This window comes from Trichogramma pretiosum, unplaced genomic scaffold, assembly GCF_000599845.2.
Source record: "Trichogramma pretiosum strain Unisexual culture from Peru unplaced genomic scaffold, Tpre_2.0 scaffold106, whole genome shotgun sequence".
Lineage (NCBI taxonomy): Eukaryota > Metazoa > Arthropoda > Insecta > Hymenoptera > Trichogrammatidae > Trichogramma > Trichogramma pretiosum.
In genome coordinates, this window is record NW_019641619.1 from 357,339 (window position 1) to 427,682 (window position 70,344).

The window sequence follows — 70,344 nt, forward strand, 5'->3', positions numbered from 1 at the left end:
TTTCTTTTTTCGATGAAAACGCGCGCGCGTAAAAAGCTCGTGACCGCCCGCGTGTCGAGTGACGCGAGTGCAGCAGTGCAGCAGCCGTGCAGCGCGGTCCGATTTATGTGTCATGTGCGGGGATGATCGCACTCGAGCGCGCGAATTGGCCAGCATCCAGAGTAGCGCGCGTCTTTTTGCAGCTAGTGTAATAGCTGAGCTCGCTCGATATATTTTGTCTTTTTTCGTGCGATATCTGCGTGTACGTCCTGCACGCATGACCTATACTATGTATATAGTACACGATATTATATCGAGCAACGAAATTCATCGAATGTATCTCGTATATGTGATACGCGGATTTATTATTAAATGAAAAGAAAGTAAAACTAGTGGCAGCTCCAGTTGCAGAATGCTGAGCACATACGTATGAATAAACGGGTGCATGATATCGTTACAGTGCCATAATTATATAAATAGTAGTGAATTTAGTAAGTTATATCAACGAATACATCGACAAAATATCAGAGGATCAAGCATTGCAATTCCTAAGGACTTTTTATCATAAACTGGATATTGAATATTTATTAAAAGTTTTGTATTCTCATGTGCGACTATAAATTTGCAATTTTTATTGAACATTAACATGCGGTTATACATAATAAATAATTTACGACAATTAAAGACGAACGAATAAGGCTCTCGAATATTTTATTCTAAGTTCACTCTTACATTATTGTATATCTAAAAAACATAATTTCAAATTTAGATATATTGATTTAGACAACAGTGATTCAAACGTATTATAAATATATTGACGATCGACGTACGCATAACACAGAAACGTTTAACAAAAGGGTCAGATACGACCTACATCTACTTTTACACATTTATTCAGACGGTGTGCATACAACGGTGAAACAACGAGTTAAAATTTGTATATAAAATTGCATAAACGAACAAGTCGAACCGATTAAAGAGCGGTTTTGGACAGAATTTGTAACTGGAACTCGACATATTATATCATCGAGAGGACACACAAATTATTTACTACGAATAACCGCATAAAAATGTTCAATAAAATTGCCTACTTATAGTCACACATGAGAATACAACACTTTTGATAAATATTCAATATCCAGTTTATGTTAAAAAGTCCTTAAAAATTGCAATCCTCTGAGTTGATGTATTCGTTAATATAACGTACTAAATTCACTACTATTTATATAATCACGACACTGTGTCGATATCATGACTGTGCAATGTGCATCCAGCTACATTATGACGCCGAAGCACGATAATACACTCCGCCCTCAACCCAAGCGCAAGTTTTCGCTGAAATAAAAAAATTTCCAGACGAAATAAGGCAATTTCAAGGAAACACATAAACAATGCATAAAACTGCATCCAAGTGCATCCAGCTGCATTATGATCCCGAATCACAAAAATACACGCAGCCCGAAATACACGCGCGAGACGTCGCTTAATTAAAAAATTTCTCCGCTGAATTTCAGTAATTTCAGGGAATACATGAAAAAATGCAAAAAAGTGCATCTAAGTGCATTCAACTGCATTATGACGCCGAACCAAAAAAGAATTCCTCATTGCCTGATACCTGCATCCTAAGTTCTGTGAAATTAAAAAATTCTCACACCAAACTACAATAATTTTTTCAATGTTATTGAAGAAAAATGCAACTTTCATTAAAGGTGCATATAAGTGCATAAGGGGTGACAATGCAGATAACGATTAGACAATCAGCACTCCGTCCGACAAAAATAAACAAAACCCAATAAGTTTTATGCAAATCGGTCCACTCGTTCACGAGAAACCGTTGACACAAAAAGTTGATAAAAAATACGAAGCTGCAGGTAGAACGACTTCGCTATGCTCAGCATAATTAAAATACTCGCATCGCCGTCGTCGAATATTTTCCAAAAATGCCGTTGGCAGCGAACCTCTACACGCGCGAGCGCGTCATTTTAAGGATGACTCTCACTGTATAACGCGGATATTACATCGCTCGTGCAATTTTGGCATTTCAAAGCGAAGTGAAGCTTTTGAAAATTTGATAAAAACAATTGCGAATTTTTTAATGAGCGATCGTGTTTGCTCTAGCCAATATATGTCTCTGTCCATGCATTTTTTTCGCTCTAATTTTTTTTTTTCGTAGTCGTAGGACGCTCGAGCGGGAGGTAAAATACGGGCTCTTGGCGTGCGCCAAAGTGGCCACTGCAGGCAGGCAGGCTGGCTGGCTGACTGACTGGTTGGCTGCAGCTGCGGAGGAGTGCGATCGAAAATAACCATAACGCGCGCAGTGTACAGTGCACATTTGAGTAACTAGTCTGTTTTCTTGTTTTTTCTTTTTTTTCTGTGCATATGTGCATTTATTATAGAACAGAGGGGGTTTGACATTTTAAACCTCGTGCATGGCGGGCACTACGGACTTATGTTTGATACAATTTGATCAGTACATCGAGTGATTCAGTACGCTGAATTCGATTTTTTGACCCGTTCGAGTTTAACATTACGCGCTGCATTAGTTGTGCAGCAGAAAATGGGATTTTGCCTGTTGAAATCTGTGCTTTTACCGTCTGCAACTCGAGAGCACTTCGAGATATTTGGCCCTCAATGTTTGATGGCGATTTTCGCGGTGTAAATTGAATATTTCGAAAAATCTGATATCACCATCGGATAGCTGAGAAAATTTCCTATCGAATACAGTAGTCAGTTACTTTTTTCAGATGAGTTTTGATACTTTTTCAACGACTTGGAAATCGAGTAATAAGCTGTATTTGCGTGAAAAGATTTTCAAATTTCATGTTCACGCGTTTTTTCCCCTCCTAGAGGTCCTAGGAGTAATTTGCGGGGGTCCGGGCCGCCAGGCACCCCAAACAAATTTCACCTTTTAACGAAACGGCATTTTATTTTTGGATTTGACCATATACGTGCGCCGAGTTTTGTTGCTCATTTTTTAGTCAGATTTCCCTGTCATAAATGATACATAGTATTTTTCTCATAAAGGATTAATTTTGCCAGTAATTGAACACCAGGTAGTTCTCGGATCCTACTATTTCGAGTCAATCAATTTTAGAGAAAAAACAAAATTAAAGATTTTATTAAATAGTTGAAATTCTCGAATTCTTGATTAAAATGTTTAATTGAAATTCTCGGGTTCTCGATCAATAGAATTCGGAAAAATAATATAAATTAAATATGAATTTAAATAGTTGAAATTCTGCGTTCTCGTTATCGAACGATTCGACAACTTTAACAAAAGTTCAACATTACTCTAAATTACACCAATCGTTTTCATTTCAATACAAGAGCTTTAAAAGTACATCTTAGTATTCAAAAGATGAGATCAAACAGAAGCAGTTCGAAAATTCGATTTTTCGATGTCTTTGCGGAAAACCTCATTACCCTGCGTATACGCACCAAACGAATAGCGGTTGGAGCTTTGCTGTCTGGAAAAACAGTATATATTTTTCTGGCGGAGAGAAATATAAACGAGGAAAAAATTTTCCATTTTTTGCGCAAAAAAAGGATTTAGTCTCCGAAGTTCGGCGCTTGACAAAAAGGCTATTTTCGTATAGTTCAATGGAAAAAAGATATACACCACGTATATTAAAGCCATCGTCGTCGTCGCGTATATATAATCCACACAGAGCACATATATAATACACGCGAGAGTGCGTACGGTAGGTGCGCGCTTTCCGGAAATGTACGAGTGTAAAAATAGCTCGACGCGTACATGTGTATCCAGTGTGTACCACCGCCGTCGCCATCGAGAAGCGATATATGTATAAGCTCGTGTCGGGGGTGTACACAATGCTCGTTAATGTACATAATAATATTATACATATCGTAATATTCGTCGTATATGATAACGGATACGCATTTTGTTCCCGGTAAATCCTTGTAACGACTCTGCCTCTCTTGAGCGAGGAAGTTCGTGCGGTGCGCACTTTCCAATCAGCCCTCGGTAGCTCGGAAGGAAGTCAGCGTGTAAGCTTGAATCAACATCTAGGTGATTGAGCTTGCAATGTTATCAAACCCATCCAATTTACGAACAGTAACTGTATCACGTAAAAAACTTGACTTTCTCAAAGATATGTAATATCGGCTCATCACTATCGTGATCATTGCGATCAGAGACGTTGAATATATATTACGAGATATATATGCATGTGACTTCGAGAACAAGTCGTCTTTGCACTTGAAATCCCTTCAAAGTTGTCGATCGAGCTTACGTCAGCTCGGTGAGCCGAAGCTTCAAATGTAATAGCTCGAGATGTGTTTATGCACGTATATAATGTGTGCGCGCACACACCAGCTTCTCGACTTGCCAGAATCAGAGAGAGAGAGAGAGAGAGAGAGAGAGAGAGCTTTATTTTAAGAGATGAAAAGAAAGAGGAAAATATTCGACACCTGTTTGGTAGTATGCCGAAAAATCGAGTCTTTTAGCCACATATATACGTATTATATACGGCTTCTTTTTCTTTCTTTTTGGAAAATACAGAGGAGAGAGATCTATTTTAAATATATGATCATCTAGTGGAGTTATATGGTGTTTTGCACACTGTCTGTCTACATGTGTGTGAGTTAACGATATTTGTTTTTTCTACTACGTTTTTTTTCTCATTCTTTCTCTCTCTCTCTCTCTCTCTCTTTCTCTCTCTTCGAACTCGTTCAAAAAAAAAAAAAAAAACAAACGCCAACGGTATTACGTCGAAACACATTACTTTGGGCCACGCACGCAAAAGCTCGTGAAATAATACTCGCGCAAAAGCTCGGTCAAAAAAAGCCATGCGTGTTTTCTGCGATGTTCATATATTATGCACGATGCGTGCGTATATTACTTAGGTATAATAATATGCTATATATAAAATCGCTCGACTACGACGACGACGCGACGTCGCGATTATTCGCTCGGTGGTTCCCACTGCACCGACGACGATTCCATGGCCCAAAGCCAAAAATGCGAGATGAGAGAGAGAGAGAGAGAGAGAGACTCTGATTTTGCGCGCATACTGCGCGAGCTTGTAAAACTTATAATAATACTATACATGACTAAGACCTACAAACATTTGAGCGTCGAGCTAGTGCGAGTGAAATAATAAAAAAAATAAATAAAAAGAAGAATCAAAATTGATATTTAGCAGCTCTAGACGAGCGAGAAAAAGAAAGAGAGATAACGGTTTAACGACGACAAGTGTGTTATGTCCGGCATTAAAAATCGCGAAGCTCGTAATTTTCGATTTCATCGCCTCGAATAATACGGAATTTTTTTAACAACGAATTGGTATCTGATTTTTAATTCGAGAAGCTCTCAGCTTTTGAGAAAAACGTCCATCACTAATCCCGAATCGTCAACTTTTGCATCCAGGCAGAAAAAAAAATAAGAATAACAAGTGTTATGAGTGGTCGGTGGGCTCGAAAACGATTGGGCGAAAGCCGTAGGCTACGAGAAAGGGAGCTTTTATATGTGTACATACGAGCGAGTGCGGTATCCGGCGACGTGTGCCATACTGCCTCTCTCTCTCTCTCTCTCTCGCATGTAAAAGTGTGTGTATGTAGCTGTGCCTTGCTTGTGTATGCGCGCGCGCAGGACCGTCAAAAATAGAACATGCGAATCTTGCTTTGCTTTGCGGCAGCGACAGCGGGGTCGACGTTATCGTCACTTCTCGTACCCACTTGCACACGCCGCGCGAATACGTATAGTATTTCGCACGGATTGCAGCGCTGATTATTTTATACGTACGTGTACTTCGAGGCTTCGCGGCTATTTTCGCGATGTTTTTTCCTCGCGCTCGAAAAATGTTACGATTTCGAAGCTATTTCGAAGCCTGCGAGAAATTCGATGCATTCGATACATAATCGGCTACTATATGTAATCGCGAGTCGATGGGTTCACGCGACTAACGTAATGATAATAATAACAGCTATATTCAACGAATAGTTGGCTTTGTCTCACCTGTTGCGCTCGATGCCACCGCCGCGAGAAGCCGAGAATATACCTTGTGCGTAACGTGTCGCCCGCGCGAGATCGCATCAATTGGATCCGAATCAAGAGTTCGTCTAGGTGCTGAGGGGGGGTTTCGTATGCATTGGAAGGTCCCACAAAAAACGAAGTGTATTTCTACGTATTTTGACCCGCTGAATCCGAATTTTCAACTCTCACCTCGCTCGGATGGTCGAGTAATTTGTGATAAACAAATTAATTGTTTATAAGGCTATAACTCCTAAACTATTGAATTTTTACCAAAACAATTTCATTTTATTGTACACAAAAAGACAAAACTTTCCTTTTTTCATTCGTCTTGATACGATCAGTAGAACCGGAGATATTATTAGTGAAAAATGGTGGTAGATGAACGATATACGGACGCGGCAGTCCGAGCTCTACGCATTGACCTTATGCAATATCGTCATTTTTTACTATTTTAACGATATCATCGGTTCGTAGTAAGACGAATAAAAAAAGGAAATTTTTGTCTTTTTGTGTACAATAAAATGAAATTGTTTTGGTAAAAATTCAATAGTTTAGGAGTTATATCCGTATAAACAATTAATTAAAACTGAGCGAGGTGAGAGTTGAACATTCGGATTCAGCGGGTCAAAATACGTAGAAATACACTTCGTTTTTTGTGGGACGACGATAATACATCGCTAATGTAATGTATATAACTTGGAACCCTCGAACGAGCTTTCTCAATTGATTTTATGTACAATTAAAAAAGAATCGACGGTCGTATCAAGTGCCCATTTCAGGGATAGATACGCGTGCCGTTCGACGCGATTTATGTTCAATTTGAAAATATAGCGTATCATAGACTCGTAACTCGTATCATGTAGTCTCGCGCGCGTCAACGAGAGTAAGGAGTAGAAGGGGGACAGGGGAGACATTTAAAAAACTTTACGACCCTTCTTAATACACATGTTTATATCGTACGGTAGCAGCCGCGTATACGATCGCAATGTTTTTTAAATATATGCGCGGTGCATGTGTGCGTGCAGCTACGCTACACCATGTGCGAGTCGTGTGCGCTATTATAATTATTATTGGGACCCACTCGGTGTGGGTGCGGGTGCGCCGGGCGAGCCGATCAGGCACGTATACAGTATATTATTACGAGGCACGAGGCTCGAAAAACAGCTGCGGGGGAGGAGTCATAATTCTCGCTCGGCTCCGCGCACGCATTACTCCATATATTCACTTTTCATCTCCGACTATATTATACCGAAGACGACGATGCTCGCTCGTGTGCTTTTTCTGCGCTCGCTCTCGGCTTGGTGGTGGTGGTGGTGGTGGTGGTGGTGCGATATGTATAAATATAGAGTAATGCAATACCAATGTGACTGACTGTGTGTCTCACACACACACGCATACACTGACTCACATTTATATGTATACAGAGGCACAGAGAGAGAGACGAAATTTCACGTTGTATTTGTATACCTATATACACGCGCGCACACACAGACGGCATACGCAGTAGTCGGTCTTAGAAAACCGACGAAGTAGGGGCGGCTCGATATAGCTATATGTAGGCCCGACGACGCGTACCGGACTACCACTTGGCCACCGGCCCTCGTTCGGTTCACTTGTAGGATTTTCGGCAATACATAAGATCGCGGCGGCGCACACGACGCATCGGCGCAGAGGTGCAGCAGCAGCAGCAGCAGCAGCAGACGAAAAGAAACCAATCGATAAAAAAAAAAAGAAAGAAAAAATATAACAACCATTTTTTAGTGAAGCTTTTGTTGTTGTTGTTATTGTTCTTGTTATCCGGTGGTTGTTGTTTTCTACGTATATAGTTGCTTGGACGATCAGCGATAATTTGAACGATCTCATCTTTCCTACCCTCTTGGTGACAATATAATAAAAAATAGATGAATTGTGAGGTGCAACAACGCGAGTCCTGCAAAGATATGCAGCAGTCGTATCTGCTGCCAAGCCGGCGTTATGAGAGCAGCAGCAGCACCGAGTTCAATCGCAATAATTGCATCAATCGAAGAATCGGTAAGTGTCCACAGCTACAAGAGCTTTTTTTATCGCTATTATAATTTCAATGCGTAATATGCAATAATCGTCGTGAAAAAGTCTTGCTTTACATCAAAATCGTCGTCATCTCGTTTGCAATTATCCATTGGCCCCTGAAACCCACCTCAGCCTCCTGTTGATCGTAAGGAGGTTAGATTATTTTGCCATTATTATAATGTGTCACGCGTCCTCTCGCGGATCGTCGTTTCTTTTTTTTCCCCATTTTTCTCCTCTCGGCGAAGCTTTCGTCGCGAGCGCGCAAGCACGTTGCAAAATATTGAGTAATGTAATACGTGCAAAAGTCACGCAGGAAATTTCTTGATTGAGATTCTATCTCGAGACGAGAAAAGAAAGTATACGTCGAAGTAAAAAAAAAGAAACAGCGAAAAAGAAAAAAAAATTGTTGCAGTAAGTACACGCGTAAATACGTACATGCGTACGCCCAAGTAAAGGAAGGAAAAAGTGTGTGTGTGCGAACGAAACGAGGCGCGATTCCTCCTCGTCCGGGAGGCCACAAATAGGATTTTACGTGCCGCGAAAAAAGAAAGAGCAGCAGCGGTAGCGGTGGCTTTACCCCGACGCATTTCCACGTAGATCTTAAATAGACAATCTTGTTTTTTCATCTCTGCGGGGCCCGCAGCGGTGTGCGAATAACTCGGTCGATCTTCTATCCCTCTCTCTCTCTCTCTTTATCACTCTCATGGCAAAGGTCTCAACTTACGTTGAAAATTAAAATCCAAGAAAAGTCATCTTCGTATCTCGAATCGTACATTCTATTTAATTAAAAAGATGATCTTACAAGAATCACTGCAGGGAAAAGCATGCTTGCTATATATCATCATTGTAGCGCGCGTGGAAAAACACCTTGCCCGCTAACAACAAGTTGCGCGAATGTGTGTCTGTGTCGGGGCGCCTTTGCAAAATCTATATAGATCGGCTCTGGCTCGGCTTACGCGAGAGAAAAGCTCGCCGCTCGGCTAAAAGCTCTCTTTCTCTCTCCGTCTCTCTCTTTCCTCGGCGCATGCCGAGAGCCATTCAACTCCCCGCACTGCTGCCGCTGCAGAGGCGGTCGCCGCTGAGCATAGCATATATTTCTCTCTCTCTCTCTCCCTCAGAGAGAGAGAGAGTCAGCAGCAAAGCGCACGAGAGTATCGCTATTTTTGGGCTTCGCTAAAAGAGGAACGCGACTCGAGCAGCAGCACATCGTCGAGGTGGTATTATATACTTTCGAGAGTTGCTCTGTACGTGTGTTACTTCTCTCTATCTCTCTCTCTCTCTTTCGCTAAACACACCGGCGACTTGTCTGTCTGTCTGTCTATCTCTGCCGCTGCTGCGAGTTGGACGTGACGAGTTACATAATTAATTTTTTTTTTCTTAACTTCTCTTTCGTTTTCCGCTCTTAGATTAACTTCTATTTGATGTATACACACTCGAAGAGAGAGAGAGAAACTATGAAGAGTAAGTTTGGCTTGACGACGTATTTATGATTTAAATTTAGATGGATGTATGGTGGAATCGATCGATGTTAGGTCAACATCCATCCCACGCGCGAAAGAGACAGAGAAAATTAGATTAAATCGCTGTCAAATCAAGTACATGTTATATAAATATGAAGATTTATAGACCAAAGATAGAGAGATGCTGCTAATTCATTCGATGAAATTGGATTTCTCTGGATTCGAGCCAAAATCGAAAGATTAGTTGCCAAATTTTGCTCGTCGATATATACGAAATTTCTGCATGCACAAAAACCACCTTGCGCGACCGCGAGCCGCGAGACTCGCTGCAAAATCGGTAAAATATCGAAAGCTCAAGCTCGTATCGAGATTATTCAAAACCATTACCAAAGGGAGCACTTGAAAATATCGACGTAAATATCAAACGAACGTCTGATTCTTGTTCCAGACTACAGCAGCGTGAGCTCGGAGCAGCAGTATCGTCACTCGACCTCCGACGGGGCGAGCGAGTGCGGCAGCGACAACAGCTCCAACGCCAGCGACTGCTGTCCCGACGAACTGTTCAATCTGACGCAGTTGGCCGAGGTGTGCGCGGCCGCCGGCACACTCGTCCATCCGCTGGTCAGCAGGTTCGAGCGTTATCAACATCATCATCATCATAATAATGCCCAGCAGCAGCAGCAAAACGAATCTGCGGCCGGTGGGAGCTTTAAGTTGGAGCCGGAATTCATTAAGGTGAGTTGAGGATCTTCATCTGATTCGGGAAAAATCGTCAACGTTTATTTATTATTATTATTTATTTATTTATTTATTTTTTTTTCATAGATCGAAGAGCCATCACGAGTAAATGACTGCTCGAACAGTAACAGCAACAGCAGCAGTACTAGCAGCAGTTCGGAAACTCCCAAAGAGTCCGACGGTCCTTTGACCAGTAACCAGCAACAACAAATCGACAATAGTAACGGCAATGGCCAGCAAGCGGAGGAGGAGCACGAGTGCCCGGACTGCTCGAAAAAGTACTCGACCTCGTCGAATCTGGCCAGACACCGGCAGACCCATCGCTCGCCGGGCGACAAGAAGGCCAAGCGCTGCCCCCACTGCGACAAGATCTACGTGAGCATACCGGCCTACAGCATGCACGTACGCACGCACAATCAGGGCTGCGAGTGCAAGTTCTGCGGCAAGCGTTTCTCCAGGCCGTGGCTGCTGCAGGGACACATACGCACTCACACGGGTAAGCGAGCAACGGAAATATAATAAACAATACCGAGTAAATAAAAATGTGCAGCGACCAAACTCTCATTTTCCTGTTATAATAGGTGAAAAGCCGTTCAAATGCAACGTCTGCAGCAAGGCCTTCGCCGACAAGTCGAATCTGCGCGCCCACGTGCAGACCCACTCGAATCTCAAGCCGCACGTGTGCTCGCGCTGCAACAAGGCCTTCGCCCTCAAGTCCTATCTCTACAAGCACGAGGAGTCGTCCTGCATGAGATCGCAGAGGCGAGACTCGCCGAGGTTAGCCTCGTCGTCGTCGTCGTCGTCGCCGTCCACTTCTTCCACCGCCACGAGTACGATACCATCGACGACGACGACGACGAGCAGCGGTAAAAATGGCCAACCTACTAGTGTCATCGTACAGAGGCCGAGTTTCGACGACGATTCGATAACGAGAGCAAAAAAGGACAACAACGCCATGGTCATAAGGACGTCTGTGATATCGCCCAATCCCGAGCATCATTTGACCTGCAACAATAATAACAACATTAGTAACAATAACAATAACAACAGCAAAAAGGTGCTGCAGCCTTTTGATCTCAGCGATCCCAACAGGGTGTCTGCTTTCTCGAGACCGCAGAGCTTTACCATGAATCTCAGCATTGCCTGATTTCCTACTAAGCTGCCATTTATACCTGAATATCATATTCTTTTTTTTTTCTTTATTTAAACTTGGACTTTGGGGAAAGAATGTTTTTTTCATTGTAAATAAGCGCATGGATAATTACTTGTTACTGTTATTATAATTATCACTGTCTCAAAAAGTGCCTTCCTCTCATCGGTACACTCACTGAAAAGTGCAATTGAATTTGTCTAAATTTTTACGTATATTATATTTATTTATTATATAGCGTTAAGATATATTCCAAATAAGTAAGTTAGACAGCCGGAGGTGTGGTCGTGTAATCTTGCCAACTTTCGCGTGTTTAATGCACTTCGGCAATTGAGTACCTTGAAATTGCAATATTGAAGGTGAAAATTAAAACTTTCAATCAAATTTTCATGAATTTTCTGTGGTTACTCATGTATTTTTGAGAATAATTTCAGATAATAAAATTGCAAGTATTAATTTTCACCAGTTGAGCTTTCAGCTCTAACGGTGCCTTCTGAAATACGTAAGCAACCCCTAGAAATTATCCATAAGTTAATCTACGTTTAATCGTCAATTTGTACATATCACTTAGTTCATAAGACTCAGCTGTTTAACGGGGGTGAATTCCCACTGTGCAGCAAATCATACAGCTCGACAAAGCCAATGATAACGTATATTTATAATAAGTAACTAACGGAGCTTTTGCGGCTCGTTGCCCATTTATCGAGCAGCTACACAAGGCCGTACATTGCAACAATTTGTTTTAAAGTTTCTTCCTTTTTTTTTCTTCTTTTAATTTTTTTTTCCTCTTTTTACTTTTAATTGTACGACGACGGTGGTTGGGCGTGTCATCGCGCATCGCCTTCAACAGCGAGTGTATAAACTAGTCAAACTTGTTTTTCTCCGATTTTGTTTTTTCTCTGTCGATATTTCACGGGAAAGTTTGACTCTTGCCAAAATTTGGTTTCTACGATCGAGTGACAATATGGCTTGATTGTAGAAGTATAGAAATCATAATTTATATTAGATGATAGGATTAATGTTTATAAGTTTGTGAGGTACGTCGAATATTGAGTTCACTATCGTTTAAGTAAATTTTTGATAGTTAAGCTTTATTGTATTTAGTTAACTTTAATGTTTTTTTCTCTGGATTCATGCGTAGAAGTCCGATCGATGATGTTAGATTTATGTAACAAAAAAATTGATTATTCAAAAAAAAAAAAAAAAAAAAAAAAAAAANGTTTAAAAAAAAAAAAAAAAAAGAAAAAAAATGACGAAACATATGAATTGTACGACAAGTTAATTATTGCGTGAATGTTTCTATAATTTTTGTATCCTTTGCATAAGCCAAGTCAAATAGCATTCCTGTTGATATGAAAACGTATGATATGAAAAAAATATACAATATAATCCATCGAAAATCCGAGTTTGACTTCAAAGTGGCGTGTGAATCGAACTGAAATTCATTTGTGTTCTTATATAGGTACCAACATTTTGTTATATTGAATCAATTGTTATATAAATAAAATACAAAAATTAATACTCGAAATTCGAATTATTTATTTCCCATATTTGAAAATTGTCATTACACGCAGCTGCAGGTTTGAACCTATGTTAGTACATACATATGCAGAAGAGCAAGTAAGAAAATTTGTACGTAGCGTACCTTGCAGTGCGCCGCACGTCGCCCTAACTCAATCTAATTTTGGACTTCTCGAACGCACACACACACACACACACACACACACACACACACACACACATACTGGCCTCATGCTGCACACGCTGCAAAAGCAAAAGCAAACGAACGAGCGGGGCATTTCTGTGATTTCAAGCCTTTCATTACTTACCTTGCTGCTGGTCTTAAGGAGAGAGAGCGAATTTAAATAGAAACGGGCGTAAATAAACATTTCACGGAATTGCAAATGCACAGTAGAGAGAGAGAGAGAGAGAGAGAGAGAGAGCTCGGGGCATTTTTCTGTTTTTGTACAACCTTATACTGCGAGAAAAAAAATATTTTTCGGTTTTTTAAAGAAATGTATTTATTCAATTGATATCTAGTTAATCCCAAGGAGATGTTTGTTTCAGTGTCACCTGCGCATGTCGTACAGCTTTGTAAAAGCAAAAGAGATTTCGGTAATTTCAAGCTCTTTTCATTATACTACGTTTTCGCTGAGTTAAAGGAGAGAGAGAGAGAACGTGCATTCGAATCGACAAAGGCGTAAATAGACCTTTCAGAGAATCGCAAAAGCGGAAGCACATCGAGCTATATACAACAAATACAAATGTAAATTTTATTATGAAAGAAAATTACTGGAATACGCATAAGCGATAAAAATTAGTAGATTTTCTTACAAGGGGGAGAAATGAAACTTCCGCATGCACGTGATAATGGCGCCGAGGCGAAGCCGAGGCGTCATATCACGTGTATGAGGGTGTTTCATTTTTCACCCGTGTAAGAAATAGTATTTTTTTCCATCCCCGCGCAAAAGTTTTCATAAAATTATCCAAATAGATTCAAAATAAAAAAATTAATTCAAGTTTTCAATGCCCATACGGACTTGCATTTGTTTTTTCTTTCGCATCGAGGTCTTGATTTGTCATCTGATTGTGCAGAAAACAAAGCGGTTATGGTTATTATTGACTTTTACATAAAATCAGTAATATGCGATGCGAATTCTTTTCCTTCACTTTTAGCATTGTGAGCGTAGCGAGTCATACTAAACTTTAAAATACGACTCTGTAATTACGATTCGAATTTTGATGCTCGCCCCGACATTAGCATCACGAGCGAAGCGAGTGATGCTGGTCGGGGGGGCGAGCATCAATAACTTTAATATAAAAAACACTTTTTCATTTTGACTTGTGTGTAACAAGTTACACACAACATTCTTTCTCGTCCGTAGACATACCATCATGCGCGAATGATATTTCAGGACTCTGCATAATTTTAACCACGTAATTAGTACATCTCTACGTATTGATGTGCCCGCGACAAATTGTAGGCTAAGTAATACGGGCGATAAAATTATTATCAATATTAAGTTGCTAGGCTGAGCTAGCCACAGCAACCACTGCATCTGTCGAACACGCAGAAGTGGGCAAAAGTACTTCTTTTTCTAGGCTACGCGTACGGCGAAAGTAAATACTTTTGCCGGAAGGATGGAAAAATATCGTACCAGCTTGCAACAATGAAATAGAATATTTCACCCCCTAGGGGCAAAATATACTATTACCTAATTAAATTAATTTACAGTTATAATGAACATCGTTTGTTTAAATCAAATTCTAACTAATTTTTTTATAATTTTTTTTTTATACTTTGCCAGCTAGGTGCTACCGCACCTCTTGATGTATAAATTACGTATTACAGTAAATAATTCATTATTGACTAATTAATTAAGTCAGGATAAAGGAAAACTTTGACATTGTCAAGATGGAAATTAATATAATTATTTGAATTTAACAAAACATTCGTGAATTTCAGTATGTAATTACTTCTAATCGACTAAATATTTATTAATACAAAATGTATCGATTTTTATTTTTTCGCTTTACGATCTTTCCGACCAAAATGCTCATCACGCCGTGAAAAGTGATGTCACGGATGGTCAATCACACACACTTATACTCTCGCCGAACTGGTTCGTCTTATAGCATACGAATTGTTCCAATGGGTCATGATTAGATACATAATATGTGGTATTATCGCAGCATTAACAGAGGCAGTGATGCAACAATGAGAATAATAATAATGACTCCTTTCTTGTGTGTAAGGCAATAATTGGGCCATCCTAGTGCGGGCGAAAGGGAAACAGTAGAGCATAAAACATACGAAGAGAGAGAGAGAGAGAGATATCCGGACCGAAAAGATCGAGCCTTGGATTCGATACGGCTCGGCTATTTCGATGGTGGCGCGGCTTCAAATGTCTTAGATGTGGTTTTATAGCGTTGCGTCCTATATGGGTGCAGTGCAGCACGTTTGGACACTGAATCTGCTCTATACGAGATTTACATCGGACCGATTTCATTGCGGGCTATGGATCAAAGCAAAAAGCATTCGAAGCTTCGAAATTGAATTCGAGTGTCCCGATGATCGTTGATTACAAGTGGGTCCAAATTAAATATTCTAATCTCGCATCAAGAGGCAGCTGTGAGATCAAAGGCTGCTCCATTTTATTTTTCGTTCATTTATGTATCAGCTATATTGACACATTACAAGCATGTCAAAGTTCATGCAGGGGTCAAAGAGTTTTAATATACCATGCGAATCTCTGCCTGCGTTTATGCTGATTATGTAAAGCTCTTCCTTTCCCGCAAAAAGCAGGAAAAAACTCCCAGCAAGCTTATCCCTTGTACACACAAACTGTCCAGCCATAAAATTGTATCCGATTAAACGCAGACGTCCGCATGGCCATGCCGTAACATTACATAAAAGCTCCCTTCGATAAATATACGAGTGTACGGATTGCGCCTGCTGCAGCGCTAATGCACAGACGCCGATGCAGTAACGGGCGGCTTATAAACGCGTATAAGTCGCTGCCGCTGCGCTCCTCGCAACGTCTCTATGGCTATTTCGACTATAAATAAAATTGCGATCGCGCGCGCGATTTTATAAAAGTCTCGGTGCATAGGTGTACGTATTATACGGACGGGAAGCTCTCCATAAGACATTAAGACAACGACGATGATCGTCTGGCGCGACGGCCAGCGTGTGCAATACTAAAAAGCCTACGCGTATTTTCACGGGTGGGGGATCTCGCGAATAAAATTTATAAAGGCCTACCATATACAAGTGTGTATCCGTGTGTGTGTGTGTGTGTGTGTGTGTGTGTGTGTGTGTGTGTGTGTGTATAAGGAGTGTATCGGCTGACTCGCGGCCTGTGTATAATGCATACTGCGTTGCGTCCCCCGCGCCTCGTTGTTGCAAGCCGCGAACGCGCACGGGAGGAGAGACCGCCAAGCGGACCGCGCACACGGATTACTCGCTCGCGCGAGCTCGCCAGCGAAGGAAAGAAACTTGTTGCGTTTGTTCTCTCGCGCTCTCTTGTATTTTAGATATAAATCAAGACGGTCAGTTCGGCTCTACGAGCGAGGGAAAGCGTCGTCGCGCAGCCATGCGTCTCGTTTTTCTCGGCCTGCTGCTGCTCGTGCTCGCCTGCTGCTCGACCCACGGCCAAGCTCAGCGCTATCATGTGAGTTTTTTTAATAAATATATTTTCATACTTAGGGCCATTCGTTTTATTACGTCTTTCTCGTGACTTTTTGTTTTATTTTTGACGCGGTCCGCAGCGCGAGATCGGTATATATTTTGGTGAACCGACGCAGCACACTCACACGCCTCCACGTCCATTACAAATTCGTCTGCTAGAATCGCGCACTGGACGTAATTATTGCACCGTGTGTTCGCTGCTGCAGTTACACCAGAAGAAAGTAAAAGTAGAAAAAAAAGAGAAACATTTTTCTTCTTACGTGCGTGAGAAAAGTGCACGAACGCAGTGACTGACACACAATGACGATTCATGGAACGAATAGATTAAACTATAATTGTAACAATGGATCGCGCGTGGACGTCACTTCTTCAATGACATTAAAATCATTTTTTAATACGCATAACACGCATCGCGTTGTTGGAACGCAAAAATCTTTACTATGCAAGAAGACGTCTTGAAAATGTGTACTCGCATCGAGAATATAGAGCCACGACACAAATTTTAAACACGGAAAACGGATTAAATTACTTGATTGATGCTGACACCTCCGAAAAAAAAGCTTTGGCGCTTCCCGCCTCGTGACACACTCTATATTATTATAATACTTCGCACTCGTTTCGCGCTCATCGTTTTACTCGTCTACATAAAATACCACTTCTGTTTGTTTATTTTGTCTCCTTCAAAATCCGCAAAAATATAGATGAATAATACCATTAAATCAAAGATGCTGTGTGTGTACATATGCAAAATCGCGCAAAGTGCTCTTTCCACGAAATGCTCGTGTATCTTTTTGCGCGCATTTGCCGCGCGAGACTTTGAAGTTCAGCATCGGGCTGAAAGACGCATAGCAGCGCAGCATCGATCAAGCCCGTAAAACGTATCGCGGCACGGATGTGCGTTTCACTCCTCGCGATGATTTCCCCCTTTTTCCGCCTGTATGTGTGTAACGAGAGCTGCCTCCGGCTAACAGCTGCAGCAGCACAACTTAATTCGCATTTACGATGATAGCTGACATACAGATATATAACGTAAACGGCAGTGCTATTCCTCGGACAGCGCAGACCGCGTGCGGCGTGATTAACGCTCGCGATGATATAGAATTGCTTTTTTTTTATTCTTTTCCGAGTCAAGGCAGCAGCGGCAGCGTTCCAGCTCATTTTATAATATATTATTATATTGCACCGTGGAAGCGTGTACTTATGTGTAACACATTCACTCGGCGAGACCCGCATATATTGTTATTCTTTTTTTTTTTCTTATAATATTTGCTATGGAACGCGCAAAATATTATGATGTAATAAAAAAAAAGAAAGAAAAAATGCATGTCGGCGTATTTCGCGCATGGATTTTGTAATTGCCGCGAGTCATAATTACGTAATTGATCGTTAACATTGAGCGAAAACACACGGAGAAAGATATATATTTTTTTTATAATTTGCTTTCATGCTCTCTTGATATAGGAAAAGACACGCTTCGATCGCTCGGTAAGCAGCGATCAGCTTCAACGGAAGCACAATAGACACCTGGAGATCAATAAGAAGCAGAGGACCATCACCGATCCGGCAACCGTAAGTGTCATCCATTATATTGTGATGTGCATTTTTAAATGAGTGATTATTCTCACGATAAATTGGTCGTTGTTTTTTGTTCTTTTCCCTCGCAGCAATTCACGGCTTACAAAGACTCTCATCTTAATGTCTGCTACTTGGAAAAGTTACAAGCCAATGAACTCGATGATGCAAAGCTGTGGATCGATATTATTCGTGGCCATAAAAAAGTCGTGTTCGCGACCAATCGTCCGTTGAAAAAGATAGAGGTAATTAGCGAATGATTATTTTCTATCTTAAATAAACATGTTACATGATTTATTATTGTTTGTTACACGAGACTGTATGAAGGTCACTTATCGATTCGCTTGAATTCGTCACAATCTTGTAGCATTACTTTCTAATGTATTTATCTAATGTTTGGTTCATAGGCATGGCATCTAGCTGGTCAAAAAATCGTCGACTTCTGCAAAGGCACGTCAATGTTCCTGTTGCAAGAGTCCATGCCGACTCGCTACGAGGATCCCGCGTTCAATCAGATACTCGAGGAAAAAATCACCATCGTGAAGAAAGCACCCCACGATGAAAGAGTCAAGCGCGAGGCCAAGGCGCGATTCCGCGGACAGACTCAGACTCAGTACATGAATCTCGGCGGCGATGGTCAAAATGAAGGCAGAGCAGAGGCCGAAGCGACTCTTCAGTCGTCCCATGCCGTTGTCAGTGAGTGCGTTAGACATTATAGTTTTCTTTATTAGCTATCAAATTATTAAGAAAAAAATGTACACTATGGAAGAATTGCGAATTTAATCATTTGTCTTCATTTCTTTAGCCGGAAGTAGCGGAATGGGTCAGGCGCAGAGCATGTCTTCCGGCTCCGACGGATGCGAGGGTTGCTTAGGAGTCAGTGGAACGTATCAAGGTTTTCCAACAGGTGTGGAGAATTAACCGATATCGCTTTTAAAGCTTTACACGCAGAGCATTTATTTAATCATTTGATGTGCGCTTGACTTGTTTCGACCAAGTTTACTAATGAGGCAGATGCAACAAGTAAAAACAAAAAAAAAAAACAAAAACAAATAAATAAAAGCGTATGGCAGATCTAGTATTGTATTGGCGCACGTTACTAATAGCAAATGTTATGTTTTGTGCAACAACAATTTTACACGTTTTTAACAAAAAAAAATAAAACGATAAAATTGAATATCTTTTTTGCATACTTTTTTCTTTTCTCACCTTTACACACGTACAGTCCTTTAATTCAGGTCTTAGGATGTACTATTTTATTTTTGAAGCACTTAGCAACCGAATTTATCTTAATCTCGTTAAGTGAGTGCAATTTCGAAATTATGTCAGTATACGCTGACGATAACTTAAAAAAAAATTAGGCCCAGCTGGAACGGTTACTGGAGGTAATCAGCAAACAGTGAGTCAGGGAAAAGTAGACGGTGGTGCTGGAACGGGAGTTGGAAGCGTTCCTGGAACTTACCCTGGTAGTACAGGGATAAATCAAGGAGGACAAACAAATCAAGGGGGTGGTACGACCCTATCAACAGGAAGCCAACCTAGAACTGATCCAAATGCAAATCGTCCTGGAATACAGATTCAGGGACAACCGGGTAGTCAAGTACCAGGTAATCAACCAGGTAATGACGATAAAAATACGTATTGGTGGTGGTGACAAGTATTTTATTAAATTGGACTATAAATTTGTATTAGGTCTTTATTATCCCCAAAATATTTATCCAAATGTATTATTACCTGGACAAAATCAAGGTGTAAATAGTTATGTACCAGGTAATAAGTTATTCAAATGTTTGAATAACTTTTATTAAAAAAGTTTATTTTAACAGGAACAATACCAGGAACACAGATTGTGAATGGTCAACAACCAGGTACAACCGTAATGTATCCAGGTACTCAAATGGTAGGATATCCAAGTACTCAAACTGGAGGAAATGTAGGGCAGCAGCTACCAAATGGAATGGTATATCCACCTACTCAACAAGTGGTAGGAGGTAACACACAAGTATCCACTGGTACAAGAGTAATCGGACAACAACCAGGTACTCAAATCGGAAATACAGGACAGTTGACTTATGGAACATGGCCTTATCCTGGTTTTCAACCAGCAGGAGGTGGAGTTGCGCAATATCCCGCAGGTGTGAATTACCCCAACACTCAGATTACAGGTGGAACAAGAGTGCAAGGATATCCCGGCGCTCAAACTAGCGGCGGTGGAACTACTATGACGATGTATCCGAGTACACAAGTAGTTGGCGGAGGTTCGCAAACGCCTGGCTTTGTAGGAAATGTGGGATATCCAGGAATGCAACAACCGGTACAACAGCCTACGGGAGTTTTTACTTATCCCCCTGGAACACAGTTTGTTCAGGGAGGTTCGAATATTCCACAGCAAAATGTAATCGGAACTTCCCCCGGTGGTGCTACGAATATTGCACCAGGTAAATATTATAATTCATCCATCGGATTGTATACAACATCAATTGTATCTGATCTAATAATAGTAATTGGTTAATTTCACACAGGTTATCAAACGGGTGGATCTCAAATACCTGGAACATCATACCCTGAATCGTATCCTGGAATTCAACAATCTAATGGACAAAGTAATTGACCAAAAAAAGTTATAGTGAAGTTTTTCGTAAATTTATATAAACTTCCTTGCAGTTCCACAAATGCCGGCTGGAAATTATCCAGTGTCTCAACCTGGAACTCAAATATCAGGTGGTGTTTCTGTTGGACAATATCCAATTTACGGGTACCCTGCATATCAAACCCCGAATGGTAAGTATTCCTGCAATTCATCTTTCGGCAGTTACAAGATCTCTAATTTATTGAGATGCACTGCTCGAAAAATTTTCTTTAAAATTAATGTAAAAGTAGAGGAAGTTTTTCCCCACGTGCATATGAATTCAATTTCATGTCAGATCATTCAAATTTAAAGATTTTTTCATGAATAATTTCACTTCTATGTAAAATTCATTTTGATTAAATTAGATTCATTGAGGCAAAGAAAAAAAACTTTATCCACATGTAGATTAACTTTGATTTAGTTATTTACAATATTCTATATTTCACATGAAAAGGGCCAATTAAATTGAAATGCTTACAGGCATTTGATAGCTGTACTAAGAAATTAATTGAAAACATTTATACAATTATTTCACTGTTTTACTTGCGGATTTGCAGATAATTTTACTCGACATCTAGTGATAGAGACTGGTTAATATTACGAAGTTAATTTATACTTTTACTTAAACCATTATTTTCACTTAGTCACTTGAAGATTTACATATAAAGGCACTCGCCATCTTCTGGTAGAGACTGACTTAAATTGTGAAATTTTTTAAAGTTTTTGATAAAATAACGCAAAAAGTAAATCGGCAGTGAAATATTAATTTTCGATGAAAACGCGCGTTTCAATTTTAGTATAGGAAAGAAATTTATTTTCCATTTTTGCATTAAAATTAATGCTTTTTTTACTCTTTTTGTTTAAAAAACAAATCAGTAAAAGTACGTCAATAAAATTCAATTATATTAATTATACTACAAATATTGTAAGGGGCTACAGGAACAGGAAGAACAACTACAGGTACCAATGTAGTTACAAATACAATTGGTAATATTTACTTTCAATACATGTAATATGATTAATAAGTAATTAGTTTATAATATTTATTCAAACGTAAGGTGGTACTGGTTCACAATTTGGCAACGATCAAAAACCTGTCATGCGAGGTGATATTCCTGGAACTAGTATTTATACAGATGGATCAAGTACTACGGGTGGAGACGTACCTGTAATTGTACCAGGTTCGTTGTATTAAACAAAGAAATTAATCTTCTTCCATTAGTATGCAGATGATAAATTATCTTGAATTTTTATTAGGTAACATGTTTCCTAGCAGTAATACTGGATCACAACCCAGTGGTGGTTACTATCCAGGAACGACGGGTACAACTGGTGGAACGGTATTAGTACCAGGCCAAGGAACTGGCAACATTTACACGGGCACTGCAGGTACGGTTGGAGGAACGGTAGTTTCACCTGGAAGTGGGACCGTCCAAATTCCAAGTCAAGGTTCAGGCACAGGAAGCTATTATCCGGGAACTACCGGCACATCTGGTGGAACAGTATTAAGACCAGGTCAAGTTCCAGGGACGGGGAATATTTATCCAGGCACAGTCGGAGGCACAGTAACGATGCCAGGTCAAGCTCCAGGAAATATGTATCCAGGAACTACAGGCATAGTCGGAGGAACGATATTAATGCCTGGTCAAATGCCAGGTAATATGTATCCAGGAACAACTGGCACGGTTGGAGGAACAGCATTAATGCCTGGTCAAATGCCAGGAAATGTATACCCAGGAACCACTGGTACAGTCGGAGGAACAGTATTAATGCCAGGTCAAGTACCAGGAGGAATATATCCAGGAACCACTGGCACCGTAGGAGGAACAGTATTAGTTCCAGGTCAATTTCCAAATAATGGAAATATGTATCCAACTAATACTGGTACCGTTGGTGGAACAGTGTATATACCAGGTCAAGGTTCTAATACTGGAACCATTAACACTGGTATAACAGGCACAGTCGGAGGAAGCGTTTATATACCTGGTCAAGTTCCGGGCTCTGGAAATGTAGGTCAACCTTTGGTTCCTGGAGGATATCCAGGAATAACTGGTACAGTAGGTGGAACCGTTGTCACACCTGGAGGTGGAACAGCTCTGCAGCCAGGTCAAGGTACAACCACGGGTGGAGTTGTTCCTGGCACCGCAGGTACAGTCGCAGGAACCACAGGTCAAGGAACTGTACAACAAGGATCTGGCGCAGGGGTCGACGACGATGGAGATTCGCAAGCCATCAGCTCGGTCAAGCAAGGCCCTGGAGGAACCACGGCAAGTGCATCGGCCGAAGGAAGACACGGCAGCGGCAGTGCAAAGTCACAAGTCAGTGGAACCTATAACGGTGGTGGTTCGTTTTCTGCGCAAGCGGGTACAAGCGACGATCACAAAAGTGCTCAAACGCAGGTAAATATTATTATTATATTCACTTTACATTATTTTTTACTTATAATTGTCCTTGACTCTTTATTTTTCAATCAGATAAGCGGCGGCAAAGAGGGAGCCAAGAGCAGCGCTCAAGGCAGCGGAGGTCTCGGTAAAAGCCAAGTACAAGTCGAGCTCGATTCCGAATCCGGATCAACGTCGACCAACGCCCAGAGCAGCGGTCTGAATCACGGCACCAATTCTCAGGTCCAAGCTTCCTCCAAGGGCGGAATGGCCGACGCTCAGGCCAACGGTGAGGGACAAACCTCGAGTCAAGCTCAGATAGGTTTTCAACCCTACAACAGCAACAAAAATGAGAAACCCGAGCGTCGGGACAAACCCTTCAAAGGAGGCGGTACTGCGTCGGCTCAAAGCGGCGCCTTCAGGGGACAGTCTCAATCGCAGCTTCAGGGCTCCTTCCAGTACGGAATAACGTACACCGGCGCGGCTCAAGCCAACTCCGGTTCGGGTTCTGCTTCCCTGAGAAAACCCTTCAATTTCAGCACACCTGATCCCGATCTCTTCAAACCTTACAAGCTGGAGGACAATCAGGACGGCAAAAAATCGGCGGAAGCTCCGAAAGAGAAGATGCGAGCCTCCGGCACGAAGCAGACGGTGATATCGATCAAGAAGAATAATAAAAACGCGCCGAATTACGAGACGACCAACGAGGACGATTTCGAGGAGGAGTACGAGGACGAGGGGTCGTACAGCGACTTCGTGTCGATAACACCTAAACCCCGTGTGTCATCGACATCGGCTCGGCCTACCTCGGAGCCGAAACACACGATGCACGTGATAACCGACGGAGAGTACGACGTTAAGATCAGAAGAACTAGCGGCAAAGAATCGAATAAAACTGCTACAACTGCTCGTGGTGCCGCGCCGACTGGAAGAATCAAATCATCGGAAGCCACGAAAAATATCACGGAAAAACTGAAGCCGACGAACAATCGCACCCAGGAAAGCAGCAGAGCTTCGTCCGACACGAAATCACTGCGTACCGAGCGCATAGGTGGCATTTACAAGATGAAAGCGGCTCCCGCCTCCGTGGCAGACAACCTCAGCAAAGAGGAAACAGGCCCGAAAGCCAGCTACGTATCGGTCACCAACAGTGTGGCCGGTAAAATCGACGACAGGGACACGGACAAAAAGTACGAGCATCGATACTACACCAAGAGCTCGACCTGCGGATACTTCAGCTTCTCTTGCAACGTCGTCTACGGCAATCACGGGGCGCGAAAGATCTGCAAGCCCAAGCTGCCGACTTACGAGGACGGCACACCGAAGTGCACTTAGACGCAGCTCTAGTTTAAAATTTTTTATAAGATTTACGATATATGCCTTTCGCACGATACTTAAAATAACGCGTAAAGCAAGAGTAGTAACTAATTGATACCTCGAATCATTAAATCGAGACATATTAGACTGAAAATTCTTAGATACTTAAACTTTTATTTATTTCAATGTTGAACGATGCATTATTAATATATATACGTACACTGCCATATTTTCAGAGACTGCAAAATAACGAAGGTAAATTACAGACTGTTATTATGACTAGTGGCAATTACTGTTTTGCCAGGGTCTGCTTTTACGATTATATCACCGAAATTATGTTTAGCATTCCAATGTGTAGCATTATTTTTAATGAACCAAAACCTTTTGTATGGTAATTTTTTCAATAAATCATCAATAATAATCAATGTCGTATGAGGTCCTTTTTATTTATATATTTCAACAACATCACTTAGAATGTACTAGTTATTATCAAATTTTCATCATACAATATACAATACTGATAACATTAACAGCTTAACTAGAAATATTGACAGATAAAGTTCAAATCACATGAATATTTTAGTTAGCCATTTAAATGCATCTCTCAGGACTTGACTTCTCGTATATGCAAGACTATATTTTCTGTAACGGTAGTCTGTCTATATTTATACTGTTACATCATCTTAAAATTATACTTTTTCAAAAACAACAACTTTTGAGGAATAAATATTATTATAAAATGATATAAAAGTTTTGAAATTATTGCCACAAATAGATTAGAATATAGTATATAAATTATGACTGATGATCGGGTTAAACTTATTATAATAATTAAAATATTGCATGAGACGCCGCTTCGTAATTTTTATACACATTAATCGAATATATTTACACGCATGTAAAAATTATTCAGCAGCAGTTAAAAATAAATGAGGCTTTAGTTACATCATTTCTTTTCTCATTTTCCTAATGAGAGGCTTAGGTTCATTGAGGTAATGTATGTAAAGCACCTATTTAATTATCTAACTTACAGCTTTTAAACGTTATTACTTTAATATAATACATTGAAGTCTCTTTTTCAAATTAAATGGGTAATGTAAAAAAATAAATATGAACATTCATGTTACCGTGGAAAAATATGATAAATAACTTCATGTTCAGTACAAGATTCGGCAAGAAATTAAAGTTACAAAAAAAAATACCACAATATCCTTATAGGTTTATCTGTAAGTAAATGCAATAAAATAAACTAAAAATCACATGATAATGCTGCTAGTGTCATAAACAGCACGATATCGTTAATTAAATTAAAATATGAACTATTTTCGTAACTTTTACCCGAGCATTGGTATCAAACATTAATGTATATTTACAGGAACGTGATTCATAAATTCAGTCATTAGTCATCCTCGCCGCTACCTACATCAACTTTTTCTAAATCTTTCCTTTCGTCGTCGGTGCATTCCCGGCACTTTTCTTCATCGATTATTTCTGCAACGACATCGGGTGCACGGTTCTCGTTATGACTGTAAGCAAATTAAATGAATTAAGTTCATAATTAAGTTAACTATTCCGTCTCATTGAAATCTTGCAAGCATTATACGCACATTCTTCTAACTTCGTCTAATTTCTCGCGGGTGTCGTCGAGTTCGTCCTGGAGATTCTCGTTCGTCCTCTTCAATCTGCGAATAGTCAGGTTGGCCGCGTCGACCTCTTCCAGAGCAGTTGTCAGTTCTTTTTTCAGCTCGTCGACTCTTTTTCTTATTCTCTTGACTTCGACCTCGTACTGTTCGGACCGACGAGTCGAGTGAGACAATTCCGTCGTCTTTTCAGCGAGCAGTTTTTTCAGCTTGGCAACCGACTGCTTCAAATCCGACAGCTCGCGATTCGTTTCGAGTAACTCGACCTGCAATTGCTTGGTTGATTCGGGAGAATCGAGGCAGCCCGACTTGGGTCTGGTTGACTTTCTTGACGACGAAAGAGGCGAATCCAGGGGACGTTCCTTGATTTCTCGCAGTTCGTTGCGCAGTTGTTTGTTTTCTCGTTCGAGTAAGATTTTTTCTGTCTCCAAACGTTCGCGCTCACCCCATTCGGCGGCATTTTCGGCTTGTAATCGTTCAAGCTGGAATTACAAAAATGCGATAAGTAAAAATTGTTTTAATTTGAATAAAAAAACTGGAAATTACTTACTTCTAATCGAAGCTCTGCCAATCTGGAATTTTGACCTTCCTTGTTAATAGTTTCGTCAGCCAAATCAGATTGCAATTCACCTCGGAAATTTTCGCTTTTAATTTCTAATAATTCTCTCATGACGTCCGTTCGACTTTCTTTTAATTCTTCACAAGCCTTTTTCAATTTCTTGATTTCGCTGTTTAATTTTTCAACTTTTCTAAGTAGGATTTCTTTCTCTCTAAAAATTAAAACATAATAACATTATAATTTTTGTTACAAGATAAATTACACTTATTGAAAATAATTACTCTTTTTCCTCAGTTATTGTTAGGCCAGCTTCATCTAATTTTGTAGTAAGTACACTAATTTTTTGCAGCAGAGACTCATCGTTTGGACCTAATCTTAACATTCGTTTTTCTGAATCAGTTAATGAATTTTCCTTGCTACTAGTATCTATTACTCGCTTGGGTACAGCTCCTTGAGAAATATAATCTTCTATATCTTTATCAATGAAATCTCTACCATCTGTGCTACTTTTTGGACTTTTGCAGTTATCACCTTCTTTTTTCAGTGATGTTGGTGTTATCTTTCCTGACCCATCACCATTACTATAAGTTGGCATCAATTCACTGTGTAAAACTATGTTCTTTATTTGAGAATTTGTTTCGATAACAGAATTTTCAAAGTGACCAGAATCATTCATTAAACGTTGTAGCCTAGCTACTTCTTTTTTGAGAATACTGTTCTGAGCTAATAACTCCTGACATTCTTCTTTGTATAATTTAGAATCCTTAGTAGCATATTCTAGATTTATTCTTACTGCTTTTAATTCTCTTTTAAATTGATTTCTTTCATCTCTCACGTCTTCCCATTTCTTCTTCCAGTTAGAAGTACATTCAGACCACCATCGCATAGTTTTTTCCATCTGAACACATCTTGCTTTAGTCTCTTCCAGTTCTTTCATGATTAGAGCCTAAAGCATTTTACGTTCATAACATTGATATAAAGTAATTAACGTACTTTAAAAGCTACAAACCTGTTTTTTATCCCAATCACTTTCATTTTTCTGTGAATTACTACTGTGTTCAGTAGAAGAGTGCTTATGCTCTCTGGTGTGTTTTCTACTGGATGTGCTACTGACTGATGATGATTGAGCCATGGTGCATTAAGATTGATCTGTGTTTTGTTCGAGAATGACAAAAATGAAATTAAAAGTTTAGTTTTGGGCAAATAATACGTCTTAAACTTACTAGTCAATTCGACTCAATGAATGGCAACTGCCTGTGAAATTTACGTCGACTACATGGACTAGTTATTTGTTATGATGATTTTGTACCATGTGTCAAACGAGGAGACCAAAATAAACTTTACCGTACGAAATACGAGTACATTGTGTGAGATCGATCATATCTGATAATCATAAGCATTAGCATCAGCGAAGTCATTGACCGACATCGTATGCGAATTTCGTCACATTCGAAAACATTGATGTCAAGTGAAAAGCCGGTGAATTCTTCGTCCAAACAGCATTTATCGCACGCATAATTGATAACAATCAACGACACTACATTGTTTTCACGATTTTATCACAAAAATTGACGTGAACTATTTGCTTCGACATGTTAATGCACAGCGTACTTGACTTCAATGCTCTTTGGTTATAACAGAGGGATGTACATGTAACCTTTTACCCTTTTTATCATACTGCGATGCGATTCCGCGAAACGAATTATGAATGAAATATGGCGACAGTTTGGCGGCAAATTTGACAGCCATTTAAATGGCGTCGTTAGAGGGGTCGAGCGAATGAAAAACCAGCGATTCATCGTTTCAACATAATACATCTTTATTGTTTTCTTTTTCGATACTTGTTATTTGACAAATAGGCTTTATTACATGATTTACAAAAGAAAATATTGCTATTATTATTCCACTTTGTCGTTAGCTACGAAATATTTTGCTACGTAAGTACAAATATATCTCTTGGTTTTACAACTTTTTCAATAATCTCGTCTTTGATTTTGAATCAAATTGGCGCATCGATTTCTACCTTGATATGGCTAAAACTAAACTAAAAAAGATAAGATGCTATAAAATCAATTCAACCAGTAATATTGTCAAATACAAATGCAGTGTATGATATGCTTTACATTATATTGTATTTTTGCATACAAGCACATGTACAGTTTGAAAAACAATAATTTCATGTAAATTGTTCAATCGGTTCGGTAAGCAAACAACTATGCACTATGTTGAAAGTATCATGTCTTATTTGTATCACAGCTGCAAACTGTTAAAAAATATGCTTGCACTGTTGCTATACAAAACACTTTGGAAATAATATAGGTAACTCTCCAAGATTATTGTACCAAATAAAAATCTGGGTTTTTCTCATCAGAAAACAAATTATAAAAAAATTGTGTTTACAATATTACTTCGAGAAAGAAAATTCAAACTCTTGTTTGAAAACATAAGAAAATCAAATAAAAATTGTGAGAGATACCCACATTTGTTCTTAACATCTTGGTATAGTCATTTACTTTCTTGGTAAATTTTATTTGCATAACGCCCATTCTGGGCTTCAAGAAGTACAATTGCTTCATTCTTTTTATACAGAATATATATGACTTAAAAAATAATATGTATCAAAATATTATTAGATTATGATGGAATTATACTTCATGTATAGTTAGTGACTTTTTAACAATTTCATTTTTACGCTGTGTAAAAATTATTGATACTTAATATAATTAATAAGGCAATCAACATTCAATTCTTATTTTGAATATAGTAGTATTAAAGCTTCTCGTCACTCGGTCACCATCGCGACCTTCGCTGATAGCAATTTCATTGCACAGCACGTATTCATCATTTATTCCTCTTGCGTTACCAATTATTTTAACAAACTAATAAGGCAAATATTGTGTTTTTGTTCTTCAACGAACAGTACGAGTCGTTTGTGTAATACAAACAAATACATTCATACAATCATACAAATATAAATATAATATGTATAATGACAGTGCTGAAAAACAATTTGATATACGAAAACCTCTTACAAGATAATCCAATCATTTTTAGATTTTTTTCTCAATATTTTTTAGTAACAAATCAGCTCTTATATTAAAAATATATACATGTACAATATATATCTATTTTTGGAAGTTTAGACTTTCTCAAATTCGGTAACAATAGACTGACCAACATAAATGAAATGACCAGAAAAAATATTGCTTTCCCATCATCCGATAATTAATTTGTTTAATCTTTTGAAATAATAAAATACCTCTGAACTAACCCCTACTCTAGGTATTATAATATCGTTAATTGATAATTTGTACCATAATAATGATGATGTAGATGGTTCGTACTATCTCGGCTATTTATAATCACGCCGGTGTCTTGGTATCAATTTTATCTTGCGTGAGTATCTGGCAGTGTTGTTCCAGACGCTTAATTGTTTCTGTAAGTTGGGCATTCTCAACGTACAATTCTTTTGCCAGAAAATCTGCTTTGGTCAGCTTTTCCGTCTGAAATTATTTTATCATGTATCGTTTAATTTTTATTCATTAATTCCAAAAAGTTTACTTTGAAAAATCTTACTTGTTCTTTGTACAGCTTGATCTGTTGATTAAGCTTATTTTCTGTATTCTTAATGATACATCGCAAATCTGCAGTTTCTAGCATGTGTTGCTTCCACATTACTATGAAAATAAATAAATTTTATGAAACTTTTTTTTCAAAAAAAAATGAATGATGAGATCGGCTTACCTTGGCGTATTCTTTCTTGTTCAGTTTGTTGAACCTGATAGAACATCTGCAAGTACTTGTATCTTTGTTCGGCAGCGTAAAGCTTGGCGCATAAATTTGAGAAAATTCCATGTTCGTCCATAGTCACGGGATAACCGGCACGAAGAGTTTGGAGCTTGACGATCTCTTGACGCAATCGATCTTTTTGGCGCTGTAGATTTCTCAACTCACGATCGTTCCAGTATTGCTGCGCGGCTTGATGTTGTTGCTGATACTGTGTCTGCTGGTGCGGCTGCTGTTGACTGAAGTAACGATGATGATTATGCAAATATTTACTAGATCTTCCGTCGTCGCGACGATGTGATTTCGACTGATGATAATAATAAGACGATGGTTTTCGAGGCGATTGTACCGATGGATTTTGAGGTTTCGTAGTCGGCTGCTGCTGAGGTGGGGTTTTACAGCTACACTCGCTGTTTACACTTATCGACTTGTGACACTGTAAAAGCAGAAGAAATTGAATCGTTAATTAAATTAGCACTGGGTAAATTATAAATACAGATTTCTGTAGCTAAAAATACTTGCCTGTGTACATTCTTTTTTCTCTTCTTTTTCCACTTCGAGTGGAATCGGAGTAGAAGAACTATCTGGCTCATCAGTGTTCTTAATTAACATGCTATACAAAGCAGGATAATCCTTTTTCATCTGCTCATCGGGACACTGGACCTCTTCATCTACTGACGATTTTCCTTTCAACTTCGACTTCAGATCTTGAATTTCCATTTCTCGGCTATCCAATTGTATTTGAGCATGTCTCCGCCAGCGTTCGAATTCTTCTTCGAGATCGGAGTATTGTTGCTCCAAAATCGATCGTTCTTCGATCGGCGATAAACGACCGGGAGTGGATTGCTTCACACTGTCATCAGCATATTGCTCTTCGTATTCCGTTATTTTATCGAGAAGTTCGTTGAATTTTTCGCTGTTTTCTTTTTGTTCCTGTTCGAAAATTTGACGTTCTTCGTCGAGTTTCAGAACCCAATATTCTTCGCATTGGTCGTATTCAGTTCGTAATTTTTCTAAACTACGTTCGAGTTCGCTTATCCTAAAAACAAATTATTATTAATTTATGAAAGAATTTGTAGAAAATGAACGGTATGAAATTCAATCTGTTTCTGACATTCAATTCTACGAAAGATTCGTTACAGCACACCTTGACTTATGTTATATCTAAATATCAAGTAACAGATTGAGAGTAATATTTCATGTACACACTTGTCAGTCAATTTCCTTCTCTCCATATTATGCTTAGCCTCGACCTCCCTCAACAACTCCTCAGTCGATGGTTTCCATTCCTGACTACTTTTATAAGGTAAAGTTGCCAATTTAGTTTTAAAATAGGCCCTCAAATCGGAACTATCCATATTGTCATGTAATTTTAATTCATTAATCGTATCGTTGCTAGATGATATGCGTTTATTTGTACTACTAAGTTGCTGCGGGACTGACAATTCTAAACACGATGTTGTACGGTTGTTTGTCGTATTAGCTTTTATTTACATAAAGAAAATATAAAACTCATTACACTCAGACACATAAAAATATAAAATTCCAGAAATAAGACTTGATGTTTACCGAGTTCGTTGGCCAAGTCTCGAACCTGCTTTCTTCTTCTGCCTGGTGATAATTGACTAGATCTGTATTGTTCGAGCTGCTCGACGAGCGATATTATGTTACTTCTGACTTGATCGCATTCGTTGCAGAAATTCGTGCGAATCAGCAAACCATTTAAATCTTTAATGATATCGCCCAATTTTTCGTTGGTATTCGTTGTCTGAGATTCTTTCGTCGATTTGGCCTTCGTTCTAGTTTCACGCTTCAATGGCTTACCCTCTTCGTCTTCGGTATCGACTTCGGTAGGCACTGCAAAAAAAAAACAACAATAAATAAAACAATTGAATATATTTTCACTTGATAAATAATGAACAAAACAATGCAACTAACCATCGTTTTCGTCAGACGTAGACCGACCCCCAGCGACGCTATTAGCGTCGTGTTCGCGATTTCTCAGACTTTCTAGTTCACTGTGGAGCTCGTCGTTTCGATCACGCAACTCCTTCATCTCGGTCTGCAGTTGTCGCATGCGTTCCGTTAATTCGACGATCTGCTTGCTCTCTGGGTTCTCCAAGTTAGCGACCTGCAAAACAAAAGAGGATGAATACAACACCGTTTAATTTTAGCGCGGCGCGGTCGTGTAGCGAGCTTTTTGTATTATGGGAGTTTGTGTGGGAAAAACATGCAACGCGATGATGCTCCATTTGCGCACTCGATCTTCGTGAGTATTTTTTTACAGTTTTTTTCCCCTCTAATGATAATTACTGTTAAAAATGCTAATAATAAAATTGTACTTTAACGCACCTTCAGTTCAGAAGCTAACGTGAGTATTTGTCGTTCAAGCTCGTTTTTTTCTCCTTCGAGTCTCCGGATCTTCTCAGCTTGATTTTGATTCTCTTGCTCCAAGGCTTTCACGTCTTCCAAGGCAGTGACGAGGTCGGCCTTGATTTTTGATTCTTCTAATTGTGCCGCGAACAACTTCAACTCTATCGCATGAACATTTTCTTTGCCCTTGTCTAGCTCGGCCTGCAACTTATCGGTCAGATCCTTAATGTTATCACTATGTCGCTGCTCAAGCTGGCGCAGCTGATGCATATGTTGTTGACGGGCTCGATCTGCTTCATTTTGATGATCGTCGATTTCCTTAAGCAAATCGTTAGCTCGGTCATTTGCTGCCGTAATATCCAGTCGTAATTTATCACGTTCGCACATAAGATGTTCCATTGTTGTACTACAATAACAGGCTCGTGTTGTTAATACTTTTCTAAATGTTTATCAATAAAAACTTACTTGATATTCCTAACTTCCTCTTGATAGAGAATAAGTGCTCCTTTGAGTAAGCGTATGTACTCCTGTTTGTCACCATCATGAGACACATCATTAAGCTTAAGCTCGGATGATAAGGCATTTAATAGTTCAATAAGATTAACTGTAGGTCCTTCACATCCTAAATCTAATAGTAAGGAATTTGCTTCGGTAACACCTCCCAGTTTCCAAAGTTCAGTAATGTGACTTCGAGAGACAACTCTAAAATATAAGCAATTATATGTTTTAAACTTGTTTTTTTTTTTCATAAAAATTCTTCTCGGTTAGCTATAACGCTTACCCTGTTTCATGATTATCAATATCTTTAAACACTTCCGTTTTTATTTCATGAGTTTTCTGTATTTGAGAAAACCAATTAGATACTGAATATTCCTGCAGTTTACTGTTAGCATTTTGAAAAAATAACAGAAACTCAGGAAGATTGATAAGACCATCACAGTCTAAGTCAAGTTTTTCAAAAATTTGTTCAACTGTCTGCAATAGAAAATAAAAAAGGTAATAATTTCAAAACTTTGTTGCCACTAAAATTTTTCGAATTAATTATTTAAACTTACTTGTTTAGGAAGAATAGAGTCTTTACAAAAACTATTTGTACCTTCCGTGACTATTGAGCCATGGTTATTAAGTATTTCTTGTAATTTTTTATCATTATTTTGAGCTGCAGAAGCATAAATTATCATTAAATTACACTTTAATTTTTTTTACTTTAAGTAAGTTGGTTTAAAACATACCTATTTCTACGTGATTATCATTATCCACTACTTTCATCTCATTACTTAGTCTATTATCTACACACGTATATCCATTTTCCAATTCTTCCACGACTCCATTTTTCTTAGCCTCTGGCCTTTTCTTATTGAGATAAGCCAGAAAACCATCTCTGAATGTTGGAAACGACACTGTCGTTTCCACCTTGACTAATTCCATGAGAGCATTTTGCTGACTCTCTTCCAGTCCGAGTTCCGAGCAGAGCAGCGACAAGCCTGCTCTGTCCAACTCCTTCTGATCTTTCGTCAAGCAGCTTTTGAACGCTGCCAAGAGCCTCTGCTCGTAGGGATCACTCAGCTCCTCTTCCATCTCATGCCGTTCTGCCCCAGCAGCCCCTGCCAACTGTCAAAATTCCAGCTTCTCGAATATCTGCAAAATATTTTGGAAGTTTGTTGTGAGATACACAGCAGCGGAGTACAGGCAAATAAATAATATTTTTAAATAACACACACACGCGCTTATTGTCAAGGTCTAGGTCTGGCTCGGAAATAACGTTTCAGCATACTGAGTGAACTCGGTTGACTTTAGAACACGATCTGGCCAATGAAAATGGTAGTGAAAGACAAAAGTCAAGTAGAAGCAGAGGAGAATGAAAGAAAGAGAGGCGACGCTCAAGGAAGTGGCGTTGTATTTATAGAAGCCCGCGTGAGATACTGCCAAAAATGAATGAAACCCTAATGAATATTTAGAGATACACACAGCACTGGCAAAATAAATTAAAATAAATAACGTAATCGAGAAAAGGCGTAGGTAGGTAGGCGCGAGAAGAAGAATGACAAAACTCTCGCGTGCGTGTACGATGCGATAAGCAACGAGCCGAGAGAGACGTCAACGTCTCTCGATGATATTTGCATACACGAGAGAATCACAAATGGAATCCGAGACTCGTCGTCGTATTTGAAAATATGAGACATTTACCTTAGCATTCGGCGCGCGGTTACAAGCAACCTAGCAGTACAGCAGCGTGCAAATCACTGGTCGACTCGTGTCTGTATCGAATATTAACTAATAAAAACACTGTGACGCGCCAACGGCCAAAACGATCGTGTGTGCTTTAATTCTCGGAAACAAATTCGATTATTATATTTATTATATATACACAAGCAGACGTACACAGACAGACGGACACTCGAGTCCCTCAACTTTGCGCGCGGTTGTTGTTACTATACATTATACACACGCGCGATTCACTGATAACAACACACTTGCTCATAACAGCCGACGACGACGCGAGGCGCGATAAACTTTCTCCCTTTTCTCGGCATGGCAGCTTATATTATTGCTACTACATTGCTTATACCTATACACACTACAAAAACGCATAACAATACGCGAGTTGCTGCTGCCCACTGTTATTGCTGCTGCTGCTTATAAACTATAACTAATGTTTAGCGTGCTCTTGACGCGAGAGTCGAGAATTTTTCTTTCAAAACGCATTACTTAGCGGCGGCCAGCTGCTCGCTGCTCCGCTGCTGCACGCGCAGACTAGCTATACAAGTGATGTTAGCAGCAGCAGTAAGGCAGCATGTGACATGTTTTTTTGCTTATACATTATATGTATATAATGTGCGGACTCGGTGGCGAGTCTCCGAGGCGCAGCAGCAGCAGCAACAGCGATATATACACTTTTGCGTGCGCGAAGCCCACACACATCTACAGCCTACTACTCTATACACACAGACACACGCACACATGTGAATGCGAGGCTGCTACATATATATATATACAGCAGCAGCGTCGGAAAGTTAATTGAAGGACGACCAGTTATATACACTTACGAGACCGGAGCACGAGGCATGAATTGTGTAGTAGTATACGCATTACGCTATACAAACTAATATTATGCGGCTGCTGCTGCTCGTGTGTCGCAGCAGCAGCAAATGTAATAGCGGAATAGCCTCTAGTCAAAACACGACACGATCTCCCCCCGCGAGTATTATACCTATATACTCGACTCGTTTACACGTTATTGTATATTTTCGCTAGAGTGTCGAGTGTACAGCACGAGACAATAATAATCATGATAATGACCACATCGGTTTCAGCACGCGAGTTATAAGTATGTGTATATATAAAGAAGCGATAGACGTTGCAGTTGTAAGTATATATAGAGGTAGGTAGCGCCGACGTTTTGAATGAGGCCAAAAAATGCACGGGTAGGCATGTGTGTGCGAAAGCGCACTATATGGGCGCGCATACATGTGCTGCAGCTCACTACTATACATTGCATTTTGGTCCTTGCCCCGCACAGGTGTATCGAATTCTTTCGAAGGGATTAACATAGCAGAGGTGTGTAATACAGGCTTACCCTTGACAAAGGATGTATCATGCGATCGGTCGTCGTCGTCGTCGTCTCTTGGGCCGTCGTCGACTCCGATTCTTCGCTGCTGCAACAACGACGATGATGGCGATGATGTGGATGAGATCGCGCGGCGCTTTGTTGTTGCATCCGCGTTGCCGTGCAGCTGCTGCAGTGCGAAGCGCGCCAATCAGCTGATTCGTGCGTGCAGTATAGTAGTAGGCCGCCGATTCCCTCGCAGCAGCTCTCTCACTTCCTATGTATGTTATATATCTATATATAGATATGTCTATCGATCGAAAGAGTTAATTATCTATCCCGCGAGTAGTAGATACAAAATGTATAAAAACGATCGGATCGATCGATCGACTCCTTGGGGACGAAGAGATCGCGCGGATTAAAAATGTCGTTGGCACCACTCGTTGCGGGCTCGAGCGAGATCTACCTGAGCGCGCGAGCGATAGTTGCCGAGAGAGCCGAGTTACTGCGAGTGATAGAGGCACGCACACACGCGAGCGAGCTGAATTGGCGGATGATCCGAAGGGGCCACTACTGTTACTATAATATTCGCAGAGAGAAACAGATTGTGTGTGTGTGTGTGTGTGTGTGTGTGTGTGTGTGTGTGTGTGTGTGTGTGAGTGAGCTAGAGTAGTAGCGTATCGCGAGAGGGGCACATGTAGAACGCGACTCGAGTGTGTGATTGTCTGTCTGTCTTATAGGTATATGTACGTGCGAACGATGCGCGGATCGAGCACCTTCTTTTCCCGCCGCGGCTTAGAGAGAGAGAGAGAGAGAACCGATTCTTCGAGCTGAGGCTTAGACTCGCTATGTGTGTCGTGGTACTACCTATATAGATATAGTTATAATAATGTACCTTTGGCTCTGCACTATCGAGTCCTATACACACACACTCACGTGCGCCGCGTCTCCGATATACGTGTGTACTATCGTAGATAACGCGTAGTACTGGTAGCGCATACCTGAGTCACGCGCGCCAACAGAGCCGAAGGTACTTATACACGCGGTAGCTCACTAATACTCGCCAACGTGTATTATACTCACAAATACGACGATTGCTATATACGTGTATATCGCTCGCTCGTTCGCGTGTATTATACCTGTATAATATCGTCTGGAAAAAAAGCGTGCACTACGTGTGTGCGAGCATTATCGTATAGCTGAGTCACGTTGCACGGTTCGCAACGAGTCGACGACGCGAAAACGTAAAAAAAAGCTGCATAACGATTATACCTATATAGTTTTCTCCAGCCGCTGTATGCCGCTTCGGAAGCTCGCGGCTATATATCCCTTTCGGCGACGCGGGCGGGGGAGAATGACGGTCTATTTTGCCACTCGTTGGTATAGCGCAACTGGCATGATTACGTAAGGGTTGAGTATTATAGCCATCCTCCTAAATAGACATTGTAATATCTTCGCTTCGCTTCGGGCGCAATTTTATGTATACACAAATATAGGGATGACGACTATTGTACGCACTGACAACTGTTACAAAAAAGCTCCGTATCGCGTAGTCGCTTTTTGTTGCGCGCGACTCTTTATCCGTTGTAATAAGGCAAAAACTACGCGATCTGCGTATAGTGAAGAAGCTGCACCGACGCGATATCTAATCTGCAACTCGAGTACTTTACCACTGCATGGACTAAAAATAGCAATGACTTAATGTTAATTTATATGTAAATAAGAGAGATGGCAGCAGAGAGAATTATTGCGATTGGAGAGCTTTCTATAGATATGTATCTAGGCCAGAATTGTTGTAACGCATGTACACTTGACTCGAGGAATCCCCGAGCGATCGATCGATTTCAAATATACGACGACGATCGCGTGTCTAGCCCGTAGCGTTACAATAATAATGTGTGTGTATTATTAAAACCAAACCAAAATAGTCTCTCTCACGGCTAGCCCACGATATTATACATCAAAAGCGTACAGGACACGTGACCCTCTGCCTCGACTCTCTTTGCACGATCCACAACGACGACGATGACCATAAAGTCAAATTTCCGTCGATAAAGTCGATGAATAAGCTTTACGTTACAGTATAATACATCCTGTATAATGTAATTTTATCTCCCCCTTTTTTCAAGCTCTTTCTCTCATTCGGTGAGCGTCGCGCGAGTATATAAAATAAATGCGATTCGAATTTCTGCGCGCGCTAAAGCCCCGAAGCGCTATTGCCACCCGCGCGCCTCCATTTATCTTATCGGCCGCAGCTCGAACGCGTCGCGTCGCGTTCGAGGCTATAAAAATTAAACAAGGATCGCGTTTACAGCGATGAGATTTTACGATTGACTTTAAATTCGTAGAGAGAAAAATTGTCCTCGAGCTATCTTTCCTATTTCTTATCGTTAGAATCAGCGTATTGCATTTGCATCCTGTGCTTTGAAACGATGAGACTCTACGAGACAAATTTTTGTCCAATGAGATGTATCTTATCTGTGCAAGCTCAAAAAGTGATACTCAAAATTCGGTACTGCTCTTCATAAAAGCTCTCGTGTTCTCGTCGAGGCTAGGTGTGATTTTTAAAGCCAAATCGAGGCACAGTTCGTGACTTTTTTCGAACGCACAATTGTTTACAAACATCTTTTTTACTTTCGGACTATCAATCAGTTCGGAGAAGCTTCTTCGAAGGAGGCGATTCCCAGCCCCTACATTATGCCCCTTCCATTCGCGCTCGTTATTAACGTTAGTCATGAGTTCGCGCTCGCATAAAAAGGCCATCGGATGCCTTCGGCTCTTTCAGTTGTCGAGTGTCGGGCAATTGTATTCGAATAGTGATTTCTTTGATTAATTCGAAACATCAAAAAGATGAATCTATTGATGTTTATGACGATTTATACCGCGCAATCGCTAACGACCGGCGTACCTTCTATTTCCCTACTCGACGAGTGGGAAGTGTTTAAAGTATATCATTTGTCTCGATCATTAACTTTTGTCCTACTACATCGAAGTTTTTATTTACTTTAATTGTATTCTTTTATCCAGACTTCGTATAACAAAAAGTACGCGAGCTTGCGAGAGGAGGCAGCGAGATTGAGCACGTTTCTAGCTAATAAAGAAAAAATTGAACAGCACAATGCCAAGTTCGATCGGGGCGAGGTCGAATTTACCATGGCCATGAATCAGTTTGGCGATCTGGTGAGTGATTAATTTCTATTTTTCAATCGATCGTAGTTGTCTTTTTCTCTCCCAATCATTGTCTATTTACGATCTTTAAGACGAGGGAAGAATTCGCCAAGAGAATGAACGGTTACAATCGCGGCGGCCGCACGAAAATAAAACCATCGTTCTTTGGTAACAAACTGCCGTTTTGGGCCTATCCACCCGGTACATACATCGGTGACAAACTTTCGTATGGAGCCATTCCATCCGTAAAACGCGATACAGAGGATTACTTGAACGAGGCGGCGATTTACGTAGCGCCACCGGAGAACGTCCAACTTCCGGCGGAGATCGACTGGAGAACGTTGGGCGCGGTGACTCCGGTCAAGGACCAAGGCGATTGCGGCTCCTGCTGGGCATTCTCCGCCGTGAGTATCTTTCTTTTCGTTAACTCTCTTCCGGCCGATCGAAATTGTGCATGAAAAAAATGCATTCGATCACGTGCACGCAGACCGGCTCGCTGGAGGGCCAGCACTTCCGTCGCAACGGCAGCCTCGTCTCGCTGAGCGAGCAGAACCTCGTCGACTGCTCGACCAACTTCGGCAACAACGGCTGCGACGGCGGCCTCATGGATCACGCCTTCCTCTACGTCAAGGTGAATCGGGGCATCGACAAGGAGGACGCCTACCCGTACGAGGCCGACGACTCGAGGTGCCGCTATCAGCGCGACGAGGTCGGCGCGACGGACGTCGGCTACACGGACATACCGGAGGGCAACGAGAAGGCCCTGCAGGCAGCGGTGGCTACGGTGGGGCCCATCTCGGTGGCTATCGACGCGAGCTCGGATCACTTTCAGTTCTATCACAAAGGTTCGTTCGTGCGCAATATTTTGCTTTTGCTTTTGTACAAGCGATATCTTAATCGTGTAATTTGAAATTACTAAAGTTGATAGCTGCAAAAAAACTCCATTGTTGTTCCTTCTTTCAATTTTGAAAATGTTATTGAAAAGCCCCGACTGGACGTCAATTTTTAAGTTTTTTATTAAAAAAAAACTTGAAAATAAAAACAATCCTATCATACTAATGTTTCATTCTCTCGTGTTACAGGCGTCTATTATGATCCCACCTGCTCATCCGAAGAGCTGGATCATGGGGTTCTCGTCGTAGGTTATGGTACCGATAAACTCACGAAACGCGACTATTGGCTGGTGAAAAACAGCTGGGCCGAGAGCTGGGGCGACATGGGCTACATCAAGATGTCCAGAAATCGACACAACAATTGCGGAATCGCCACGGCGGCCAGCTACCCTCTGGTCAAGTGAACAAGTTCATTTAGTTTGACGAAAAAAACCAAAAATGATTACGTTTTAATAATTATTTCAAAACTTTTTGATATCTTTTTTATACTTTTTCGTAAATAAAAACCAAAAGTACATGCAACGCCATTGTAATAAAGACTCGTCATTTTTAAATTCTTAAGCTCTATCCCGACACTGTTAAGCTAACTCAATTGCAGTGCAGTAGTAATTTTTGCCTTTGTTCTGGCGCTTCGTAATGCTTTCCAAATCTGAAAAAGGTATACTGTGACAACATGCTCGAATGAATGAAACGCAATTATCCAGGATTAATTTTTTTCCACGAATTATTTTTATTTGTTTTCTTTGATACGCACTTGCCATAATTATAACAGGATCAGTCGAAGGTAAAGTGGCTGAGGTAAAAGATACACTGGATTTTTGTCGTTTTATGAAGTAACATGTGTGCTCGCGACAACTTACATGTTTTTCTTCGTCGCCATCGCCACAGACAGAGTCCATCGAGGAGGTGCGACTTATTATATGCCCTGCGACGTGAGGTTTCATCAATGGACTCTATCCGTTTTCAACCGATTCATATATACGTAATGAACGTGACGCCATGTACTGCGCGTCGACTATTTCAACGAAAAAAGAAAATATTCGATTAATGAAAAATACGAGATAATAAGTCGTTTCATAAAAAGGAAAAAATTATTTTCATAATGTACGTTTTTTCGTTTTATTTGTTTACTTTATTGTATATGGGTCAAAATAATACTTTTTTACAAAACCGTGCGCACGTATGTCACCGATCTTGACGCGCTTTTGGTATGTTATAGTACATGGTAAAAAGGTCCCAAAAAAAAATTTTTAGACCCCCTCCCCCCTCCTACCCCCCACTTCCGGTATAAACGTCCATTTTCGATCTATATTTTTTCTGAGGACATGAAGCAAGTAAAAAATCTGAAAAAATTCATAAAAATACTTTTCCACAATCCAAACAACCTTGAATTTTTTCAGATTTTTTGAGTGCTTCAGGCCTTCAGATAAAATCATTGAAAATTTCAAAAATCGAGATACGGCGGTATGAGCCGATGTAGTACTCGGAAATTTTTTCAGTTATTTTTCGCATTAAAAAACATAACCTCAATTTTTTTCAGATTTTTTCAGATTACCTAACGCACCTTTTGAAGCCAAAAACCGATTTTTTTGACGAAAATAATTTTTTTAGGACAGTACGGAGCCTCGAAAAATCTGAAAAAAATTTTTTCTTGTTTTTTTCATCAAAATACGTAATCTCAAATTTTTTCAGATTTTTTAATTGAAGGCGATAGCTTCTAGGGCCGAAAAATGCTATTTTTAACAAAAAATGGTTCCTAGAACCCGATGGTTCCGGTGAAAAAATTTGAAAATATTTTTTTTGAATTCCTTGTCAAATTTTAATAAATTTTGACCGTTTCAAAAGTTCGATTGAAGCTTCCTAGCTCATTTTAGAGCAGGACAAAGATTAGTGCAAAATATCTGAAGACGTTTCTGAAGACATTAAGGAATGATAAAACTCGTTTGATGCTCTAAAATGAGCTAGGAAGCTTCAATCGAACTTTTGAAACGGTCAAAATTTATTAAAATTTGACAAGGAATTCAAAAAAAATATTTTCAAATTTTTTCACCGGAACCATCGGGTTCTAGGAACCATTTTTTGTTAAAAATAGCATTTTTCGGCCCTAGAAGCTATCGCCTTCAATTAAAAAATCTGAAAAAATTTGAGATTACGTATTTTGATGAAAAAAACAAGAAAAAATTTTTTTCAGATTTTTCGAGGCTCCGTACTGTCCTAAAAAAATTATTTTCGTCAAAAAAATCGGTTTTTGGCTTCAAAAGGTGCGTTAGGTAATCTGAAAAAATCTGAAAAAAATTGAGGTTATGTTTTTTAATGCGAAAAATAACTGAAAAAATTTCCGAGTACTACATCGGCTCATACCGCCGTATCTCGATTTTTGAAATTTTCAATGATTTTATCTGAAGGCCTGAAGCACTCAAAAAATCTGAAAAAATTCAAGGTTGTTTGGATTGTGGAAAAGTATTTTTATGAATTTTTTCAGATTTTTTACTTGCTTCATGTCCTCAGAAAAAATATAGATCGAAAATGGACGTTTATACCGGAAGTGGGGGGTAGGAGGGGGGAGGGGGTCTAAAAATTTTTTTTTGGGACCTTTTTACCATGTACTATAACATACCAAAAGCGCGTCAAGATCGGTGACATACGTGCGCACGGTTTTGTAAAAAAGTATTATTTTGACCCATATATATAATATTTTATATATATATACGGACATCACACATTCATAGTGAAGTTTATTAGCATTACATAATCCGGAACTAGAGCTTTTTAAACACTCTTCTTAATTATTAATTTTTTTTGTATGTATAAACAATGTACATTAAGTAACATTTTGCCCTTTTATAAGCAAAAAACCCTTTATTTTTCATTATCTCTCTTTTATGTGCTGCAGTGCAGTGGCCTCTTCGATCTGCTGTTTTGGCCTCGTTCGCGTGTCGACGTTTTATATCTTCCTGCATTTTATCGATAATTCTTACAGTAATTATTAAGTTATACAATAAAGCTATACACAAATTTTTTTTACTGCTCCTGTCTAGAAAGTCCTTGTTTTTTTTCGTTATTTTTTTTTCGCTACTAAGAGAGACTCTATCCAATCGTTTATACGGACCGAGATCAACTATTCGATCTAGAAGTACACGTTTTCTCCGTGATTTTTATCATATATATTTTTTATAATACTGCTTCATTTTTTTTAATCGTCAGTATGCGTAAGAAAAATTTTGATTTTCCTTAGAGTCTGTAAAAAAGATATATTTTACAATGAAAATCCAAAAGTTCTCACGTCTATTTTATCCACATTGATTGCACATTATTATTTTTAGTCTCTCGATTCCCATAAATCTCAGTCCTAGAATATTTTCGAAAAGCACAAAAGTTCATATTCCATCGAGAGCAAATATATATTCATATAATATATATAACTGCGTTGTTTATTCGGCTTTACATAACTAGATTCGAATTAAGACATATGTTTTTTTGTTTTCTTTTATTTTATTCATTATAAATGCTTAAAAATATAAATTGCGTCCTTCCAAGGCTCATGGCAAGGGTGTCGGATTTTCTTCTTCACTCGTCGCCACAACGACCATCACGAAAAACCTGAACGAATATCATCGGTGCATAATAAGTTACAGGTGAAGTTAGCAAATATAACTAACGAGTCTCCGAATTGGGTCGCATAAATTCAATGACTGCACGTTTGAATTTTAAACTGCAGCAATACAATAATTATAATACATTATACAGGAGACAATCACATGTACCGTGTGTTATCGCTTGTCTTTTTCTTCTAATATAGGAACTTTTTCGATTTTTTGTTTTTTATTCACGAATTGAACTTCCTTCGTTTTTTTTTTTTAATATAAATTGATACTTAAGATTACAGCTAAAATCGATTCTTCATCCGTCACCCTTTCCATTGCGCGTTATTTAGACTCTTATGGACAAATCTTTTTTTATTTTCGAATCATCACGACTGTAAACTGTTTTGATAATTATTTACAAATTTTAGCTAATGCTCAAAACAAGCGAAATTACAAAGAAGCCATTTTCTTTCCTTTTTTGTTGTTGTTGTAAAATTGCATTATTTACCGGGTATTCAATTGAGTGCAATAAACCAATTTCAGAGCAACCTTTTTTTACCCTTTCCTTTTAATCTCTCGACTCGTTATATATCATACACTGCTCTAAGAGCATTAATTTATGAAAAGGTCGAAAAGTTAATATAGAATAATCGGAGTTTTGTCGAAGGAATTAAAAAATATGTTTACGAGCCGCTGGCTCAAAAGCTCTCTTACATTATTTTATATTTATAATTTTTTTTTACTGTACGTTTGGTTTCTTGCAATTTTTCGGCTCTTCGTTTTCACTTTACACATCATTAAGTTCTCTAGAATTATGTGCTGCAGCGTAAATCTTCGCCGCAAGCACCCATTGATGATTTTCCTCCGTTTCAATATAACTTTCATTTACACGAATAATTTTTTAGCATTTTCCATTTGTTATTTTTTGTCCGATCGCGCCTGAAGACATTAGCAAATGTTGTTAGTAGAGTTAGTCACTTTTTTTATGATAAGTTAATTTTAGACTACATGAATGTGTACTCTTCAATCTTCATACGTATATGAATATATATATTTTTTTCAACATTGATGACGCATATCTATTATTATTAATAAAAACTGTCAAATTTTTTTGGAATGGATTCTAAAAAACGTCAGGAAAACCATTTTGGCTTGATATTCATATAATTTTATTAAAATCAGTTCTCTGAGGCCGATAGAACAAAAAAAGGCTCTTGCCTGTTATGTATATTTATAATTATGTATAAGACATCAGCTAATTATGTATATCAAGGACCTCTTCGTCTATACCCTGTGCAAGTCGATCATTTTTTAATAATTTTTATTCTTAATTTATTTCAACACATTCTGCAAATGACAAATCAGAATTCTTACTGTTTAGTTCACTCTAATGCGCGGTACTTCATTTCAAATAATTATGTGTGATAGTGTTTCTCTTCGTTACAAGAGATTAGACACATTTTCATATGTATTAATCATTACAATCATTTAGTATTTTTATATATATAATATATTTATATATATAATATTTTATTTTATATTTATTTATTTATTTATATATTATATATAACTATCTATATATATTTATAATTATTTATAATCACGCCGATGCATTGTCTTCAAAAAAGCAGGAGCGTCGATATAATTATGCTACGCGAATCGAATAATAATAATAACTTCGTATGTACACGAAAAAATTGAAAATGGCTCGTAACCCGTCAATTCTTTTGTGTACAAGCATATGTAATAACGCTACCAAAAACGCAATAGAATATAATATAAGGATATATAAACGTAACGTCTCATCTTCTTCATCGTCTTATAATGCTAATGTTTTATAACGCGATTATAATCATTATTTATTTACGGTTTTCATAACATAATACATCGGATGTATATAACGAATCACCGAGTTACCACTGGTATTAAATACAATAATATAACGGTAAATAAAAGTGACTTGGGTCGTGTTCGTAGGGTTTGTTAAATAAAAAAGAATTGGCTTGAATGCCCAGTTGACGACGCAGCAATGTGAATAACTCGTCGCACAAATAAAAACCAAGTACACTGTTCTTTAAAGTGATACAAAAAATTAACAACACAGTTGAAAGCTTCGATATTTTGATTAAGATGCTTTTTATAAAGACTTAAGCATAATTTGTAAAACTATCGTAAATCCTAGAACGGCTCTTGATTCCGAGACAATTATCATTCGAATCTTACAAAAAAAAGCTTAATCGATAAAGAGTATTACTACGTAAAATATCGTCTTATTCTTAATCTTCGCAGATTGCGACTAACTATATGTATATTTATTTATCGGCTTCGCAGCCAATTGAAGAGATATTGCACGTTTTAAGTTAGAAGAGAAAATACACCCACCCACGATCTTGCGGAGCGAAACGTTTTATCTTTTGAATGCGAAATTAGAAAAATTTTTCTTCGTTGCAACGCTTTGATTTACTTTTTTTCGCACGCGCGTCGAGCACCAAATGTTCATCGATTATTTTTGTCTCTGTCGTTATACCCATGAATGAGTAAGAAAGTATCAAATCAACAAGTATATAGTATAGCACCATCAATTGTAAAGAAAGCAAACTTTGAAAAAATGTCAGTCTTTTCATAACTTTGCTCGATTACAAACGAGATTATATGGAAAATCAAAACATATATCATTAAAAATATTGCACTCAAGACGAAATTTACATTGATATGCTTGAAAATGAACATATTTCCAAATATATCCATTATCGTGACGCATGTCAATACGGTCTCACTCGTTCTCTTACAATATTCAATCATTACTAATGATAGATAACATCCGAACAATCCAACGATTGTCGTTTCTTTAAAAAAGATCAACGCCCACCGCGACGGCGATAGAAGTAGAAAACATGATTCTATATTACAATTCGCAATAACAATTATTATTTAAAAAAGATAAACAAAAAACCACGCGGGACCTTTGATGACCCCTTCTCATCAGTCTTTCTATATGATTCAACTTCGCCTCGTCCGATTTCGCTCCTGTAAAATCGTGAGCGGCGCGTACTTTGCTCACTTTGCGTCTTTCTCTCTTCGCGTGTTGTTGTGTGTGTATTTAAAAGTGTGAGAGTGTGTCTGTGTACGTGTATCGGTGTATAGTGCGTGTCAGTGTGTGAATGAGTGTAAAAATACACAGTAGTACGGTAAAAAACATCACGTTACATACAATCAAGCCCTTTGACATGTACACTTATTAATAATAATCGATGCATTATACACGCGCGCATTGAATTAATTTAATATATTTTCTCGACGTTACATCCTACCTATGTAGTAAAGTTTGAAAAAGTTGCGCCAAGGGGGAGGCCCCTTTGGCGCGACCAAATTTTTCTTCTTTCAAATTATTACGAGCAGCTCTCCTCGTTACAGATTATCGGGTGCGTTCATGTAGTCGCGCGACGACGACGAGGAAGACGTCGCTCTCGCGCCACCAGCAGCGTTGTCCGCATTACTCCCGGGTATCTGCCAGATCGAGGACTATCATACGCCGTCGTAGCCGGCCAGATCGACCGGCGGCCTGCTCGACGTCTGCTGCTGCAAGTACGAGGGCGGCGTCGACGAGGTGGCCGCCACGTCGGGACTGCTCACGGCGCCGTAGCCCTGATACGTGGGCTGAGGCGCGTGTATGGTGCCAGGCGACGGCGCCGACGAGTAGGCGTCGAAGGAGCTCGCGTACGGCGAGCTCTGGTAGCCGTAGGGATTGCCCATCGGATGGTGGCCGTGCAGGGACGGATGATGATGGGGATGATGGTGGCTCGGCGGCATCGCGGGATAGCCACGCTGCATGAGACTAGATTCGAGGCCGCCGAACACGTAGCCGTTGTTCGAGCTCGCCGCGGACATAGGCACCGGATAGTGCGGCCCGGGTATGACATTGGAGTACTGGTGGTGCTGCTGTTGCTGCTGCTGATGGCTCATACTGTTGCTCGGCGTGTAATTGCTCGAGGCGAGGTTCTCCACCGTGTAGGACTTGCTGTGTTGTTGCTGCTGTTGTTGCTGTTGTTGCTCGGGCTGTTGCTGCTGCTGTCTGCCAGCCATACCATAGGCCGGACTGCTGTAGCCGCCGTCGCTGCTGCCGTATATGCTCGTCTGAGTCGACAGCGGTGGACTGTAATTCGTCTGTTGGCCACCGCCTATCGACGACTGGTACGCCGACATGTATTGCTGCTGCTGCTGCTGTTGCTGCTGATGCATGCTCGAGTCCAATTTGTCCTGCAGCGACTCGTCACCGCCGCCCATGTGACCGCCGTGACTCAGCCTCTGACCGCCGCTCTCGGCTATACTGGGTATCTGGTCGACCAACGACTCGAGATCGCTCAGACTCTTGGACGCCACGTCTTGGCCCGACGATCTTTTAATACCTACAGTCGTAAAAAAACGTGTTATATTACGAAAATCAGTGAATGAGAATTAGTAGCGTTGATCGACTTACCGTACTGCTCGTGCGGGTGTGGCGACATCGAATGGGTGGGCGTGTGCTGCTGCTGATGACTGTGCGGCGGTGTCGGATGCGAGTGATGCGAGTGCTCGTCGCTCTGACTCATGGGCGTCGGCGCGCCTTGATGCTGCTGCTGCTGCTGCTGTTGCTGATGCTGATCCTGTTGCTGCTGTTGCTGTTGCTGCTGCTGTTGATCATGGTAACCCATGTAACCACCGTAGGCCGGATGCGACGGTGTGCTACCCGCTGGACTTCCGTGATCCGGATTGTACTGGGACTGCTGCTGTTGCTGCTGTTGCTGTTGTTGCATCGCCGCCGCATCGAAATCCGAGTGCTCCATACCGGGATTGCCGCTACCCGCTCCACCCTGTACACCGGGCGACGTCAGCGGCGACGGCTCGCCCATGTTGTTGTCCGACGACATGGCCGTGTTGATCTCCGAGGAGAGATCCGAGTGGCTGTAGGACATGGACAGGGACTTGGGGCTCTGGCTGTAGTGCTGCAGACTGTGCACGGGGCTCTGCTTGTTGTACGGACTGTCGGCCATACCAGCGTTGCCGCCGCCGTAGTACGCCTGCTGCTGCTGCTCGCTCATCGACTGCTGCGGATACGGGGCCATGTGGCTGAACGGCTTGGGCGGTGACATCATCTGCGAGGAGAAGCAGCTGGCCATGCCGCCGTAGCCGTCGGACATGGGTCCACCTGGGATACCTCCGCCCATCTGGTGATGATGCTGTTGCTGCTGTTGTACGGCAGCGGCCGCGGCTGCAGCCGCTTGGTACTCGCGTTCCTTGGCCTCTCGCTCGGCCTGCTTCTGTTGTTGGTGGATCTTCTTGGGGCGACCGCGACGCTTCTTGATCATTTCGCCGTTGGCGTCGCACTTCTCTACATCAGCGGGTGGCAGCTCCTCTGGATTCTTGATCTTTTTCGGTCTGCCTCGCTTCTTTTTGCCGGGTATCAGGCCTGGCTCCTGCTTCACTATGACACCTGAGAACACAAACAATTCGGCAGGGGGTTAAAACGAGAAAAGGTTCTCACTACTGTGCTTTTCAACTCTGTCGGAGCAAGTCGGACCAAACGCGCCTTCGGCTAGTAGTTGCGCGATGGTCGGGCCTCACCGACGAAAGATCGAAAAAACAAAGTACCGTCGACGAATAGACCTTCACCATCGTAATCCTCGTAAGCCGCCGTCACGCCGCCCAGCGGTACTTTTTTGTCCTCGCTGCCGAGCAGTCCGCCGCCCACGCCGCCCTCGTGCTCGCGCTTCTTCAGCTTGGTGTCGGCGAACACGATGTCGGACTCGTCCAGGTGCGTTATCGTGCCATTGAGATAGTCGCGGAACTTTTTCAGGGCCGCGTAGTACGGCACCTTGTCGGCGGCGCGCGGCAACTGTGCGCAGCGCGCGCTGCTCGATGGCATAACCCACATGTACTGTAATAATGATAATTATAAAAAATTAAATAAACAACAGAAAAAGTTGAAGGAAAAATTTTTGTTTATTAATAAAAATCCTTACTGTGCTGGTGCCTTCGAGTAGCTGGGGCTGTCTACCGAAACCGAACTCCTTTTTGCCGGAAAAAACTTCGTAAATTAGCTTGCCGTTGAACACGGCGATTTTGGGCTTGTACTTTTTTAACTTCTCTAAAAGTATAAGGCTTCCTGCAACATTGCGAAAGAAAAAAGGAGATATTAGTTAATTATCGACTATAGTGGTACTTCCTCGCACAAAGTTGATCGATATAGCGAAGCATTTTATCGTGTACATAATAAAAAAAAGCATATCGCGATTTCGTATACCATACGAGTCGTATCGGGGTGATCGGTCGTCGTCGGCGCATGCCCAGCGACAAAGAATAAATTTTCACAAAAGAGAGAATACACTCAAATGCACAGTTTATTAAGCAATTTGTCACTTGGTTGTCGTACGATGCAGCGTAGTTCGATCGTGTACACATTTATGCACACACGGATGCAGTATCATTCACGGTATCAGCTTGAGCTTTAAAGTGTACGCTTCCGTAAGAAATCGTATTATACGCTCAACTGTTTAATAGTTGCACGAGGCGCTCTCTCTCCTGTATATACCACTCGGTGCAAATTATAAAGCGAGAGAGAGAGAGAGAGAGAGAGAGAAAGAGAAAAGCCGCTATATGCAGCGCGCGATCGAGCTCGAGAGCACTCGAAAAGTATGAAAAAAAAGAGGAGGAGGAAATGAACGAACGAGCGAGCGAGCGCGCGTATTATTTATCTCATCAATTCGCGGGGGAGTAATCAAACGGTCATCGGTCTCTCTCTCTCTCTCTCTCAGCTTGTGTATACACAATATACTATACTATATAGAAGCGCAGCGCGCGCGCCTGCATACATGTATCTAAGACGCGGCAGCGGTGAGAGCTCGAGAGAGAGAGAGAGAAAGAGAAGAGGGGAATGAATGGATTGAGGGCACCTGTTGTTCCGCGACCTCTTCTCTCTTTTCCCTCTGCTTGTACGTAGTTCGGAATATATATATATATGTACAGTATAGAAGCGGTAGTAGTGGTGGTTGCGCGACGAAGGGTACAGCAGAGAGAGAACAGTTAAGAGAGTCCGCGGATCCGCGAGGAGTAGCACGTGGGAGGCTTGCGCACACTCGCGAGTCAGTATAGGGGGACGAAACGACGACTACACCCCCTTCGGTGAATCGCGGGTGGCGCGGACTTTGTACCACCACCGCGCACGAGCTTCTTCTTTTTGCGTGTGTGCCTCGTTTTTCTTTCTTCTCTCTGTTTGTTTCATTTTAACTCTTGATTTATCGCGCGACGACGAGACGTCGTAGTATAAATATAGCGCACGAGTAGTACAGTGACCCGTTTTATACGTGTACGAGTAGTTTTTTTCTTTTACGAACCTTCTTTGATTTCTTTACGGGTGAGATCGGCGCTGCCTTTGGTGGCCCTGGCCACCATGTTCGTGAAGCCGATGCCGAGGCGCAACAGTTTGTAGTCATCGTCGGCTGTTAATGGCTCTGGTGTCAGGCCGCTCAGATGTAGACACTTCCCTGCAAGCAGACAAGAGAAAAAAGCAAAATGAGTAAAAGATATTGAAAATGAAAACAAATTAATAATGTAATCAAATCCAATAATTGTAGATAGTAATCGATATATTAAGTAATCGATCCGCGGTCGTTCAACTCTCGCCGCCTCTGTCACTGTTTACTCGCTATCTCTAACCAATAATTGATTTATATCCATACGCGTCGAGACATTGTCGTCGAACGCCAATTACGATATAATACGGCCGCTAAGCCGCACACGCGCCGTGATCACCGCCACGCGCACATGTCTGACTAAACTTGAACCCAGACTACTTGATATACGTACGTACGTATAAACTTTGTGGTGGCGTCGGCGGCGTTATACGATAATCGAGAGTAAAGGCTATAATACTCCAGCAACGTAGAAAAGAAAAAGGCTCAAGATTTACGATGCAAAAGCTTTGGTAGTACGTGTCTGCGCGTCTATATAGCCGCAGCAGCAGTCTCACTTATATATTATAAGTTTCGCGACCTAGTGTGCAGCTAGCGAGAGCTGCGAGTTTCGAGGCAACGACACCGGGGGAGGGAGAGAGCGAGGAAAATTACTCGCGACCTTGACAGAGAGAGCAGCAGTAGCTACGATATTCTCTCGCTCTATCTCTCTCGGGCTATAACGGCGTAGCAGCAGCAAACTTCGCCCAACAAAGTTAGCCGGTGAACCAAGCAGTATCGCACACTATACACCTATACGTTATAATTTAGTCTCTCTCGCTCTCTATCTCGCTCTTTCTCGTACGAGCAGCGCAAACTTGCCGCGCCAGGGCTAGTAGTAGTAGTAGTAGTAGTAGTAGTAGTAGTAGTATAAGTCTAAGGAGAGAGAGAGAGAGAGAAAAGAGAAGCGCAGAGAAGATGAACGAACCACCATCGCGCGTATACGTACGTACGTAGTATACAGTATATAGAGCTTCTCTCTCTCTCTCTCTCTCTCTCTACTTGCCAACAGTTCTCCAACAAACTTTATCGAGACTAGACTTTCTCTTCTGGGGCTGCTGGAATACCGATACACACGCAAGCTCGCTCGCACGTGTATATATAAGTAGTAGTATACAGTCGCAGCGGCAGCGGCCTCAAACTTTCCGATTGTACAACACTTCTCTCGTGTGCAGCGAAGAAGTTCTTTTTTTTTTTTTAAACTTTTTCTTTTTCCTTCTTCTTCTTCTTCTTCTCCTTTTGCGCGCGAAAACTTTTGCTCGGAGCAGGGTTCACCGAAACTGACTGACTGCTGCAAGCTTGCTACAAAGATGCGCCGTCGCAGAGGCATTATATAGCCAGAGAGAGTTCATGTTCGACTCTTCTTCTCTTTCTCTCTGTCGCTCTCGGTCTATATTCAACTACGCAGGTCAAAACCTAGTCGGTGAGCTTTCGTCAACCCCTGCTGCTGCACTGGCTGCGTCTAGGAGGAAACTCTATAGCGTTTACATCCCGAAACTTTTGGGTAGTACAGAGAGATACAAGATACGCAGTTTTAGGTTCTCCTCTATGTATGTGTGTGCGTGTATATCGTGTTCCTCTTTCGCCATACTATATATACGCGACTACTACGCGTTAAGCGCGATGAGCTTTTAGGTAAAAAGCTTCGAGCTCGTTACTATACACACACACACATATATATATACAACGGGGATTGGCCAAACGGGAAAAGAGACGCGCGGCACGGGACATGCATCCACACACATACACACACACATGAAGACAGATCATACACAAATACATATACAGTGTACGCGTGTACGTACGTACGAGTGCAGGGAATATGAATATGTACTTAGTGCTAATGGATTTTGTCGGATATGTATGTTTCAGCTCGCTCTCTGTCTCTCGCTCGCTCTTTTACTCGCTGTCGGATACATATCTCCGTGTGTTCTCTCTCTTTCTCTCTCTCGCGAGCGATGCGTGTATACGTATACATGGCATGGCGCATTTATATATAAGCACAGTTAGCTCGTACGTACATGTCAATGCTCGTATGCGAGTGAGCGAGAGAAAGAGAGAGAAAGAGAGAAAACGGGAAAAGGGGGAGAAGGGGGGTTTAACACGATGATTACGTACCGTATATAACGGTTGTACATACACGCGTATATATACAGTACACGGGTTTATGCAGCGAGCAGAGCTACCAAAAAAATCCATTATCCAGAACACGAAAAAGAGCTGTATCGAACGCAGCAGCAGCGACGAGAACCCCCTGACGAATAATTCGCATGGATGGATGGATCACACGTTCTAGCTCTACTACTGCGTTTTATATGAGTGTTTCTGACTAACTTTTAAAATTGCACGTACTGATGTGTAAGTCAGGTAATTTACCATGCACAGTTCTGAAATTTTATCAGGGTCTTTAAGAAGACTTGAGAGATCTACACTTTTATTTTTGAGCGTTTTGGTGGCCCGTCCTTTTTGTATCGCACGTTTGAAAATCGATTTTACTCTTGAGTCAAAAAACGTACTGCGAATAAAATAAATTTTCGATAGCTTCTTAAAAAATGGACTATTAACCAAATGATCTGAAATTATCATGTTACCTTCCTTTATTCACATACTTTAGAAAAATTTGTGACCTGAACTTGATCCTCCTAAATTGGAAATTTCCCAGAATGTTTTCCGCGCGTACTGGATTATTTGAACTTTTAGCTTTTTTTATACATTTTCATTTTTTACAATGGACTATTGTTTTTTTTTATATCTGTATACATGTTTAAAAAGGGCTGGAAAAGACGAACAAAATGAGCCCAACCAGAACTCTGTCCCTTATTTAATAAGAATTGTACGCTGGATTGAACATTCGATAATCCTGCGTTAATCACTTAAAAATTTTTGAAAAAAATTTTTTTTTCATGAAATTTTTTTCTACTATGAATAAATTAATTAATTTATAAAAAAAATTTTTTTCATGGGAAATTTATAAACAATTTTTATAAACAATTTTTTTTTTTCATGAAAAATTTTTATAAATATATTTTTTTTCATGAAAAATTTTTTTCTTATCATGAATAAATAAATTATTCAACAAATAATTTTTTTTCACACACTTTCTTTTTTTATTTAAAAAATTTTGCTATATCATCAAGGGCAAGGCCGTAAAAAAAAAATTTTACATTTAATTCATTTATAATGACTACGCAATTCGCCTACGTAGATAATTATGTGCGGGATGATATAAGTAATGTCACATGAAAACACATGAAAGAAAAAGGGGTTTTTTCGCTTCAAAAAGTGCATAAGGAAACTTGAAAAAATCCAAAGAAATTTAAGGTCATGTTTTTCAATGCATAAAACAGAGAAAAAAATTTTCGAGTTTGATATTGGCTCGTATCGCCGTATATAAATTTTCCAAATTTTTAATTATTTTATCTGAAGGCCTGAAGCCCTCGAAAAATCTGAAGAAATTCAAGGTGCTTAGTTTTGTTGATATGTACTATTATGAATTTTTTCAGATTTTTTAATTACTTCAGGGCTTCAGAATGAATATAAATAAAGAATGGACGTTTATAGGGGTGGAGGGGGTAGGAGGGGGGGATGGGGAGTAAAATTTTGGCTTTAGGATTTTTTTACCATGTACTATAACATATCAAAAGCGCATCTAGATCGGTGTCATTCGAAAATTTGAAGAAGTTTTATTTTGACCCACATTTAAATCGGGTTTCCCAAATGGACTATGGAGGAAAATAAAGCCCAAAGTTATTTTTGGGATTCTTTGTTGATAATATTCAAGAAAAATTCATTCCGGATACTGTGCCGCTAAATTTTTCATCAAAAATTTTTTTAGGCGTTATTTTAAAAGTTAGTCAGAATCACTCATATACGATCACTGTACGAGTTTCGGGCTCGTGATCTTTGGTTCGGAGCCTTTTTTTCATCATTATAAGCGGCGATGATTGCAATAATAATGCTTCGACCGATATATACGTATACAGTTTGCGCGTTTATTCTGGCACGCGTCAATCTTGTGAAGGATACGCGCGTTCCACGAAGGTACGCAGGTACGTACGTACGCGTTTTCCTATGTATACAACGCGCGTATGTATAAGTAAAAGCGTCTATATAGATATATACGCCCATATAAATCGCTGCGGGCATATAACTCTGCACAAGAGCTTTTTCGCTCTTTCAGCCGTATTCGCTCACACGCACACACATATACACGCCAACAGACATATATAATACGGACACAGACGGCTTCTCGTATACTGTGTGAGCTTGCATATATAGGTATAGACACACACACACGTTTGTCAGAGAGAGAGAGAGAGAGAACATACATACGCACTCGCGTTTCGCAAGCTCGCAGAGGGAGAAAGAGAGAGAGAGCTTATATACATGAATTCGTTGTTCCCAAAAAATCAATAGCTCCGACGAGTCCAAGATTTTCGCTTTTCCAGTTCTGTATACGTACGCAGATTTTGGTTTTTCTTCCATATGTGCTTATATTTTTCTCGTGCAAAAATATTAATGAACGAAACCGATCGCGAGCGAGACGATCTTTTTTTCTCGCTCGCTCGCATGCGCGCGCGCGGACAATTGCGATAGGCTGCTGCCTGCCGCGGCCGAAGGGCAATCGGTTCGCTGATACGCGCGAAAAAAATCTTTTCCAATTGGAATTCATATTGATTCTAGGTTAGGTTCAACGAGCTAAAATATATTATATATCAGAAGTCTAAAAATTCTACCAACTGCTCCAATACACGCGTACTCTCGCACCGCAATGTATAAGCTTGCGTACAATAGTACGTACAAGCGCGAGCGTGAGATAATCGATCGTTGTACGCACGCATCTGCGTACGCTGTGCACATGAATTTGCAATTGTCCCATGATAATGTGCCAAATTAATGCTTCGACGATTTCAAAAGATCGCAAATTCTAACGCGCGCGCTGGTTGCACGTACACGCGCGAGAGAATCGCGACACACGCGCACATCGTATACATATTATAGAAATATCGAAAAACCAAACGAGAATTAACATAGTCTCGCACGCGCCACTAATTAATTACAATAATAACGATGAATAATGCAAGCTGAGCATTTATATTATTATATACGCGCGTGAGCTTTGTGACTGGCGCGCAGTAGCAGCAGCACCTTTGTATAATACAGTGCCAAGGATCCTATTAGCGTAATCGCAATTGTTTAAAGCGCCTCTCGTCGTGATGACGATTTGACTGGAAAGAGGCGAGAAAGTTTACATAGGCAGTAGTTACTCTTTATTCGTTTTTTGTCATGTACCACTGCGCGTATACTTTTTTAAAAGCTTCTATTGCGTGCGTATCGAGAGTAAGAGAGAATAATAATATAATGGTTCACCTTTTGGCAGAAAAAGCTCTCTGTCTGCTCTACTGATGCAAGTTGGAGCAACGCTGTGACTCGTTATTCTGCTCCATCGAGCGCTTCTTCTCTATTATTTTTTCTCGTTGTTGCTGTTATATCGTCGTTGTCAAATCAACACGCACGCACGTACGAAAAATAACCGTTTCTAACTCACTCGCCAGTTTTCTTAATCTATCTCGGCAGCCTGGCTAAAAACTAGGATTACCAGTAACAACAACAACGGCACACAGAAACAGCCAAGACATCGAAGAGGAACTTTTTTAGCAATGACAACAACAACAACAAAACTACCTAAAAACGCACAGTTCTACGCACTTTTACACACAGCACTCGCCGTAATAGAATATCAAAGTAAATTCGGGTTTCCTTTTTCGAACCAGAGAGTAATATAACACACCGAGTAGCGCGCAGTGCACAGTAAAAGCTCACTACTAGCAGCGGAAAATATACGGGCTGCTGCTACTTCGGCTTCGGTTGCTGCTGCTGCTGCTGCTGCAGGATCGGACCGGGCAAGCAACGACAAAACAACTGACGACCCACATACTCTCTTCTCGTTGGGTTGGCTGCTCCTTTTTCAGCAGTATATAGCTATGGCACATCCCTCCTCTCGCTCGCTCTGGCTCGACACACGCAGTAGCAGTAGCAGCAGCAGCCGCTCCTCTCCCTCCCACGCTTCACCTACCCTTCTCTCTCTTCATCCCCGGGAGTAGTATCCTCCTCCTCCGCCTCCCTCCGCCCACCCACCCTTCATTCTCTCTCTCTCTCTCTCGCTCACGCGCTCGTTCGCTCGCTCAACTCTCTGCTGTACTGTGCTGGTTGCTGCTGGCTGCTTCTCTCTCTCTCTCTCTCTCTCTCTTTATCTCTATCTCGCTCACTCCACTCATTATGTAGTATATATCTGTATGTCTATGTATATAAAAATATATATACCCGACTGCTTGTATTTCATATACATGTATAGCACACGAGGATGGATGCATCGCAGATTCGACCCTTTCCTCTTTTCGCCCTCTCTCTCTCTGTTTTCAACTCTTTGCCGCGCGCTACACACAGTCATGCCGGTTACCATTGCTCTCTTTCACTCGCCGAGTATTATATAGCCCCGTGTATAATATGCGTACATGTATTTGCACATATAGCCAGCAGCCAGTTACTGAAAATCGATCCTACTTTCCACTTACATACATATTATGTACACGTATTTATATTATTTGAACATTCACGGTACGTGCAAGCACACATACAGAATCAGAAATGAACACGTTTGAAAATTTAAATCCCAAAAATATACGTATGCTTACACGCGAGAGGTAGTACAACTTTCTCGCAGCAGCAGCAGGCAAGTATCAAAAGGCTCTTATTATCTATCAATGTATTATGTGTGGGCAAGCACAAGTATATAAGAGCGAAAAAAATCGAGTGATATGAAAAATCGGACACAGTACGCGCGACGGCAGTAACAGCAGTAGAGTACAGCAGCAGCAACAGCAGCAGCGCGAGCGAAAAAAGGCATACAGACACACGCGTGGGCACGCTCGCAAGCTCTGCCGTGCGGAGCGAAGCTTATACTTTAAAAAGAGAGAGCGAGCGAAAAAAAGAAGAAAAGTGCGGAGCTTAGAGGCGAGCGAGCTTGCGAGCGAAAGCTCGTGCAGAATCACGTTTGCGCAGGACTAAACTGCGATTCAATACCGTGATTATCTTCTTTTTTATACATATTTTTTATTCTTTTTTCGCTCTCTCTCTCTCTTTCTATACTTTTTTTTCTTTACGACCTTTTCTCTCGTTGCCACGCCGTCGGGCGCGCGCGTGCATAGATGTGCGAATGAATTATTCATTCCGCCTAGTATTGTGCTTACTTATGCTGTCGCGATGAGTACGACGAGAGAATGAGAGAAAGCGCAACGGCAGTAGTGCGCTAGCCATACGTGGTAAAGGATTATAATTAAATGGTAAAAAGTATAGGGATTACTAGATCCGAGTGCCACAAAATGCGCGCGCTGCCGAGTCGTCAAAAATGTCTCTCATGACGACGACTAAGCGTGTGCTACTTTAATTCACAATTATCGGATTATCAAAACTGTGCGTGTCTTTTGTTTTACGAAATCCTAAAAAAAAAAATTCTTCGACGCACTCGATTTTCATTGAGCTCGTTCGTACGTAGCTATGATGCATAATCTTTTTAATAAATATATAAATAAGCGCACGTGCACTTACGCGAAAAGCGCCTCCGAAAATCTAACTGTTCATCCATAATTCAAGTCGTACACGCTTTGCAAGCTCGATTTGCACGCGCTCGTGCTTTATGTATACACACGCGCGCGGGCTAGAAACTACTGCTATACGCACTCGACGCGATGAAAGAAAAAAGAAAAGAAAAAAATGAAGGTGCTAATTTAATAAAGCCGGGTGAGAGCGAGAAGCCGGTTAAAGAGGAAAACGCGTATATGGCTTTTCACATCTGGGACTCGATAAATCACTTGCGCGCGAGCCGCTACTGCTACAGTATGCGGTGCCGCGAAAGAGAAAGAGAGAGAGAGAGAGCCACAGCGCGCGAAACGACTTGAACTTGAGCGCATTGCCGAATCAGCCATAAATCAAGAGAGAGAGAGAGAGATCCCCCCCGCACCAACCCCCCTGCGCCAAGGTTAAAAGTCTCTTTACGGTCTAGCGATTTATTACAAACATTACGTAATAGAAACGACGTAGCGTAGGATATATAGAGTTAGCATATTGTAATGCAGGGGCGTATACACGGACTATAGAGCAGATAGTACAGTAGCAACTGAGAGAGAGAGAGAGAGAGAGAGAAAAGGCAGGTAGGAAAAAGTCAGCCTCGCGTATATAACGCGCTCATCCCTGCTGCTGTAGCTGCTACTGATGCTGATGCAAGCAACTGCACATATAGCTAGTAATGCCTTTATATACGTGTGCACTCGTGCATCGACTCGTGTATCTGTGTTTGTGTGTTCGTGGGTGTAAGGGTGGCAGCTATATCCATATAGATATATATAAAATAGCGCATAATGTAACCACCAACACACACAGGGCGCCCCGTTGTAGGGCCGCGCTCGTTGGTGAACGACAGAGAGGGTAGAGCAGAGTAGAGAGAGAGTACTTCCTCTCGTTCAAACTCGTTCTCTCTCTCTCTCTCTCTCTCTTTGTGTACGTGCTATATATATGCTGATGCTATACAGATGTATGTATACTATATAGTAGTATATGCACGGTCGAACGAAGGGTTGAAAGTTGGTTGGTAGTAATAGTAGTGGTGGTGGTTGTGTGTGTGCTGCTGCTGCTGCTGCTGTGCTGCTGTTTTCCACCACCTCCTCCCTCTCTCTCTTTTTACCCTCCACAACCCTCTTTCCCGCCGCCCGCGCCGCGCTGGGCTCCCTTTTTAAGCCCTCCCTATGAGACCAACAGCAGCAGCAGCGGTGGAATATATATACGTATATACACAGGAATACACAGTAGGGCGCCTCTCAAACCCCCCGGAAAGAGAGAGAGAGAAAGAGAGGAAGTGGAGGAAAGAGGAGGAGCAGGAGGACTAGCTGCAGCTACGCAGCAGCAGCAGCGGCAGTAAAGCAAGCTTTTGCCATATACCATATACTATACCCAAATATACGTATATAAATATATCTTGCATATCTGCTCACCGACGACCTCTCTATGTATCCTGGCGGCATTAGCCCTAACGCGTGTACGTTCGTCTATAACCAGTACCAACCAAACTACCATACTGTATATCACCAACCAACTCATGCAGAGGGACACCCACTGTTAACCCCCTGTACACATATACGCATACCTTTTTATATAAGTGCGTGTTGGTTGCGCGTACCTAAGTATATATGCTAGGCTAGACGCGAATGAACGCGCGCCCGACCCTCGCCGCCGCCGCCGCCACTCATTATGGTTACACAGCGTATCGCGCGGCGCGCTCGTGCCTACCTACCTCACTCGTTCCCCTTTAGCCCATGCGAACTGCTATATGTGTACGTATGAGTATATGAGTTATAAGCATACGTGTGTGTATGTACCCTAGAGCACCAGCCCTTCGTCTATAGAGAGCTACTGCACACACACACACACACACACACACACACACACACACACACACACACACACACACACACACACACACACAGAAAGAGAGCTCGCTATAGCTAGGCTAAGCAACGTATATTGAGCTTCGCACATCTGCGTGGGTGATGCAGGCTGCTTCTCTCCCCATGTCTGTGTGTATGAAAGTGTGCGGCAGAAGAAGTAGAAGAAGCTTATACCCCCTGCTGTGTGTGTGTGTGAGTGTTTGCAAGCTGCTGCTGCTGCTGCTGCTGCTGCTGCTGCTGCTGCTGCTGCTGCTGCTGCGCGAGTAAATGAAAGAGAGAGAAAGAGAGCGAACTAGGTTTCCTAGCGACGACCGCTCGACGCCTTGAGTACTAGACGAGTACGCAAGCACGCACACACACACACCTACTAGCATGCAGCATCAACAGCAGCAGAACCCACACTTTATCCGGCTTCTATATACGTACATTACGTACACATCTATATAACTCTATGTATATATATGCTCGCGCGCCCTCGAGAAAGAGAGAAGCTTTAGCTGCTGCTGCCTTGGCTTTTCTTCTATATATCTGCAACTACTATACTGCTACTATATTGCGAGCTGTAGCTCTGCCACTGTAGCGCGAACTACTACTAGGATGCGGCTGAATCTGTATTATTATTACACGTGCGCTCATACACACGCGCGCGTACTTAGGTGCTTTCTATACAAGAGATATCTGTGTGTGTGTGCGAGTGTGTGAGTCTGGGCGCGACTAGATATAACGAGACTCGCACTTTATCTCTCGCTCTGCTCTCTCGAGCACTACATGAAGCTTACATACTTCAGAGCAAGAGAAGACGAATAAGAAGAAGAAGACGACGACGACGACGACGACGACGACGAAGAAGAAGAAGAAGAAGCATCTATGTATACGAGCGAAGCTACAAGACGCTACACGTACACACACAAATACGCGAGCTTTCTTGCAATTTGGTATAGCTACAGTATGCCGAGTCAAGAGAGACCATCGATGCCTGGTGCTCTGCTCTGCTGCTACCGACGACGAAGACGACGATCCTCTCGAGAGATACAATCTTTTCTCTACGACCTAACGTGTATAGGTACGTGGCAGCGGCGACGGAGGAGTTTTACGTGCATGCGGGAACGCAAGCACACGCAAACACGAGGATCGAAAATAGCGACGACGAAAAAAAAAAAGAAAAACGGAATCGAAACGAAAAATAAAAACCCAAGAGAGTTTTATCATTACAACCCGGCGCGAATCCAATGCAACGACGACAACGACGACGACTTTGAGTGTACGTTTAAAATTGACCAATTCTCGTATCGGGGGGCCGTGCCACGCCGCTTGATACGTATGACGAGCTTGCAAGCTCGATCGAGACACGTCGAGCGGCCCCGCGCGCACGAGAGATAAGCAGCAAATTGGTCGATTCGTTATAAAATATTCACGATACGGGCGCGCGCTTATATTTATACAAACGTAAAAAAGTGTCGGCTAATTAATTATCGCCCATTAAATAACACAAAAAATGAGATAGCGCTGCGGTATGTGTGTTAATCGTCCGCTTTATAATACCGCATTCATATATACGTGTATATAATTATAAACGCTCGTTCCAAAGCCGGTGGATACGAAGACGCGATGAGAAATATTACCATTTTCATTGGCATAAATGTACCTCTCTCTCCCTCTCTCTCTCACTTCGTCGTGTCGACGATATAATTGCCAGCTGCGCGTACCTACATTTGCACCATTTGAAAATCTCTCTTTTTCATAAATATTAACGGCTTCGAGTGCGAGAGAGAGAAGAGCACAAAAGGAAGAGTGGAGAAAAAAAAGCAGCAGAGTTGATTGGCGCGCATCAGGCAAATACGGTATATATAATTAGACTCTAATGAGTACATCGACATGCTAGTTTATATAATGTACCTCTCGATATGCAGTCACGCTTAATCGTACGTACTGAAGAGCGCGAGATTCTCTGATTCGTTGTGCGGTTCTCGGAGAGAGAAAAAAAATACGACTTGGATTTATCGAAAATCTTGTCTCTCTCTCTCCCTCAATTATTGTTGTACTAACCCTGAATAACTGTTGTATATCGTTGTTATTGTGTTCAATTATTGTTGTACGACCTTATTAACCTTATTTAGCCGTACGGTGGAAACACCTATAGGCGTAATAAAATGTGTATCAATCAATCCCTCTCTCATCGTTCGAGTGCAGCAGCAGCAGCAGCAGCAGCAGAAACTCGAGCGATTATCCTCATCTATCTATCTCTCGCAAGCTCCGTTTTTCTCAATTATGTAACCCAATTTCGCATATATATATAGACAGCGCGCGATTGGAAAAGCTTTATATTGCACTTGTATAAAAGAGCGATCGGGTCGATAAACTTCTTTTACACGGTTTTGCACACGGTGTAAATTCAAAAAACGAGATAAAATAGGAAAATAAAAAGAAAAAACAAACCGTCGGCCGCGTGACTACGGTGTGTCGAATCGACAGCGAAATAATGGATTTAGTCACGTCCGGTCGTAGCACACAGCACACGGCTACGGATACGTGTGTGGAGGAGAGAGATAACAGCACAGGATAAGCTTTTCGGCGAAGCCGAGCGCCGGAGACAAATCGACCAAAGATGCCGAAGAGAGGGTAGGGTCGACTTTTCCCCGAAGGTCAGCCGAAGCTATCACAGAGGCGAAAAACTTTTACCCGAACGAATCGTGCCTCAACTTTTCAGCCAACGCGAGAGAGAGAGAACACACACAAAAAAAGGACCAGTAGAGTAGAAAAAGAAAGAGAGAGAGAGAGAGAGAGAGAGAGAAGAGGAAAAGCCGTGACGGACTGAAAAAGTTGGAATTAGGTCAGAAAGTAAAAATGTTATATATGTTTCATGGGCTCTCGCGTACAGCGTATAGGCATGATAAATGCCTTTTTTACGTTAAAGAGCAGTTTTCGTCATTTTTACTCTTTTTTGCTAGCTACCTACCTACCTACCTAAATGTGCGTGTGCGAGCTCGGAAAATTTTTTTTTGTTTCGTCCTCGTCGAGATTTTCCCTTATTTTTCGAAAGGGCTTGGGGAAAGGGTAGAAAAAAGTTTTCCACGCGCGTACGATGCTGAGAACGAACTTCTGCTAACACAGATGTTCATAAGGTATATTTTTCTAGGGAAAAATATCCCTTTCCCTACTACTGATACACAAGTTTTTTTTTTTTAACAAAAAATGGCCTCATTACGAGAGATAGAGATGGGTATAACGCACAGAAGATAATGATGCTTTTACCCGTGCATAATAACGATGTAAATTACTCCCCGCGCGAAGCTTGCACGCGCCAGAGATGAGGGGGACATTAAAAATCGCGCGATGCTTCAAATTCTGTCCCACTCTCAATCTATCTCCATCTCTCTCTGCGAAAAAATGCCGAAAAGCTCAATGGACCAGAAAAAAAGCATCGCAGCGGAGCGCCCCACGCACGCTTCATTCATCCTCGACGCGAAGCGAGGAAAAAAATCGATCGTTTAGCCTCGATATGATTGGCCTGCTATAGAGTAGTAGAGAGTAGAGTAACGGAATAACAGCATCGGAGGCGAAAGAATAAAAGCAAAAGCATACTGCTACCGCCACCACCACCAACACCGCATGCGAGCGAGAGAGAAAAAACTTTTCGACTTCGCTTTTTATCGTCGCCTGAAAATAGGAAGGAGGGGGCTCCGCTCTGTGCACTGCAAGCTCTGCCTCTCGGAAATCGAAATCGAGAGCAGCAGCGGCAAGCTAGAGGCACGCGAGAGAGAGAGAGACTCTCTTTAAAAAGTTTCGCCGTGAAACTCAAGCGGAGCAAAGCGAGCGAGCGAAAGTCCTCAAAACTCATAAATACCGTCGCTACCGCGCCGCGCTCATATACAGTTATATAGTGTAGCAGCAGCAGCGTAAGAGCTTGCGACGACTATACGATGTATACGTATACTCCCCCTGCCTCGTTTTCCGTTTCCTCTCTATACTCTATACCCACTATTTCTCTTTTGCCGACGCGCGCGCGCGACCTTGGCAACGGTGGCTGGTTCGGAAGGGAGTTGAGAAAAAAAATCATCGTCGTCGTCCTTATCGCCTTATATATTATATACTATATGTGATACGGATCGAAGGTCTGATCGGCGGTGGTGTGCCACCACCGCGCCTCGCCTATATCGTATCCTGGCAGTTATTTCGAGAGCGCGCTAGACGATACACAACATTTGGGGAGGATGTCGAAAAGCTGCTCATTGACTCGAGCATTACAGAGAAAGGTATTACCCGGGCCCTTTTGGAGCTTTAATATGTTAAGCTCCCAATTATATGCGAGTGCCGGATTTAATATTTTTCACGATTAGTTGCCATTAAGCGAGCACCGAGTCGACTTTTTCGCTGCAAAGGGTTTTTTTCCTGTTGCGTACTAAAGCTTCAACTTTTGCAGCGCTCCGCGAGTTTGTATTTGATTTGATTTCCATTTCAGGGCTAATCTCGCGGACTTTTTCGCGAAAAAAGCGCGCGGCAGCGAATCTCATCACAGAGAGCTGCTCCACTATACCATAATCGCGTGGCTCGCGACTCAAAAAAAAAGGCGCGTTGATGGCGAAAGAGGCTCTCTGACTGGCAACAAAAGGGATCCACGCGAAACGAATCCAGGATTGTGCAGCTTGCGCGCAAGCACATCATGAATCGTCCGTGTGTGGGTGTTCCGTACGTTTTCTGCTGCGCGTATTATATGCTGCGTGCGAGTCATGGTGGTGCTGCAAGCTCGCCGAGGAGAGCTTTTAAAGTCTCATCGACCACGTCTGGCTGCCCAAATTGGTACACTCGTACGCCCTCGCGCACACACATACCTAGACACACCTACATACATATATACTACGCACGTATATAGAAATCATAGTGAAAGAGGTAGGGAAAAAAAAGAAAAAGAGAGCTGCTGAACGCAACGACGCAAAGCCACAATCCGTTCTTTTACTATGTTCACTCGTCTATGAATGTAGGTGTCTCTCTCTCTCTCTCTCTCTCTCACTCTCTCTCTGTATGCGATGGTGTATGTGCATGTCTGTGCTATGCATGCAGGTAGCTGCTAGCTCCAACACAGACACGCGCGCACAGGTATGTGCACAAAGATCTGTATGCCAGAGCTTGAGTGGAATCAGCAGGAGCAGCAGCAGTTTCCATGTCTCTGCGTGTACGTGTGTATACTGACACACGCACACACGTGCACGTGCTGCGAGTTTTCTAGCTACACGCATACATACCTACTCGTATAAACACACATATCTTACTATATATATATAGACGATAAAGTTCCCCTCCTCCGAGATCCCCTCCTCCAGGTTCCCCTCAAAATAACGTAAAATTGTGTCATTTTTCACGGTATTTTGAGGGTTCCCCTCCTCCAGGCTCCCCTCCTAAAATGCCCCCCCTCCCTCCCCTCCTCCAGGCTCCCCTCCTCCAACGTCCCCTGCTCTGACATGGTATTGTTAATAACATTGACAAATTTCTAAAAAAAATTGGAATTCGTTTATTAAAAATGAAGTAAAAGAATAGGCAAAACTATGGGTTTGAGTTTTACACTACTATACAGAATATCGTTTCCACATTACCTATGAACAGTATTCGTTCTTGCATATTTTACATTATTGTTACTTCCTATTAATGTACATGATTGCAATTTGAAATGAAATACATTTTATTTTTTAATAATAAAAAGGGTTTGTCTTTAATAATTTTATAGTTTAAGATTTTCGGCTCTTAATGTTTTTGGTCTACAGTTACCACAAAAATAGACATTTAACACAAAATCGACAACAAAAAACTTTTTTGAAAGGCTATATTTAGATATTAGTATTGTGATGTTTTTGTCGTATATATGGACTATTCCACAACAGGTGTTGCAGGCCCAAAAAATGAAGTTGAAACTAACCATTTATCTTCAAGATCACAATGTAAAATGAAAATCCTGAGCTCCCTAGGTCCAACCCTCATTTATCTACAGGAGCTCAAAGTTGGACTTTTATGTTTTGAGGATATTCTGCTTGTTACTCTGCTTTTCTAGGGTGCATATGAAAAAATTTCTAAACAATATTTTTTCATATAAAATTTGATGTAGAATTCAAATCTGTACTCAAATAAGACATTCATAATCTCAAAACCCCTTAAAATTGAGAAAATAGTGTAAAAAACCATGAAAGTCAAAAACAAAAATGTTCGTATACCTCAAATTGGTCAATATTATAATATGTTCATCGTTACACCAAAATACAACTTCTGATAAAGTTTAGTATCTGAGTCACCATGATAGACAATTTGGTAGCTAAAAAACATGGTTTTTTCCTCATTTTTCATGGTTTTTGGCCCTTTGCAAGCTACTAAATGATCTGTAATGGTGACTCAGTCACCAAACTTTATCAGAAGTTGTATTTTGGTGTATCGATGAACATATTACAAATTAGGCCAATTTGAGGTATACAAGCATGTTTATCTTTTTACTTTCATAGTTTTTTTAACTCTTTTTTTCAATTATAAGAGATTTTGAGATTAGGAATGTCTTATTTGAGTACAGATTAGAATTCTACATGAAATTTTATATGAAAAAACATGGTTTGGAAATTTTTTCATATGCACCCTAGAAAAGCAGAGTAACAAGCAGAATATCCTCAAAACATCAAAGTCCAACTTTGAGCTCCTGTAGATAAATGAGGGTTGGACCTAGGGAGCTCAGGATTTTCATTTTACATTGTGATCTTGAAGATAAATGGTTAGTTTCAACTTCATTTTTTGGGCCTGCAACACCTGTTGTGGAATAGCCCATTTGTATATTGTTTCCACACCACTTCTTCCATTCCTTCCCTTTTTAAATTATATGACACTTACAACGTGAATTATACTGATGAGTTCCGATTTTCACATTTCTATATAGCGTGTTGTTATTGGAATTACAGGATAGTAAAAAATATTTAGAAAATAATATAGATCCATCTTTAATAACAAACGAAATTTTTAATATTCCTCTTCGCATACTATCAAAAGTCCGAACCAAGCGTATAATTACTCTTCTCCTAGAAAATAGAGCTGACATACACTTATATAATAAAAATGGAATAATACATATCTCATAATTTATGAATTTTACGACCCTTTTGCTCTTTTGAATGTTTTTTTTTTTTTTTTTTTTTTGATACAACTATTCATCATCAACAAAATTTCAACTTACATACAACCGACTTATATGGAAATGCAGCATTAAATTTAGTGTTACAATCTGCATAAAACAATACTACAAAAGTTGTAAATTTATTATTAGGAAATGGTCGTTGATTTAGATAATCAATTCTGTCATTATACAGGGTGCGACAAAAGTATGGAAACCCCTGGAAATATCTCAGAATTCAACTATTTTTTCAAAATCACCCAAGAAAAACAGAATTAAATTTAAAATTTGAATATCCAACTTTGAGCCCCTATAAATCCATGAGGGATGGAGCTAGAGGGCTAAGATTTTTAGGATTTTTATTTTTCAGGTAATCTTTAAAAGTATATATTTAGTTAAAATTCGATTTTTTGAGCTATCAACTCTTTTATGATATGACCCATATATATCGTTTCCACACGACCTACGACCTTCGTTAAAATAAAATCAACGACCCTATACCCGACGTTTTTTTCGACGAGGAATCCGATGGTGACCTTGAATTTGCCCTTGGACGTAACCTTGAAGCCTCAGCAACTCAAAAATCGATTTTTCAAACGGATACCCCCATTTTTTATTGTAGATTTGAAAAGAGCGGAAAATTTTGTGTTGAAACATGTATTTTGTTTTTATTTCAAGTTCATTTTAACCCATTAACGACCAAAATTTTTACTCAAGCCACGAAGAATTTCACTACAGTTTATTACAATATTACAAAACATATGTTCCTACGTTAGATTCAACTATTGTATAATAATACCATTATCATAGTATTTAAATTTCAATTAGTATTTTAATTGAAGTTATAATTAAAATCATAGTATTTTAATTAAAGTTATTACTACTTTATCATACTCTGATATTACCAACTGAGTTTGCACAGAGCACGATTACCTTATGCCTAATACGTTTTACCGACATAACTTGTTAGCGTCATTGTACACTTTCTGCCATGTGCGTCTGATTCTATTGTGATGATAGATCGTTGTCATACCGTTGTATTGTTCTATCTGAATTTGTGGTTATAAATGTAAGTACAATTTCATTTATTATTTCATACTTTCCTGTGCATATGTAGTTTTTACCAATCACATTACTCAAATGCGTCCTATATTTTACAGTTCTCCTTCAATTTTAAATACACAATGGGATCTTTTGTATCTAAATCTCCGAAACCAGACCTTGTAAGTATTTTTCTCTCTTTTGTACTCTAACACCTCGCGTTATTACTGCATCTTTCATATATTGTAACCAATCTTTTTCTTTTTGTTATGTGCGCATTACATTTATACACATTCTGTTACATTACAGACATGTTATATTACATACACATTACAGTGACGATCGATACTCTAACCAAATACATAACGTACTCCAAAATTATACTTTGCAGTGCTTCATACTCGAGCCTCAAATTATATTATTCTGTTTTTAAATTATTTTATTAAACGTATCAACATTTATATTTGTAGCCACAGCATGATACGTGGAAGGAAATCATTGATGCAGTGCGTTACACTGCAAGACAAACAAACTATTGCAATTGAAACGTTGCAAGATGCTGTGAGACAAGTAACATCAGATCTCCATGATACGACGAAGGTGCTTGCAATTCAACAAACTCCATCATCACAACAGTCAACAATACCGTCGCCTTGTGCCCAACTACCGTTGCCTACAACAGCACCTTCACCGTCTGTCTGTTACATCCAGTCTACGGAACAGATACAGCCGATGCAAGTACTACCATATACTCAACCGCAATTTGGCACTTCGACCCAATATTTGCCTACGCCAGATACTGCACAGCCCGATTTACCGGTTCGGGTACTCTTAGTACCTTCCACATCTTACTCATATGGTGAGCACTTACAGTTCGATTTGTTGTATGAATCCTATAATTTAGACCATTTCGTTAATTATAATTATTGACCTTATAATTAAATTATTCCGAGTGTGAAACCTTATCATTTCAACATAGAGTACATTTTTATTTCAGTAGGGTACCTTATTATTTCAGATACAGTACGAGTCCGATATCGTGGGAGTGGGGGCCAAAGTCGCCGATACTGGTACTCCCAGCGACACCAGCCTTATCGTCCAGGAAGAGGACGTAACAATTATTACCATAATTAAATGTTATTAATCATAATTATTAAATTTAAACAGCAA

At 40.7% G+C, this 70,344-nt stretch overlaps 6 protein-coding genes across 9 annotated transcripts; 3 read left to right on the forward strand and 3 right to left on the reverse strand.

Annotated features, from left to right (window-relative positions):
• The first annotated feature begins 7,545 nt into the window (after positions 1 to 7,545).
• Positions 7,546 to 12,890, forward strand: LOC106656962 (protein escargot-like). Its single transcript, XM_014378181.2, has 4 exons — positions 7,546 to 8,005; positions 9,932 to 10,218; positions 10,309 to 10,717; positions 10,803 to 12,890. Exons 1-4 carry the CDS (start codon positions 7,876 to 7,878, stop codon positions 11,366 to 11,368), a joined length of 1,392 nt encoding a protein of 463 aa, XP_014233667.1. The 5' UTR covers positions 7,546 to 7,875; the 3' UTR covers positions 11,369 to 12,890.
• Positions 12,891 to 16,184: 3,294 nt separating this feature from the next.
• On the forward strand, positions 16,185 to 24,781 carry LOC106656851 (mucin-19). The gene is made up of 14 exons (XM_023458790.1): positions 16,185 to 16,545; positions 18,024 to 18,131; positions 18,227 to 18,379; positions 18,542 to 18,830; positions 18,940 to 19,053; positions 19,496 to 19,753; positions 19,827 to 19,904; positions 19,961 to 20,572; positions 20,657 to 20,737; positions 20,799 to 20,915; positions 21,694 to 21,750; positions 21,822 to 21,944; positions 22,021 to 23,162; positions 23,238 to 24,781. Exons 1-14 carry the CDS (start codon positions 16,468 to 16,470, stop codon positions 24,477 to 24,479), a joined length of 4,452 nt encoding a protein of 1,483 aa, XP_023314558.1. The 5' UTR covers positions 16,185 to 16,467; the 3' UTR covers positions 24,480 to 24,781.
• Positions 24,782 to 25,376: 595 nt separating this feature from the next.
• LOC106656961 (coiled-coil domain-containing protein 102A) lies at positions 25,377 to 28,293 on the reverse strand. Of its 2 annotated transcripts, none has more exons than XM_014378180.2 (6): positions 28,005 to 28,293; positions 27,670 to 27,809; positions 26,942 to 27,606; positions 26,652 to 26,871; positions 26,069 to 26,583; positions 25,377 to 25,987 (listed from the first exon to the last, which is right to left on the reverse strand). In XM_014378180.2, the coding sequence occupies exons 2-6, from the start codon at positions 27,790 to 27,792 to the stop codon at positions 25,861 to 25,863; spliced, it is 1,650 nt and encodes a 549-aa protein (XP_014233666.1). In that variant the 5' UTR covers positions 27,793 to 27,809; positions 28,005 to 28,293; the 3' UTR covers positions 25,377 to 25,860. The 2 variants fall into 2 exon arrangements, with proteins under 2 accessions (XP_014233666.1, XP_014233665.1); XM_014378179.2 differs by lacking the exon at positions 28,005 to 28,293 and adding an exon at positions 27,884 to 27,998.
• Positions 28,294 to 28,454: 161 nt separating this feature from the next.
• Positions 28,455 to 36,947, reverse strand: LOC106657180 (blastoderm-specific protein 25D). Of its 3 annotated transcripts, none has more exons than XM_014378554.2 (13): positions 36,397 to 36,947; positions 34,052 to 34,457; positions 33,875 to 33,978; positions 33,601 to 33,794; positions 33,285 to 33,521; positions 32,799 to 33,225; positions 32,385 to 32,577; positions 32,016 to 32,303; positions 31,656 to 31,929; positions 30,969 to 31,485; positions 30,405 to 30,882; positions 30,237 to 30,337; positions 28,455 to 30,163 (listed from the first exon to the last, which is right to left on the reverse strand). In XM_014378554.2, exons 2-13 carry the CDS (start codon positions 34,395 to 34,397, stop codon positions 30,023 to 30,025), a joined length of 3,300 nt encoding a protein of 1,099 aa, XP_014234040.1. In that variant the 5' UTR covers positions 34,398 to 34,457; positions 36,397 to 36,947; the 3' UTR covers positions 28,455 to 30,022. The 3 variants fall into 3 exon arrangements, with proteins under 3 accessions (XP_014234040.1, XP_014234041.1, XP_014234042.1); XM_014378555.2 differs by lacking the exon at positions 36,397 to 36,947 and adding an exon at positions 35,007 to 35,253; XM_014378556.2 differs by lacking the exon at positions 36,397 to 36,947 and adding an exon at positions 34,541 to 34,842.
• A 2,225-nt stretch (positions 36,948 to 39,172) lies between these two features.
• On the forward strand, positions 39,173 to 40,944 carry LOC106656898 (cathepsin L1-like). Its single transcript, XM_014378061.2, has 5 exons — positions 39,173 to 39,312; positions 39,394 to 39,546; positions 39,627 to 39,938; positions 40,022 to 40,379; positions 40,617 to 40,944. The coding sequence occupies exons 1-5, from the start codon at positions 39,217 to 39,219 to the stop codon at positions 40,829 to 40,831; spliced, it is 1,134 nt and encodes a 377-aa protein (XP_014233547.1). The 5' UTR covers positions 39,173 to 39,216; the 3' UTR covers positions 40,832 to 40,944.
• Positions 40,945 to 43,067: 2,123 nt separating this feature from the next.
• LOC106657129 (putative uncharacterized protein DDB_G0291608) lies at positions 43,068 to 57,776 on the reverse strand. Its single transcript, XM_023458792.1, has 7 exons — positions 57,768 to 57,776; positions 56,869 to 56,959; positions 51,382 to 51,531; positions 50,011 to 50,153; positions 49,640 to 49,925; positions 48,489 to 49,481; positions 43,068 to 48,417 (listed from the first exon to the last, which is right to left on the reverse strand). Exons 1-7 carry the CDS (start codon positions 57,774 to 57,776, stop codon positions 47,537 to 47,539), a joined length of 2,553 nt encoding a protein of 850 aa, XP_023314560.1. The 3' UTR covers positions 43,068 to 47,536.
• Between the last annotated feature and the right edge of the window lie 12,568 nt (positions 57,777 to 70,344).

Excerpts from the sequence above, each read along its gene's own strand:
- LOC106656962 (XM_014378181.2), top strand. The coding sequence starts at position 7,876 with ATGAATTGTGAGGTGCAACAACGCGAGTCCTGCAAAGATATGCAGCAG. Across the intron at positions 8,006-9,931 it reads TTGCATCAATCGAAGAATCG|ACTACAGCAGCGTGAGCTCG; the intron begins GTAAGTGTCCAC and ends TTCTTGTTCCAG. Across the intron at positions 10,219-10,308 it reads TGGAGCCGGAATTCATTAAG|ATCGAAGAGCCATCACGAGT; the intron begins GTGAGTTGAGGA and ends TTTTTTTCATAG.
- LOC106656851 (XM_023458790.1), top strand. The coding sequence starts at position 16,468 with ATGCGTCTCGTTTTTCTCGGCCTGCTGCTGCTCGTGCTCGCCTGCTGC. Across the intron at positions 16,546-18,023 it reads GCCAAGCTCAGCGCTATCAT|GAAAAGACACGCTTCGATCG; the intron begins GTGAGTTTTTTT and ends CTCTTGATATAG. Across the intron at positions 20,573-20,656 it reads TGCTACGAATATTGCACCAG|GTTATCAAACGGGTGGATCT; the intron begins GTAAATATTATA and ends AATTTCACACAG.
- LOC106656961 (XM_014378180.2), bottom strand. The coding sequence starts at position 27,792 with ATGGCTCAATCATCATCAGTCAGTAGCACATCCAGTAGAAAACACACC. Across the intron at positions 26,872-26,941 it reads ACAATAACTGAGGAAAAAGA|AGAGAAAGAAATCCTACTTA; the intron begins GTAATTATTTTC and ends TTTAATTTTTAG. Across the intron at positions 25,988-26,068 it reads TTAGACGAAGTTAGAAGAAT|TCATAACGAGAACCGTGCAC; the intron begins GTGCGTATAATG and ends ATTTGCTTACAG.
- LOC106657180 (XM_014378554.2), bottom strand. The coding sequence starts at position 34,397 with ATGGAAGAGGAGCTGAGTGATCCCTACGAGCAGAGGCTCTTGGCAGCG. Across the intron at positions 33,226-33,284 it reads GAGGAAGTTAGGAATATCAA|TACAACAATGGAACATCTTA; the intron begins GTAAGTTTTTAT and ends CTGTTATTGTAG. Across the intron at positions 32,578-32,798 it reads CGTTAGCTTCTGAACTGAAG|GTCGCTAACTTGGAGAACCC; the intron begins GTGCGTTAAAGT and ends TTTGTTTTGCAG.
- LOC106656898 (XM_014378061.2), top strand. The coding sequence starts at position 39,217 with ATGAATCTATTGATGTTTATGACGATTTATACCGCGCAATCGCTAACG. Across the intron at positions 39,313-39,393 it reads ACGAGTGGGAAGTGTTTAAA|ACTTCGTATAACAAAAAGTA; the intron begins GTATATCATTTG and ends TCTTTTATCCAG. Across the intron at positions 40,380-40,616 it reads CTTTCAGTTCTATCACAAAG|GCGTCTATTATGATCCCACC; the intron begins GTTCGTTCGTGC and ends CTCGTGTTACAG.
- LOC106657129 (XM_023458792.1), bottom strand. Across the intron at positions 51,532-56,868 it reads AGAGCTTTTTCTGCCAAAAG|GGAAGTGTCTACATCTGAGC; the intron begins GTGAACCATTAT and ends GTCTGCTTGCAG. Across the intron at positions 50,154-51,381 it reads CCGTAAAGAAATCAAAGAAG|GAAGCCTTATACTTTTAGAG; the intron begins GTTCGTAAAAGA and ends GCAATGTTGCAG.